This window comes from Pituophis catenifer, unplaced genomic scaffold, assembly GCF_029215685.1.
Source record: "Pituophis catenifer annectens isolate HBS135680 unplaced genomic scaffold, rPitCat1.0.hap2 SCAF_3, whole genome shotgun sequence".
In the NCBI taxonomy this organism is placed as follows: domain Eukaryota; kingdom Metazoa; phylum Chordata; class Lepidosauria; order Squamata; family Colubridae; genus Pituophis; species Pituophis catenifer.
Window position 1 is genome coordinate 191,818,326 of NW_027256883.1, and position 70,295 is coordinate 191,888,620.

Below are 70,295 nucleotides of genomic sequence, written 5' to 3' on the forward strand. Positions count from 1 at the left end.
AGGTAAACATAAAGAGAGGAGAGAGACATTTGTAACAAAACTAAATGAACATTTCTCTTTGAAATCATTAGGTAAGGTAAATAAGTATCTTGGAGTTCAAATCAGTAAAACAAAAAGGGGATTCAAACTTTCTCAAAGAGATAAGATTATAGAACTTTTGAACAAATGTAACTTAAATAATGCTAAGCCCTGTGACACTCCCATGCAAACTGATTTTTTGAGGAACACAGATGAGTCATCCCCTGAATTTAAAGATAATACACTTTACAGATCAGTCATCGGTTCCCTTCTATATATTTCTAATTGGACTAGACCTGATATTGCTTTGCCTCTCAACTTGTTGTCTAGGCACGTCAGCAAACCATTATTATATCATTGGGAAGCTGTCAAAAGAATATTAAGATATTTAAAGAATAGTTTAGACTTCTGTTTATTATTGGAACCTAATAATGTCAAAGAGCCCATCCTCACATGTTATGCCGATGTGGATTGGGCTGGCGATACCACATGTAGAAAAAGCACATCTGGCTATATATTTTTCCTTAACGATTGTCCAGTTTACTGGTACACTGGTAAACAAGATTTAGTAGCCACCTCAACGACTGAGGCAGAATATGTTTGTCTGTCTAAAGCCTCAAATAACCTCATATGGTTTAATGACTTATTGTCAAACACTTGGAAGAAACCTTCATTACCATTTATCATGCATGAAGATAACAAGGCTGCTATTGAAATATCTAGATCTGATGCTATTGGACAAAGGTCCAGACATATAGATATAAAATTCAAACATGTGAGGCAGTTATCTCAGGATGGATTTATTAAAGCAGTTCATTGCGAAACATCAGAGCAAATAGCTGACATATTGACAAAGCCTTTGCCTTCTAAGCAGCATAAATACTTGACTTCTAAATTACAAGTTTTATATTGTTCTGAATCTGAATGTAATTGTTGTAGTATATCGAATCGGCATTTAGAGGGGGATTTGTCACAAGTAAATGCCTTATTCTTCATTATGTAAATAGTACATGACCAGGGTATCAGGGGTTAACTTATTCTTCACTACTTAATATATTCATATTTAACCACTCCCATATCTAGCTCCACCCCATGTATATATAAGGAGCTGTATGCATTCCTTCTGTGCTTCTATCTGTGATTATTCAGTGAATATAGAATGCCTTCTGTAAATAAACAGTGCTTTATTTGAATATCTAATTCTTAATTCATTTATTGAGTCTGATCCTGAAAATATCGTAACATTCCTATTATGCCTTAATGGTTTTGCCCTGTGTTGGCTCTTGGGTGAGGGCTAATCTGCCTTTGTTCAGACTTTGCTGCAGGGAGTAATAGATTACCAAATCTGCATTTCTAAAAGCTGTCCCAGCTCAATATCTGCTTGGGGGCTGGGGTTCTGAGTTTCTGTCTCCCTTAAGATTTTTTATTTCTCTTTTATTTTATCATGTCTTTTAAAATATTTCCTTAAAATATTTCATTCTTCTAGGAGAGGGGTGGGTGCTAACTTTCTACACCATCATTTGCAAGCTTATAGATTTCTCCAAACTTGATTTCTCCAAATAGATTTCTCCAAACTTAAATTCTATTAATAATTGCAAAATATTTTGTTTCTCAGCATCCTTGATCTAGTATTAACATTCTCATATCCCTGTATCAGAGACACATTTTAATAATCTCTGCAGTAGATATATTCAATGCACATATCTCCATGATCTCATTTATTTGCTCTCTGGTTGATGACTAGTGCAAATGTACAGAAATCTTTTTAGAAAATGTTAATCAAAGCATCTTGTGGTGGTTCTTGTTCAGAAAAAAAAAGAGGTCAGTAATTTTGGTGGTCTGGAGTGTTTGTCTAAAGCATGTGAAAAAAAATGTATACTATGGTAGTACTATCAGTGTATTTCCTCCTGTATAACACAATACTGGCTCCTTGTGGCCAAATGGTGTGATTTTATTACAATGCTGACTGAAAATGCATAATCCAAACATCAGACACATAAATTCTGAATTACAACCAGAGGTCATTGTATTGTGAATATAAATGCAAAGCAAGAGTGTATCACAAAACCAACTAGCAATCATTTCCATTGTTTAGATAGGAACAGATTATCAACTAAAAGTTGCATCTCTAATTTGGGTGGTTGTGTCATAACAATAGGATGGATTAGTGTTAAACTAATTGTCAGTTGTTTTAAAGCTAATGGTTGAATAGGTATGCTAAAAGGATAGTATTTTAGGAGATAAAAGACCCAATCACCTAGAAATGTATCTCCCCAGACATGTAAAATAACCAGGGAACTTGAGATTTACAGGTTTATTATATGATCTGATATGTGATGGTTTTAATTCTATAGGTTTTTTTTTTAAAAAAAAATAAGGGCCATAAAAAAGGGAGTTTATATGTTTATAGTGTCTAATTGCTTTTAGCTGTAGAGGAGTATATTTTGTAAGATGAGTGGCAATATAAATCATTTAAATAAATAAATAAATATTCACTATAGAAAATGACAGCAGCCAGGAATTTGAAGAAAGTTCAGGAGGTCCAACCAGGCTAGTACTCAGATAGAAGACCCCCAGAAATCTTACAATTACAATTATATGCTACATCCCCAGAAGGCAGCCATGGCAAATCATTTCCATGCTTTTGCCAAGATAATTTCACAGTACATGTACAGGCAGTCCTCATTTTATGACCACCATTGAGCCCAACATTTCTGTTGCTAAGTGAAACATTTTTGTTAAGTGAGTTTTGCCCCATTTTACAACTTTGTTAAGTGAATCACTGGCAAATTAGTAACAGTTAAGTGAAACTGGTTTCCCCATTGACTTTGCTTCTCAGAAGGCTGCAGAAGGTGATCCCATGACCCCTGGACACAGCTACCATCATAAATATGAGTCAGTTGCCAAGCATCTGAATGACAATTTCTATGTGTTGTTTTGATAATATTTGTTTGGAATACAGCCCATTCCTGAATACTTGCTACAATAGTATGTATCTCTAAAAGTTACTATACTTTGCATTATAGAACATTCATCATAAATCATGTGGTAGAGAAACTTTGGCAGCATTTAACGAACCTAGGCTGAAGTGGAAAATTTAAGCAAAGTTGGATTTGATTGGGGGATCTGAATGGGACTGACTGGGAAACCACCAAGATAGCACAGGATTTTTGGCTAGGCAAGGAAATGTTATATCAAATGGTATAATATGAATGACCAATAGGAGGCACTATACAACCAGTTACAACCCTATTGACATTTTCTGTAAGCTGCTGACTACCAGGCCAAAATAGCTCGAAAGCTAAATGCACCACATAGTTAAGCTTGTGGGTTCAAGTGTTAAACACTGGATTGAACATAGAACATCTAGCATGAAGGATATCTATGTCTAAGTGTCACAATAAGGATGAAAGTATGTACATAGTGCCTCCTTCTGTTCAATAGCTAATATAACATTTAAAGCAAGATAAGGCCCCACCCTTAAGGGGAGACAATCTTAATGCCTCTACATGAGGCTCAAACCAGGGATGAAATCCAGCAGATTCTGACAAGTTCTGGAGAACCGGTATTGGAAATTTTGAGCAGTTCGGAGAACCGGCAAATACCACCTCTGGCTAGCCCCAGAGTGGGGTGGGAATGGAGATTTTGCAATATCCTTCCCCCAGGAGTGGGGAGGGAATAGGGATTTTGCACCCTGGAGTGGGGTGGGAATGGAGATTTTGCAGTATCCTTCCCCTGCCACGGCCACCAAGCCATGGCCACCAAACCAAACCACACCAGCCCACCAAGCCATGCCCACAGAAACAGTAGTAAAAAAAAATTGAATTTCAACACTGGCTCAAAACAATACATATCTCAAAATTCCCCAGCAGGAATGCATACTAAAAAAAAAAAAAGAGAAAGACATATCTGCATAGTTTCTTTAAGGCAAGGAAAACAAAACACATCTTAGAAAGAAAGGGATGTCAAATATATATTATTACCAAATAAATTAAACTGCCAAGAATCAAGCTTGATCACAGGAACCTTTATTTTTTTAGGGTCTGGGAAAGCACACACACCAAACACAACATGCCAGTAGTAGCTGCACCCATAACTAAAAATAGGTGGGCCCACTCTCTTCAAAGTAAAAGCTATATAGTATGATAGATGCAAGTTTCCTGCAGGGAAAAACCAGATACCAAGTTTATAGAGACCAAATTAAAAGTTTTTTTAATGGCTGCATTTGTAATCATGCCCAATATTTAAACATTAAATAAAATAGTTTATTTTCCATACATGCTTTTATAGAAGTAAAAATTTCAATGCTTAAATTCCCCAGTCAGGGGTGCGTGGCAGCCATTATATAAGCTAACAAAGAAGGGTGTTGGATAAGTTCTTCTGTCATTCAAAATGCTGACATTACTGATGCCTTAGTATTTTTTAAAGCATTTTATTGTTTTTATTAGTGATTTATAAACATTGTTTATCACTGATATTTCTTCTATGTAATTTTTTAGAAGCTTCATAATATTTGTGTCAAAAAATAAATACAGTGTTGTAGTTTTAGCAAAAATATTCCATTCCCTTAAGCTGTAGGGGTGTCAAACTGGTGGCCCATGGGCCAGATGCATCACACGCAGGCCACACCCACCCCAGCTCTGCGAATGGGGGGAAAAGGTCACGAAACATCACGTGATGGCAACGTGACGCATCGAATTTGACACCCATACCTTAAAGGCTTGAGATCCAACCTGCAAAAATTCAGACAACCATTGCCATCTAGTGGTTGCCTGGATTTTTTCAACTTTTACAATTCTATAGCTAGCCTAGACAACATAATTATCTTGTTTTATACTGTGGAAATTAATAGAAACGTTCATTTGGACATTACATCATGTTCATGAAAAAAAAGGCTAGACATCATGCCTTCCTTGTGACTCACATAGAACATAACAATGCCATAGACTAATTAATGCATTTTATTCTCAGTCATCACAATTATGCACCTTAGGTATCTGGAGTTATGTCATCTGATGCTTGGGTGGTTATATGTCAATGATTTTAGTTTGACCTTTTCCTAATTTTACATCAGTGATGTTGATTTAATATAATTTTTATACTAGCATGAACCTAGAGAGTAAGAAAGGCAACCCAGCATTCTGTTTGCCACATATGCTCCAGAAACAAATCCTGATTTAAGCCTAGGCAAGGAATAACAAAATTAATTATTGCAAAATTCATGGCTGAACTTCCATACACCCTCAGCACAATTCCTTATATTAAATCTTCCAAAGCGTGCTTTCAACATTGATCTTATACTTGCTTAAAGTCCAATTCTTATACACACATATATAATAATATAACACAGAATCAGGTTTACAGTGTTGATTGGAATCAATGTTCATACGCAAACACTTTCACTGAAAGTACACAGATCATCAATCAATAAAAACTGATCAGATTTTAACATCCGTCTCTCAAATCCAAGCAGCAAATAATTCCCCACAAAGGACTAATTGGCCATGGGAAGATCAACAATCAAAACTTTTACCATTTTCATGATTTGGACACATAGAGGGAGAGATCTAGATAGTGACTATGACCTGTGATAAAGCATTCTCAGGTATGATGCTGCCAATAACTAATGCCACCACCAAGTGAAGTTTGTCATTTTACTTTATACCTGATAAATTTCTCCAATGGACAATGGCAAGTATAAAAAGAAGCCACACCCTATTCCAGTTTTTTCTCAACCTAAGTCATTTGAAGATGTGTAGACTTCAACTCCCAAATTTCCCTAGCTGACATGGGGAATTGAATTCTGGGAGTTGAAGTCCATACCTCTTCAAGTGGCCAAGGTTGAGAAACACTGCTCTATCCTATGCCCAGCACATTAATTTATTTTATATGGAGTCAGATAGTGCTTTTGGTGGAATCTAACATACTCTAGAGGACAACAATACAAAACAAACCTTAATACCAGTTCAGATCTCCTTCATATACATTGCTATCTACTGTAAAAAAAAATCTAGAATAATGCTAAGGGTAACCAGTCACTTAAGCTTATTGAGAGCAGACCAGCATTAAGTTTCACTTTCAATTATTTTTGAATGAGAACAGACCAGCATTCAACTTTATTTTCCATTTTATTTTGGATTACTTCAAATCCATGACATTTATGGGATCAAGAATGCACTGAAGGAATCTAGCAAGTTTGCAATAAGACAATAGGACTTGGTAAAGTCTAGAACTGGCTAAGTTCTCATTTCAAAATCTTACTGTTGACAATTTTTCATAGTAATTGCTTTTTGTTAAAGGATCATTTTAATTCAGAAAATCTGCATCCCTCCCCTTTTTCATCAATAAATTGTTTATCATTTACAGGACTAATAAGCTTGTGTATGGCAGTTGTGGGCAGGCAACATTTTATGTGTTGGAAACTCATTTGAAGTTGAACGTTGAGTCCCAAAATTCTTGGACATATTCATGGCAAAAACCATATATAATTTCATTTTACTCATATTTACATGTTATTAACATTAATTACATTTATAATTCTCTCTAGCCATATATTTAGCAATTACCCCTTTTTTATCACATAAAAAAACTACAGTTTGAGAGCAACTTTTGGTTATGTCTGGGGTGCCATATCCAATTCTTTTATACAGCTTAACTTCAGCTTTTATGTCACTAGAGAAATTGTTTAGAGATCATCGTGCACATATAGAATTGATCAAGAATATAATTAAAATCCCTAAGTGTGTAATTCTGGTAGGAGAGAGTGTACATGTTCAAACAAAATTTTTAAAAATACACAAAATGGGTACTGTACTTTGGCCTCAAGAAACAGACACAAAAGGCACCAAGTCAAGGGTATTGATCTACTGACATGCTCTTTAATACATATCAGGGTTTTCAACAATTTTGAGAAAGCAAACTCTGGCCTAAGAGGTGATAACAGCATTTAAGTTACTACAGATTCCTATCAATGTTCAACAGAATTGGCTGCCCTGTCAGTTCTGAGTATCTTTATTTGACCTTATTATGGCTATTTTGTTTATAGATGGTCAATAAATATCACACAGAAAATAAGGATGATCAACACTTTTCTTTCTATATTCAGTACTTTCCCACCTGTATTTGCACATATATGCAAACATTTTCCATTTTATCTGTTATCTTTCAGAACAACTCAGATTTATAATATTATCAATATTATCTGCTCTCCGGGTTTCTTCTAAACATCACAGATTCAACTAAGTTGTCACTACCTTAGTCAAACAATATAATATGATTTTTAAAAACATTTCTGCTTTGATAACCTGCTGTGCCTGTATCTGGCAGAGAATATATAGTTTGCAATAAGCTTTCTGATTCAAGGGAAGATACATTATTTTAATTACTCATGTGCTTCTGTATTCAGATGTAATATGCTCCTACGTTAAATAGCCAGATATGCCTATATTTAGGCAATGATCATCTTTAGTAAAGCAAAATAATCCCCTTTATTTGAACAACGAAAGATGGGAAAAGATCTTCCAGGGCTCAAACAGTGAAAGACTATCTAGAGCTACTTGATAATTCTTTGAATGAAAAATTAAAAAGTCTTTTATGTCTTTCAAATAGTCAATGAGTATTTACAAAGATTTGTAAAAACAAACAAAAACACATGATGGTCCTATGGTGGAGGCGCATCCACAGTATGTCCTTCCATGCGTACCTGTATTCAATATCAATTTAATTTAGTGCTCAGATTTGAGGACAGACGTTTTCTCACCCAATCTCATCAATAAAGTTGCTTTACTTATAGTTAAGTAATAGTTATATAAGTTTATTTATAGTTAAGTTCAAAGTAATGTTCTGAGCATCTTCCAGTAGAGTGGTTGCATTTTCCATATGGATGTTGGCCCAGGAAGGAAAGCTACCTAGCTGAAAGATGCTCATAGCCCAAGTATTGATGGCCAAGCTCAGAAGACAGATTCCCATCAAATTCATCAGTAGGCCAGTTCTCGCCTGCAAAGAAAGAAAGCAAAGAGAATAAATATTTTTGATTTAGAATGCAGGCTGTGGCTCATTACAGACTTATAAAACTGGAGCAGGCTTTAGAAGTCATCAATCCCAACCCACTGCTCAATTTAAGACATTTAGCTTTCCGTGATCTACAACTAGTGGCTGTTCAACCTTGGTCTGGAAAGAGACTCAATGGCATACCAGATATTTCCTTTTATAGTTGGATTTTTTTGCCATTAGGATGTTTCTTCTAATGTTCAGTTGAAATACATCCAGTGGTAGCTTGCTACTGGTTCGCACTGGATTGGATGAACCGGTAGCGGCGGCGGGAGGCTCCGCCCACCCGCCCGGATGCTTCTGCGCATGCGCAGAAGCACCGTGCGCATGAGTACGCATGCACGAGCGAACCGGTAGCAACGGAATTTGGAACCCACCCCTGAATACATCCTTCTTAATTTAGAACTAATTCAAAATAGTCTGAGCTATTTGTTTCATGAATGGATTATCATATTTACATCTCATCTTCCAGAAAATCATCTGTGCAATGGCTTTAAGGATGGGATTTCAGACAATTTCCAGATCAAGGAAGCCACGAATATTTCACTGCAGGAACTTCATGGTGAGTTAAACTCCAGTAATAATACAGAAATGTATTCAATGAGTTAATGTGGAAAATGTGCATTTTAGGCAATGATGGGAGACAAAAGAAATGAGCTGCTAAAGGATTAAAATTCAAATAATTACTATACTCCTTTTTTCTATTTTAAAAGACAGTGATAAATTAATATCCTCAGGTCCTGCAAACCTGATCATTAATAAAATGGGGCAATTTTGAGTAAGGAAACTGCAGTTACTTGCTCAAAGATCAAACTAGATATTTACTAGGGATAGTAAATATTCCAATACTAGGGATAACTCTCCCAGGACTAGCTGTTTAGACCTCATTTGCTAATATCTCTGCTCTGGCTGGGATACAGCCATACTATAGCAATAGCACTTAAGACTTATATACCACTTCACAATGCTTTACAGCCCACTCTAAGCGGTTTACAGAATCATCATATTACCCCCAACAATCTGGGTCATTTTACCGACCTCGGAAGGATGGAAGGCTGAGTCAACCTTAAGTCTGGTGAGATTCAAACTGCCAAATTGCAGGCAGCCGGCAGTCAGCAGAAGACATCCAGTACTGTATTCTAACCACTGCACCACCACGGCTCATAACTTAGCATTTCCTAAAGGAGGGTTTTCCAGTTAAAGGAAGCCTGATAGTAATATTTCCAAGAAAAGGCATTTCAATAAATTATTCCATCCTTTCCTTTTCAACAAAAAAAGCATGAGGGACGTGGTGAATAAACAGAAGAGGAATAGAATAGAATAGAATAGAATAGAATAGAATAGAATAGAATAGAATAGAATAGAATAGAATAGAATAGAATAGAATAGAATAGAATAGAATAGAATATTTTATTGGCCAAGTGTGTTTGGACACACAAGGAATTTGTCTTGGTGCATATGCTCTCAGTATACATAAAAGAAGAGTTACGTTCATCAAGAATCATAAGGTACAACACTTAATGATAGTCATAGGGTACAAATAAGCAATCAGGAAACAATATCAATAAAACTAACAAATGAAACATAACATTGTCTGGATAAAAATATGAAGTAGCCTGCAGTACTGCATTGTAACCACTGTGCCACCAGAGCTCATATTGCTGGATATGTTCCTAATGCTGTACATATAAAGCAAAGTTGTTATTATTATGGTTGGTCGCACAGTCATCCAGATGTTCAAACTGGGTCTGGCATTTTTGTCTACCTATCGAGTCTTTTCCAAGGACCTGGGATAGGCAGATCTGGATGCTTGATGGTGTTACAGATTTTGTCACAGGATGGAAGCTGTTCTGAGTAAAGCTGTCTTTTCCAATTGACTGATGGTGAATTTGTATTATTACTATTACTATTAGCATACAGTGTTGTTACTTTAACCAGGAGATCATAATGCTATTGCAGAATAATAGTTTGGATGCCAATTTACCAGCTCTGTTGTAGAATACACTCACATGCTTCCCAAGGTGTGGCACAGGAGGGTGAGCTGGCTTTGCACCAGAAAGAAAGATGAACAGCTCTTTTCTTGCAGCATCATTCCCCCTCTTCCCTGGAGCCACCTAGTAAATAGGCACTCCAACCAGGAAGGTTCAGAGCCGACAGGAATCTGAGTGGCTTCACATAGCACCAGCTCATCTCCCCACCGAAGTGGTACCTATTTATCTACTCGCATGTAGAACTATTAGGCGATGATGAGAGTTCACCCTGCCACAGAGTGCTAGGTTTTGAACCATTAGAGCAGAGACCATCTCCAGCATCATTAAGCCACTGAACCCCCACACCTCTATGAAGCAAGGTGTGTAGTAGCTACAAAAGATATGGAGATGACCCAAGTTCTTCCCTAAGAGTTCCAACTGGTGCCTACTATAATATACTTTACTTACAACATTTTTGTGACTATGGATAGCAATGGACAAAAAGGAAATCTTTGCATAGTCATAGAACACAAGAACCATCTTGCAATTTGGGCAGAAGTAAGCAATAGGTTTTGGCCATAGTTTTTTTTTCCTCTCATTATTAATGGCCTCCAATAGTCATGGAAATAATAATGACAGGATGTGCTCCCTAAATTGTGAGTTGCTTCATAGGTCATGAGTTGGTTTTGGGATTCCTTTTTTTTTCACATTCTTCCCAAAATTGTTGCCTCATTTGCAATCGTGCCAATGAATTACTCCACCCTAACCTCAGACCAACTATGGGGAAATTTGTAAGAATTGGTTCACATGCAGATGTTTGCTTAACAATATTCATTCCTTTATATTCTTTAGTCAGTTCAAAAGAAAAATAATATTTTTATCCAAATGTGCATATTTATTTAGAATTCTTTGGTGAACACATGATCTTTGAAAGTCCAAAGACTCCATGTCAATGGGTCTATACTTATGATAGGCTGGTAGCTAAATTGGGAAGCTGGCAATGAGGGGAAAGAGAATTGTTCCATTTTTTTCCCCATGCTCTTTTCCCTATCTATATTCCACTGCTATGAAGTTATGATGTCTCCCATTAGGTAAAATATGCAGCTACCAGGCAGTTACACGCCATGTCATATCATATCATATCATACTGTACGTGCTTCCTTTGTGGTGTAAATCAAAGCTATGCATGTGAAGGACTGATTGGGGAAACGGCAGAAACGTTCATCATTGCTTAATCATTGCTAATTCACTTCTTCTTTAAAAGTGTGTTATTTATTTATTTATTTATTTATTTATTTATTTATTTATTTATTTATTTATTTATTTATTTATTTATTTATTTTATTCAATTTATATCCCGCCCTTCTCCAAGTGGACTCAGGGCGGTGCACAGCCAGACTAAAACACATATCAATACAAAATTTAAAATTATTAAAAGAATTAAATAACTGTGGCCCAAAAATTTAAAACATTGAAACTAAACTAAACTAAACTAAACTAAAACCCCTTTGACAATTTAAAAGCTAAAACTAAAAAGGGGAGGGGGTTTCATGCCAGCCCTGCTTGGTGGAAAAGAAAACAAGTGAATTCTAGTGCTAGGTAAATAGATGTATCAATTTGATGGGAAAATTTCTTTAGAATTTTTTGGTTTTTGGCAGATGAGAGAACAATAAATCTGAAATTCTGAAGAAGTGTGGCAATTGGTTTTAATACAAAACATCTGTTTTACAAAACGAGCTTCGCCAGTCATTATGGAAGTACTTAAAACTCAGAGAATGGTATTTCAGAATTCATTCTTAGAATTCAAAAATGGTTAGAACTGGAAATATTTCCAACACCCTTATAGTGTATGATGAATGTCTTATCTTTCATTGGAAAATCATTGCTCCAGCTGTCTGCAGCCTCCCTAGCTTCCAATGTTTCAGGCAAATTTCAAATGAAAAATCTGCAAAGGAACTTTTCATTGTTTCCCCCCCACCACCACCTCCATCGTGGTATTATCTACCTTGAGAAAGTGGGGTGGGATTTTTTTTCTTTTCAAGAACAACAAAACCATCCACCCAATTTTTCTGCCCACAAATTTGGTGGAAAATTCAAAACACTATCTCTATGCACCTCTAATTTAAACATATCCCCTATTACCTTCAGACTAGCTTCAAATATCTATCTGGCACACCTACCTGTCCCCATTTTCTACTGCTTTTTAAAAATTTCTTACTGTAAACTAATTTTGAGCTTCGTATGATAAACAATCTATAAGTGAAATGGTAACTATGGTGACATGTGGTACTGCAAATTAACTGAGCCTATGGGGCCAAGATATCAAGATATGGGGCCTTGGTGGCGCAGCGGACTAAAAACTGCTCTTAAAGTAGTACTTAGCTGCCAGCTGCCTGCAATTACTGCGAGTTCAATTCTCACCAGGCTCAAGGTTGACTCAGACTCAGTCTTCCATCCTTCCGAGGTAGGTAAAATGAGGACCCAGTTTGTGGGGGCAATAAGCTGACTTTGTATAAAAAGAACACCGCTTGGGGGGGGGGCGAAAGCCCTACTAAGCAGGTATATACAAAAGTATGAAAGCTATTGCTTAAAGCATTGTAAGCCGCCCTGAGTCTTTGGAGAAGGGCAACATATAAATCAAACTAATAAATAAATAAATAAATATCCACCTTCCTGTGTTGTTGGTAATTTTGTTATAGTAATAATTACCTTATAAAGCAACTTACCATGTCTTTGACCATCAAATGGCCAGAAGCAAAAGCAATGGAATTTGGGGGTGTAGAGACTGGAAGCATGAAGGCAAAAGAGCATCCTACAGTTCCTGGTATCATTAAGTAGAGTGGATTCACTTTCAAACGAATGGCCTTTGAAAAACAGAAATTAAAAAAATGAGACTTTAAATGATAATTTATTAGTGAATTATATATCTTTGAGGAAGGACCGAAGATATCTCTCTCCACCTCTATTATGTGCGCTGCACTGGTTACCAGTTTGCTTCCAGGTCCAATTCCAGATATTATCTATAATGCTCTTTGTGGCATGGGTCCAGATTACCTGAGGAACCATCTCACCCCAATGGAATTGACCCACCTCACTTGCACCAGTAATAAGGGCATGCTTTGGACCGCATTGGCCAAGAAATTTTGGCTGGGGGGCGGGCAGAAGACCTTTCTCTGTCACAGTACTAACCCTTTGGAACATCATATTTCCCCAATATGAGATCTGTCCAGCCCTTTTGACCTTCCATAAAGGCCTGAAAATCTGGCTCTGTCAACTGGCCTGAGGCCTGGATGGGGACATGTCATCCTGTAAATGATTTTTGGATTAGAAGATCCAATTTCCATTCTGTCTATTTCTTTGCTAATTTTAATGTATTTATTATCTTACTTAAGGTATTTATTATCTTACTTAATCTTTTATAATATTGTTTTATTTTAAACCAGATTTTCAGGAGCAAGATAAGCAGCAAATAAACTTAATAAATAAATAATATCTAGCATTTGTACACTCTTTCACTAGATGATCCCATAGGAACCCACTTGACAGAATACTTCAAGGAAAGCATAATGTCAAATAAAACCCTGTTTTTATTTATTTATTTATTTATATTTATATTTTTTATTTTATTTTATTTCATCAAGCATGCATTTTATGACAGATACAAGTATAAACATAATTATAAATACATGAAAAGGATACGAATAAAAGAAAACATTAGGACAGGGACGGTAGGCACGCTGGTGCGCTTATACACGCCCCTTACAGGCGTCTTAGGAATGGGGTGAGGTCTACAGTAGACAGTCTAAAGTTATGGGGATTTGGGGAACAACCAGAGTAGGGTAGTGCATTCCAGGCGTTGACAACTCTGTTACTGAAGTCGTATTTTCTGCAGTCTAGCTTAGATCGGTTTACCATGAGTTTGTATCTATTGCGTGCTCTTGTATTGTTTTGGTTGAAACTGAAGTATTCATTGGCTGGTAGGACATTGTAGCAGATGATTTTATGTACTATGCTTAGGTCAGACCGAAGACGGCAAAATTCTAAGTTGTCTAAGCCCAAAATTTCGAGTCTGGTGGCATAACATTGCATCAAGAAAAGGAATTCCCTTCCTTGAAGTTTCTTCAAATTCAGTGGAGTCCCAATGTGAGATCTACACAAATTCAAAGTTTTGTTCCAAGTCCTATGAAAAAGTTTCTACAGATGTGCTTATCAGAAAAGGGATGGCCACATGCAAGGATATAATGCAACCCAGAAGATAAATTAGTAAGTAAGGGCAGCTATTACTGCCTGGGCCAAGGTCTCCTCATTGATAAGAGAAAAGAGAGTTTATGCTGCAAGCTGTTCAAAAGATACATATGAGTATTTTTACCAGTTCTGCCAAGACAGGCAAGAAGATGATGATTGTAGCTGTGTTACTGGCAAATTCTGTGAACATTGCTATGACTGCTGTGATGAGAATTACAGCCACAGGAGGAGGGAGATTCTCCAGAGGGTCAAGACGACCGCCAATCCAGACAGACAAACCTGATTCCTGTAGCAAGAAAAGAAATTTCCCAAAGTTATGTAAGAGAATCAATAATATTTAAACCCCTGCAAATCTCCTTCCGTTCTTATCATACAATGACAGTATTTGGGGAAGTTCATTTAACTGACAATAGACATGCATCCCTGGAGGACTCATTCAGGGAGATGAATAAAGATGGCCATTTACCCTTCATATTTACTGCCTCACATATTGCTGGTGTGGCAAAATATCTCTTTATTCTATTAGAATAATAAAGACATCCAAGCTTGCTTGGGACCAGATAATTAATTGTAAAAGATGTAGCACATTGTGTTTTTAAACAATACACCTGTTTTGAATTATTACCGTCATCTGTGATTATTTTCAATTGAGGAGTCACTGTGGTACTTTTTCCCCTTCAGAAAAATTCATGTGATGAATTTTTCTATCATCTATTTATTTTGCATTTCAGCTAAATGCGACTCCTAGGAATTATATGAACAAGTCCCTGTCTAGTTGTGTCCCCATTTATTCGTATCCATTTCCTGTATTCGTAATCATGTTTATACTTATATCTGTTATCTTATACATGCTTGACAAATAAATAATAAATAATAAAATAATAAAATAAAATAAAATGATTTCTTCTTAGGGCTGAGAAAAAGTGAGTAGCCAAAGTCACCCAGCTGGTTTCTGGATCTAAGAAAGGACTAGAACTCAAATTTCCCCACTTCTAGCCAAGTTTCTTAACCACTAAACCAAATTGGTTTTTAGTTCAAATATAACACCACACTATAGCAGGACTTTTTGAATTATGGCTAGTCAAGCAAACTATATTAAGCTGCTCAGATCACTTGGTTGAGTTGGGCAGCTATAGAAATTGAACAAACAAGCAAATAAAGTGGTCAGTTTCATACATACAGCTAAATTCATAAATGGTAGGGATGAACAGATCACACTAAGCCAACATTGACCAAATTGATTTGAATTTAATGTAATGTGTGAACCAGGCCACTGTATGTCATGTAGCATAATATAATGTAAAGTCATATATCACAATAGTGCCTATAGAAAATCACACACAGAGACAAATGTTTTATAGGCTGCACTTTAACAGACGTACCTCACATCCTTTTGCCATTGCAAACCCTCCTCCAAGCAACAGAATTATATTCCAAGGAACACTTTCTTGGGCTTTTCTCCAAGTTAGCAAAGGTTCATTCTCAACATTTGATGCTAGATGAAAAGGTTTGTAATGAAGGACAGAAATTAGCAATACAGTCTATGGTTGCCTTCCCAACCTAGAACCTCCAGATATGTTGGGATTATCTAGATGTTTTGGGAGTACAAGTCCCAGCATCCTTAACCAGTCAGCCCAGAGATAATGGTGGTTAGGAGTGATGGAAGTTACAGTCCTAATGTAGCACAATTTTTATTTTTATTTTTTTGCATATTTTTTTGCAAGCTAACTTAAACAATGCATACAAAATCGAGGACCCATTATTCCAATGTAATTGAAATTTCAAGGATCTTCATACCAGTTGTGTTCACATTGTTGTAGTCACAGTCAGTGATCGAGATTTCTGACAATCCATGCTAGCTTCCCACAAGCAAAGACAATGGGGAGGCCAGCAGAAACTGAGAAGTTGCTTCCGCTGCTATTGCTTTTTGCCTATCCATGATCATTCTGTTTCTCTCTTTAGGTAAAGAAATAACTTTGAAAGGATGTCCCAACAGGTCATGCATAGTCTAGTGTAGTTTTAACTGGTATCTTTCCTGCATTTTTGCATAATACCGTTATTACAAATTCTTTCATGCATATGTCTAGAGGATCAAATATATTGAATGTAAGAAATAAATCAAACAGAATCATCAATTTGTATAGGAATTCTGGAAACTGAAGTCTCAATGTAGCAGAGGGCACTAGGTTGGGAAATGCTGCCCTAAATCAGTAGCCCCCAACCATTTGGGCACCAGGGATCAGTTCTCTGGAGAGAGGTTTTTCTGTGGACCATATGGGGTGTGGTTTTGCATGCTGCCTGCATCCCACGGATGGGGCTTCACTTGTTTGTGCAGCCCAGTTTCTGGCATGCCGTGGCCCAGTGCCGGTCCACAGACCCGGGATTGGGGACCCCTACTGTAAATAATAGCTTAATATGATGTGAATGAGCCTAGATAAAGCTGATCTGACAGTTTTTTGCTCTTCTTTGAATCTAAGGCAACCATAATACTTTCAGATATTTTTGCATCTTTTGCCAAGCCTCAAACTGGCTCCTTTCAAATAAACTAGTTAATATTAACTATGATTTCCTAGTTCAGGCAACATGATAAACAGTGTCTAAGCAAATATAAGAGCAAATCCTCTGGAATCCTCATGGCTATGTCAGGTGGGAGGGGAAGGGAGAGCTGAGTTCTTGATGCTAAACTGTGAATTACTATCCTATTATACAGTAAAGGGCATCTCTTATGTCATGAACTATCTTCCATTAAAGAAACCCATTTATCATATTTTATATATGAGATATAGGTATGCGAATCAAAATTTCACAGACCAATGAACCAGGAATTGATTTGATACAAATTCTTGGGAGGACAGAGCTTTTTAGCATAATATAAATGGTAATGTTAACACCAGCATTTCAGACTTACAAAAACACTGAAAAGTAATACATGGATTGGGCCTAAAAAGCCCCAGAAGTAAAAGAAAATAGAAGCATATCATTTAATTCATTTTTTAAACCACCATACTGTTGCATTCCAAATATGATGAGCTATAATTTCCATAATTAGCACCCATTCAATCAGCTTATTCAATCATTGGCTGTTTTGGCTAGAAACAAGGAATACAGGATACCAGATAGTAAACCTGACTATCTGATAGGATACCAGATAGTAAACCTATCACTATGATATATAAGAGCATTTTTTACTGAAACAATTTCAGCTTATGCAAAACATGGATCAGAAAATCTACCATATTGCAATTTCTGGTCAAACATAGCATGAATACATGTGTAATTACATAAATACACTTCTTCCAGTAAATGTGATTCGTCACTTGCTGCAAAGAAAAAATGGAGAAATCCAACTAATTCAATCTGTAATCTTATCCTTTCAGTCAAATACTGTATATTTTAGTATGTAGTGTGCAGAAATGCTGTAACTTCAATGTTTATCTGGTGACCTTTGTCTATGCAAATATCAGAATAGAAATATTGAATATGTATGAGCAACATTTTTACATTTGTCTTTGAAATCACTTTTTTGGCTTTGCTTTTATCACTTGCTTATTGCTTATTTGCTATTTGAGGTTTTGAACTTGATGTTTTCTTTGCTTCAAATAAAAAAGTATTTAAAAAAATCTAATGCCCATTCAGTGGGCATTTAAAAAAATAGTTCGCACTTTGGATCTAGAGGGTTAATTTTCTACTCACAGTTCAAACATAACACTTAGGGCAACAAATAATCCAAACCTTATCAGTAAAGGTTTATAAATGGATTTTTGCAAGGCAAGGCATCCTGTTACCTAAGAGAATTCTTATTACTAGAGTAAGCACATTTATGTATTTGTGTATTTGTTTGTCCAATTTATATCCATCTCGCAAAACAATTGAAATAGCTGTTTTGTGTCATTACTACAATTCTCCCTTATCCTGAGGACAAAGTTAGCCAAGTCACGTGATTTTCTGCAACACTGCCTTTATATTACTTATCCAAATGTCTGTAAATTAATCAATGTCTACATACTTCACTAGAACAGGTGCTATTGGAAAGAAAGGCAAACAATTATATTTGGGGAACTAAAGGAAGGATCTTCAAAAGCCATTACTTCCATTGTCCTCCACAGTCTGTGCTGAAAAAAGCAGAGAACTTGGTGCTTTGTGGTGAACAGGGAAATTGGCACCTGACAGAACACATTATCAACGAATCCACTGTCATTGACAGTCACCCCTTCTGAATCCACTGTCATTGACAGTCACCCCTTCTGAATCCACTGTCATTGACAGTCACCCATTCTGGATCTTCATTGTTCTTCCCTCCTCAAGATTCTTTAGAGCAAACTTTGGAGGATAATTAGAACTGCAGAAAAAACAATTGCTACCAACCTGCCTTCCATTGAGGACCTGTATACTGCACAAGTCAAAAAGAGGGCTGTGAAAATATTTACAGACCCCTCGCATCATGGACATAAACTGTTTCAACTCCTACCCTCAAAACGACGCTATAGAGCACTGCACACCAGAACAATTAGACACAAGAACAGTTTTTTCCCAAATGCCATCACTCTGCTAAACAAATAATTCCCTCAACACTGTCAAACTAGTTACTAAGTCTGCGCTACTACTAATCTTCTCATCGTTCCTATCACCCATTTCCTCCCACTTATGACTGTATGACTGTAACCTTGTTGCTGGTATCCTTAAGATTTATATTGACTGTTTCCCTATGACTATCATTAAGTGTTGTACCTTATGATTCTTGACTAATATATCTTTTCTTTTAAGTACACCAAGAGTGTATGCACCAAGACAAATTCCTTGTGTGTCCAATCACACTTGGCCCATAAAGAATTCTATTCTACTCTAGTGAGTGTGCATAACATCTGCCTACCAATAAAGGAGAATATTTGTAGCAGTGGTGGGATTCAAAAAAATTTACTACCAGATCTGTGGGTGTGGCTTGGTGGGCGAGGCAGGGGAAGGATACTGTAAAATCTCCAATCCCACCCCACTCCAGGGGAAGGTTACTGCAAAATCCCCATTTCCCAGCTGGGTCTCGGGAGGCAGAGACTAGATGGGGGCGGGGCCAGTCAGAAGTGGTATTTACCGATTCTCCGAACTACTCAAAATTTCCACTACCTGTTCTCCAGAACTGTCAGAACCTGCTGAATACCACCTCTGATTTGTAGTTCAAGGTTGAAATGAGGGATCCTTGGTGTTCTCTGAGCTTGCTTGTTTTCTTGCAGATGTTTCATTACCCTCACTAGGTAACAACAACAGTGCTAGTAGGGAGTGCTGTTTGTTGTCAGTTGATATTCTGGTGTCTTGCCTGTCTGTGTGGGAAGGGGCGGTTTTAGGGATTAGGGATCTGGACCCTAACCCTAGGCTGTTGGGCTGTTTACCAATGGCTCTTTGGCAGTTTCCTGATTGGGGTATTGCTATAATGCCAAAGAGCAAGCTCAGAGAGCACCATGGATCCTTCATAACATCTGCCTATATCTCTTTAAGCCAAATGAGATCCCCCCTCTCCCCCCCCGCCCCCGGATCACATTATAGAAGGCAACCATGTGATCCTGGGGGAAGATATAGTTGTTTTCAAAGTGCTGAAAGGTGCTATGTGAAAGCCTCTGTGTACTCCAAGGCAGGGGTCTCCAACCTTGGCAACTTTAAGACTTGTGGACTTCAACTCCCAGAATCCCTCAGCCAGCTTTGGGAGTTGAAGTCCACAAGTCTTAAAGTTGTCAAGGTTGGAGACCCCTGCTCCAAGGCACCCTTTTCCTTTCCAGTCCAAAGTGAGGCACAGTCCTAATATCAATAAGTGTTTTCCCTCGTCCCTCTTTGCCTAACTGAATGTTTTTTTATATATATATACTTTATTGATTTTTTTTTAAGACAAATAAAATATAATAGCAATTTTGTTTGACATCGGATTCGCAGTGTTTGTACATATATACATGAAAAAATATCTGGTATCATTTATACTATACATTTCTAATTAATTTCCGCACCTTTAACTCCTTCCTTGATTCTATCATTTATCCATTCGTACCATCTTCCCCATATCATATCGTAATCTGAATTTTCATCATCACTTATCTCGTATGTTAATTTACTTATCTCTGCACACTCTAATATTTTGCTAATTATAAGGTCATCTGGTGGTAGGTCTTTCTTTTTCCAGTATTGAGCGTACGCCAGTCTGGCAGCTGTAGTTATGTGTATTAGGAGGTGGACCTTTTCCTTTCCATGCCCTTTCTTTACCATTCCCAGGAGAAATATTTCTGGGTTCAAATCAATTTCTTCTTTGAGTATGTCTTTCAACCATCTCCGAATTTTGCTCCAGTATCTTTTTGCTTCGGGGCATGTCCACCACATATGAAAGAAGGTGCCCTGACCATGACCGCATTTCCAACAATTTGGGTGTACATTGGGGAACATCTGTGCTAATCTTGCAGGTGCTAAGTGCTAAGTAACTGAATGTTTTTAATACTCTATAGGATAAATGAGTTTAAAAAAGAGAAATGTATCAGTCAACCTTTTCTATAGGGCTGTGGAAGCCAGTGTTTCAATACACTCTAGAGAGAATTTAAAAATATGAGATCTGAGAACAAACTTTGGTAAACCAGCAATTTACCTTTTAGATCAAACCACCATTTAAGAGATGGCTTTTTTGCTGGGAAGAAGAACAGTATTGTCACTATTGTGATTCCAGTAACTGCATCTGAGACAAACCTAACAGAAATGGAAAGAAGATTCTACATAAGCAAACCAGATTTTATCAAAGAATAAGTTCATGAACATTTACAGTTTATAATTATTTTTTTAAAACCCTGCAAATTATTGCCCTAAATTAGAAAATTAATTGGAACCTAAAATTACAAATTGGAGAAAGCATGAGAAGTAGCCTTTATTTTTTTAAATCAAGACTAGTTTTTAATCATTGAGTGATTATTGATAACTGACCAATTATAGGGTACAATAATTGAAATAATCATATTCTAAAATGAAGAGAGAAAGCTATTTCACCAGCTACAGACCAAATAATTTCAGAGTCAGATACTGTATATCCAGGAGGAGACCTGATGAAGATACCTTGTTGGACCTGGAAGAGTAGGATGGACTGTAGTGATAGGTGATCCTGAAAGTAATGTAGATGTAGGACATTGAACCCCCCCCTCCCCGGATTTTGATCTGGATTTAAAAATTAAGTGCAACAATGCAGCTGTTTCAACACAGGGAGGAAGTGGAACTTCTGAGTTAGACTAAGCACATCTTTTAAAAGAGCATGATTAAAAAAATAAAAAATAAAAACCGCTTCTGAAAAAGTCAGGTGAACATCTAAATCATGGCCCTGTCCAAGTTCATGATGAAAATTGAAACACCCTCCCTACAAATATTAACTGTGGTCCTTTGTCAGCATTTGCTCTGAGACCTTAAGCAAAAGTCCTTCAAACTTCTAGACAATTAAAAACTCTAGATATTGAATTGGATATATTAGGTATTTAATTTCCATGTAAAGTATGTGTCCTACAATAGAACCATTATCTAAGAGGAAGTAAAAAAGAAAAAAACTTATGACCTTTTCCTCTGATACATGAAATATGAGAGTTTTCACTAACATGATGGTGCCCTATGGGTCTAATGAGATATAATTTCCATCTTTCTGCAACAGAAGAAGGCAGATCTGGGAACTTCAACTAAAGCATGATCAAAATTTGGCATTGCATAATCTCTTAAATGTAGAAAAAAGATTTAAAATGCAATGCATGCTGTTTTTGAAGCAAATTGAGAAATCAGTGGATTATACAATTCAACCCCAATAAAGTTTATAAACAGCATTATCAGAGGAAAAAAGTATGATTTTTCTATGTATTCTTGAAAATTGGAAGCATGTTCTCACTTTTTAAATAATCACACAGCTACATTAACCTGATAGATATTTTACAACAAAATTGTCTTTGTTGTTATTGTTAAACTCAAGTTAGGATGACTTTTTCAAGAAATATATGAACCAGTGGTGGGTTTCTACCGGTTCGCCCCGGTTTGGGGCGAACTGGTAGCGGCAGTGGCGGGAGGTTCCACCCACCCACCCGGACATCATCACGGATACTCTGCGCATGTGCAGAAGGTTCTGCGCACGCGCACGCTCACAATTCTGAACCGTAGTGAAGGTAAGTGAAAGCCACTACTGATATGAACATTTGGTCCAATTTTCCATTCAATATAGGACAGAATTCCTAAATCTCTTATTTACTTAAATGAGTTCGAATAAACTAAAAATAAAAGCTTACCCTGGTTTGAATAAGCTTGCCCAACCTGTGATGAATTTTGGATCTCTGGAGAATAGCAGGATGGCAAATAAACAGAAGAGAACAAATACTGCCTGCTCTGCAAACCTGTATTGGAATAAAATTAAGTTAAGCATTTAACTTAAATAATTGCCTGAAGTTTAAATTCAGTTAGAAGTAGCAGATGGTAGGAAACATGAAGAGGAACAAATGATTTAAGGTGTTTTTATGTGAAAGGCAAAAAAATGCAGGAGAAACCTACAAAATGAATATAACTCCAAATGTTATTCATCTGTTATGTAACACATATCATATAACCTGAGTCAGTTTTGTTTATTGGACTAGACATGGGTCAATCTGAGCTCTTATCTTGCTTTAAGCATGAAGCCAACTGGGTGATTTTGGCCAGTCACTTTCTCTTAGTTATAAGGAGAAGGCAGTGGAAAATCACTTCTGAAAATGTTGCCAAGAAACCTGCAGCAATTTCCCCATTTAATTGCCAAGAGCAAGTACACCTTCTTATTTGAATCTTGGTTGTAGATAAGCATGGATATAACCTATCTCCAGGCATTCAAATAAACGAATAACAAACATGAATTTTCCTCACACACACTTCCATTCTATTTGAGGAACTAATGTCTGAAATGGCTAATGTATATCTGGAAGGTCTTGAATAGACAGCAGCAGCTGATTGTGAAAAACATCAGCAGAGCCAGACTTGGGTAGTATTTAAATGAATGATCGCTGAGAAATACTGTATATAACTGTCTAGACAAGATTAGGAAGTCAAAAACATTCCAGAAAAAGGCATCAGCAATCTACTTCCATACTATTGCCAAGACACATTAATAGATATGTCTAGGAAGCTAAACTGAGTCTTGTCTATATTTATATCTGAAATATGTTTGTCATGATGTCCCATACCTTGGTTATATTCACCTTAAATTATTGTCATGTGTTTAGGGGCATGAGACTGCCTCTGAAGGTAGTTCAGAGATTACAGTAGATACAGAATAGGGTACAAATATGAAGATATTCTTGTATTGATTACATTGGCTGCTTATTGCTTCCCTTCACAATTCAAAGCAATGTTTTTGAGCTTTAAAAACGTCAGTGTATGAGCTTGCCCATATTTTAAGAATGGGTTGGAAGACTTATTCTCTGCCTAGACAGCGAGAACTGATACATTGGCAGGTACAGATAAATTTGGTGCATTAAATCATCTTGGTGCATTTTTATGTGTACATTTTTAACCTATATTTTCAAATGCTTTGTGATTTATACATCAGTGGCTGGTGATAGTACCCTGAAAGGTGAACTTTGTTTTTCAATAAATAGATTTTGTATACATGGAGACTATGTTTCAAAATTCAAACAGGAGTATAGCATATAATGATCAGAGTCAGAAGTAGACATTGTTTTGGTCCATATGTGCATTGTTTTCCAGGAATGTGAAAACAATTTATATTTAATTTGGTTACGTTAAATACAACACTGTGTACTAAAAGTCTAATTTAATAATCAGTTAAAATCTCAGCCTTTGGATGCTGAGAAGGGAGCAGAATGGAAAGCTACTTCATAATGAGTATTTAAAAGGAGATTCATTACTAAACAACCATAGCATCAAAAAGCACTCTAAAGGCAACCAAAGCATCAAAACCAAATAAATAAATAAAAGCAGAAAACCATCAATAGATTTAAGGAAAGAAACAAGAAACAGAAGCGATTTCAAAGAAATCTGGAACTGCTAATCAAATTGGCAGCGGCTGGTTTAATGGAGTTTTTATATTCTTAAAACAGTAAAAAGCCTTTGATTTTTACAGTGACACTTTGCAGGTTCCTGATGTATAATCACTTGAATGGTGGAGCAGGAGACTAATTTCTTGCATAACCACCTCTTAATGATGAAATCTTATCAGCATCTTTTCAGGCAACCTGTCCTACCTTATTTTGCAGTATCTATGCAATATCTATACGCAGATTTTTAAAAGTCAAGTTTAAAAAGGTAAAAGTATAACACAAAAACAAAACAAAAAATCTGAGGAAAGTTAACAAATTAAAAAGGTTGTCTGGCTTTTTCTGAAAATGCCCCTTTGATTGTTCCATCTGAGAATACATAAATATAGGTACAATACGCAACAACAGAGCCTGCACGAGCTAACTACCTTATTAAGAAAAAAAGTGAAAGCAATGGGCTCCATAAATAATTTATAGAACAGCCCTCTAATTATGTGGGCTGAAGTTTTTCAGCTTTTGTGATCATTATATAAAAGATAATTCATGAAGGACATCCTTTATTGCTCTGTGGGATCATTCTTGAGTGCCTGAGCTACAAATTTTCAAAACTCAGAAGACTAGCTAATTAAAGAATTAGCTCACTCTTTACTTAAATAATTTAGCAGAGATAATTAAACACAACAACAGCGACAATATTTCAAATGGATTCTGTCATTTGAAATCTGGTCTCGAAGCATGGCTCCAACTAAACGTTCTTGATCAATGAAAAGAAGACATTAAAATAGAAACAAAACAGCTATAGGAGAATATGTATTTCATGAACATTCTTATCATTACAGTGATTTTTCTTGTAAAAGAGTTAAGTACAGCTGTTGACATACGTTGAAATCTGAAATTTATGAAAAATCCCCATTATTAGATGACAGTAGAATTAAATTAATTCTAGAGTCCTTAGTTCTAACCTAGATGTACAATCATAAACAAAGACCTTTAAACACATATTGCACATAAAAAATAGACAAGGCTTCCAATGCATCATCTCAACCACCATTATAACTCTTTTGACCAAAACCTGCAGATACTTCTGATGTTAAATGGGACTGAATAGAAATGTTACCATTATAATATGCATCTATTTGATATCTCATGTCCTTTCCTAATAATTTCATCTTCTTCTTTGTGATGTTTGTTATTCTCATTGTGACTTACTTTATCGGTCCCAGTTTCTCATAGTCTTCCGTTATAACTGACCGAGCTCTGCCTTCTGCATCAGCTCTTATCTCCGATTTTTTCTTTTTGCAGTCTCTGAAAATCGGAAAAGTGGGTGGGGGGAGTTGCTCAGTTTAAGTTGTGTAGCCATTTCTCCAGATCATCCACAATATTTATTGTAAGATCCTGGCTTGCAGAAAAGAATTCATACTGCTGTTGATTAATATAATTCTATTTTCTGATTTCTGTGATTTTAAAATTTTGGCTAATTATTTGTTAACATTTTGTTAAATTTGTTTTAACTTTAGAGGAAAATAGGTTATATGTCTAAGAGATACTTTTGAATGACAATTTTGTCATGCCATGACAGTACACTATTTACTGACTATATTCAGCATCACTGGGGCATTTTAAAGAATATATTATCATTATTTTAGCAGCCAAATGACTTTTTAAAAGGTTCCATTCAATACCTATGAAGTCCTGTTTCTGAGAAAGAATTATAAAGAAAGTGCCACTATGAAGAAGATGCAAAGTTTAGACTTGTCTGCCTGGACATAAGTACATGTGATCATCCGTTGAGAATGTTTATCTTGGCATTTTTGACAAATGCCAATTATAAAACTAGAAAGAGTTAAAAATAATGTTTATAATATGGGTGGAAATGGTTGAGAATTTCCACAAAATGTGGCAAACAAAATGTTCTTTAAAACAATGTGAGAATGGAGTTTAAGTAGCTATCATGTTCCAGGTACATTGTAAGAAACTCAAGATTTTTGTATTTTTAGTTAGTAAAATAATTGAACATCTTTCTTTTCTCCTATCAGTAAGCAGCAAAAATACTTGTATATGCAAAAAAATAAAAATAAAGAATCAGCCTCCCCAGTTGTAAAAAGAATGTCACTGTCATATAAAAACTATATTCACAAATCTCTAATCTTCTGCACCTATGCATTATCTCTGTGCATTGAAGGACTTCCTATTTCAGAATAGTACATTTCTCACTTTATCACAGTTGCTCCATTTCAAAGAGATTTCTCACAGTTTCCAGCTAGCCTAGCTACAGTGCATTCAGAAAGTATTCAGACCCCCCACTTCACTTTTGTCAATTTTGTTTTCCTGCAGCCTCATTCTAGTTGTTGACATTCTTTTTTTTTCTCATTAATCTACACTCAGAACCCCATAATGACAAAGTGAAAACAGAATTGTAGATATGTCTGTAAATTTATTAAAAAGAAAAAAAAACTTCTGGGAAAGAATATGTGAATGTCAAATTACGTTATTTTATAATAGAGATTATTTTACATATAGCATTATTTAAAATACAGATATTCCATTATCATAATCTTCATCACCTCATCTTGGCAGTGAAAGCAGTTAACATAAAAAAAATAAAATGTCAAGAAAACCAAATTAAAAACTAGCTCAGACATCTTATCCTGTGCTATGAGCAGATTACTATTATAATTATTATCTTTAAAGTTTAGAAAATACTCTTTTGAAATGTCCCTGAATTCCTTAGAAATGCCTTCAATTTGAAAGCAAATGAAGAAGGCATCAGTGGAGATGAGAAGAGGATGTTGTAAGTACCCAGATTACAAAAGGTTTACAATAAAACAGTTACCAATTAACAAATTGCGTAATGAAATCACTGAAGTTTAATCCTTGTCGAATGTAACATGCCCTGGTCCAAATTTTCAGGGAGATATACTTTAACTCTAATTCTGCAAAACCACTGAAGCTTGAAAGAAGGAAAAACCCACAAGCTTTTTTACTTTCATAAAATGTGAATATCTACTGTTATCACAGTACATTTAAAGAAAACCAATAAGTACAAGAACAGAACATTTCTTCTAGTTACTGAATATTCAACCATTTTTTTTAAAAATACTTGTCTTTGAACCCTATACTCATTACAGCAAATTAATGAAACTCCCTGCAGCTCTCAACAAAACTATGTCAACATCAGTTTCAGAATTTTTAATCATGATGGAAGAATAAGTGTAGAAAGTACTGAGAACTCTTCCAGGATTAGTAAAAAGGCTGGAAGAGAAATATCTTTACAACTTCCACTTCCCAGTTGAAATATCTTGTTCTCTATCTTTTGCTGGTAATGGACATTTCCAGTTTTAAAAGTCAGCATATTTAGGAACAAAGGACACAAACCCCATTGTATAAACAAAAATGATTTTAAAAAATGAAGAACATTACAGAAAATTATATGAATGAAAACAGGTTAAATATACATTCAATTTAAAGATGTCCCTTGTTCCAACTTTTGGATGAACACCCAGTTAAAGTAATTATTTCAACTGCAAATGAAAACAAATTCAAATTATGCATATAACTCTGATGTAACCATACCTTAAGCTAATGCATCCATAAAGGAAGCATATCCAGAGCCATCCAAGAAAAAGGAAAAGTACCATTAAGGGAAAGGCAAACACAAACCAAGAGCCAAAGTTCACAACATCACATCCTGGAAAATAACTTAGAGAAAGAAAAAGACCAATTAATACAAAGTGGAGAAAATATCTTTGAATACATTTGAAATATGAAATATGTAACCAACACAATATGTTTTACAACCTTCCAAAACCAATTTATAAAATGCAGTTAATAAAAGATTAGCCACGATTATCTGATTTTTTTCTACATTCTCTAGGAAAATGCTACTCAACAGTCCCTAACTCTGCAATTCCTGACACACACACTGACTGACTTCATAGAATTAATTTATGCTGTATTTATTAAACATTTTTCAATAGGTCACAATAAGTTGGTTCACCCATTGGGGGACACAAAACATAGTGGCTGGATTCACATAATATAATAAGCCAATATCAAAAAGTCATATTGTGCATTGTGTGAACTTGACCAGTATCTGAAGATTTCCTATTATCGTTGCCAGTGTTGTTTTCTACAAATACCAGATGCCCAACTCTGACAAAAACTGTACCTCTTTAACTGTCCTGAAAGAATGAGATTTGGGGCTGTCCCAGTCAATGTTGCTGTTCCACCAATACTAGCAGCGTAAGGGATAGAAATCAGAAATGCTTTCCATACATTTGTCTTGTACTGTTCTTCCTTCATTGCATCCACGGAAATGTCAACTGTGACTTCCTTCTCTTCAGTCATGTCTTTCCTTCAAAACATTCCAAATAAAAATATAGCATTTGAAATAAGTTTTTGCTTATAGGTCTACTGTTACCTTCAGAGAGGAATATTTGGGGCACTTTGTATATTATAAATAATGGGATTAATTCTTCTGCAAAAGGGTAAGGCCTCTATGGGTATAGGTTGGATTAAGTTTGAAGCAGCAATAGATTGCACCAGTGGCACCCAATGTTTTAGTTAATTTTAATCTTTTTTGTTTAGGATTGTGACCATCTTTTAAGTAGATGAAAAGTAAAAACAGTACCAACTCTACATTTAATACAGAGATGGGAATGCGATCATGGGACACACTCAATATTTTTGGAAGGATGACATTATAATGTAAAGTGGTTGAAGCTATTTTATATGAACAAGAAGACTTAGACTAGAGTCCCCCCCCCCATTTTGACCATCCCTGCTTTTAAGGTATATAGAACATGAAAAATCAGAAGACACAACTTTTCTTTCTCCCGCATGACAAATCCTTTGTTTTTTATCTTTTATGCAAGTATGAAAAATACCTAAATTCTGGATGTTTGTTTCCTTTAAAGACAAAAGGAGAAAAGTTAACTAGATGGGCCATAAACTTAGTGTCAGAACATGCACTTAACTTGCAGAGGGCTCAAGGTTCAATCTTTAACATTTACTGTAAAAAGAAATAAAAGACCCCTTGCCTAAGAGTAAGGAATGTTTGCCAGAAGGAACAGAAGACGCTGCCTCATACACAATAGGCGTAGTCATAGTTGAATCATAGGCGAACTATAGACTGGGTCCATTTGTCCAACACAATCAATGCTGATTTGCAGAACCTTCTCAAGTTTTTAGGAAGGGATCTTTCCCAATTCAGTCTTGAGATGCCCAATATCCTTATTACATGTAGCCTTGTTGAACAATGCCTTTGTTGGATTTTGTGTAAAACCACTATTTAACAGATTTAACAATACATGTGTGAACCTGCTTTCCTTTCCATTTTCTTATACTGGCATAGCAAAAAAGTAAGTTTTGCTTCCATTTCCAATTAATTACAGCATTGTTCTTATTGTTTGTATCAACTGTAGTTGATTTGAACTAAAATTTAATCAAGGTAACACAATTTTTTTAGTTCTGGAGGCCACAGTAGTAGCCACAGTTACCAACATTGCATTGCACCTTCCCAACAAAATGCTTTCTCCCCAATGCAGAAGCCTTTCATTCCAATCAGACAAACAAATGACGGAAGGACTGTGGTGTGACGCTATCCCACCATTATAATTATACTTGGTATCCTGATATAGGCAGTTCCCTTCTGACAAATAATTGACCGGAAAAAACATAGTACCATTACAGCAGTCTCCCTTTCTACTGATTGAATTCCATATGGAGAAAAGAGAAATCTCTTTAGCAGTTATCCAACTGGTGGGAGAAGGAAAAAAGGCTGAGCACCAAAGAATGGAGGCCTTTGAACTATGGTGCTGGAGAAGACTCCTGTGAGTCCCTTGGACTGCAAGGCAATCAAACCAGTCACTCCTAGAGGAGATCAACCCTGACTGCTCTTTAGAAGGCCAGATCCTGAAGATGAAACTCAAATACTTTGGCCACCTAATGAGAAGGAAGGACTCATTGGAGAAGAGCCTAATGCTGGGAAAGATTGAGGGCAAAAGAAGAAGGGGATGACAAGAGAACGAGGTGTCTGGATGGAGTCACTGAAGCAGTAGGCATGAGCTTAAATGGACTCCAGAGGATGGTAGAGGACAGGAAGGCCTGGAGGAACGTTGTCCATGGGGTCACGATGGGTTGGACACAACTTTGCAACTAACAAGAATATGAGGACTTGGAGACACTAAACTGCATCTATTTTTTAGAAAACTAAAAGATTCCCCAGGACTACAACCATATTTTAATCTAGGCTAAACCACTACTAAAACTAACCATAATTAATCTTGGTCAGGAGGTCATCCTGATAAACAGCAGTTCCTTGAAAATGGAAGCAGGTGGTTTTCTCCTTGCAACCCTATCAAAGGAAAATGGAAGAAAGCATACCCAAACCCCAAATTCTCTTTCCAGATTTCTCAAAAAGGATCATCCAGATGTATGGAACAATAACCCAGGATTCTGGTGCTGTTGAGAACTGTGGGAACTGCGATCTGCAAGCAGTATCTAGAAATGCTACTAATGAGGACGGGTGTGCTATAGATGAGTAAATTTATTTCACAGAATTATAAAAACATATATAGAAAGATCTTCCCCGTATAGTACCTTGGAATCCTACCCTCACTATAAATTCATCCTCAGATCCAAATCCTCGGTGTCTTCTTACCATCTTTTTGCATCAAAATCTGTGCTTGTTTCTCAACTATGAAGGTTCCTGTCCCTTGTTTACAAAATGTCTTTCCCTACTAAGAAAATTAGAATTTCCCATCTCACCAGTTCCCCAAATCTTACAAAACATAGCAAGATGTGGAAGATTATTTTCCATAAAAACAGAGATGTATGCCTTGGATATTACTGCCAAGGAAGCAATTTGATACTTCATACAGATAGTGTCTTCCTTTTCAATAGCAACTTACTCATTAGCATTTGTCAGAAGCTGCATCTCAGTTGGCACCATGTGAAGTTTATTCTGATGTACCGAACCTAAAAAAATAAATATTTCAAAAGAGTTTTTAAACAGAACAGAAAAATGATTCTTGAAATATATTTATATTATTATTATATTTATTAAATGTGTATACAGTGTATGTGACTTGCATTGATTCCTACCATTATCAAAAAGTGGTCTTCTTTGATATCTGCTTTTCAAAAAATGGTTAAAAGGCATATTCACTTCTGGACATTCATAAAATTCATCTTAGTCCACATTGAAATAAATATTGATATTCACTGCAATTATTGCATTTTTTAAAAAAGAGGGAACCTGAAATATATTGACCTGGTCCTAACAGAATGTGCTGTTCTGATCTCAGTAGAATTGTTGCAGGCATACACGCACACATACAAATTTTACTACTAAACTATATTGCTCACACTAGAAGCAAAATACAGGTATTCTAAACTAGTAGTTTCATACTTTAGTGTTCCATTTGTAGAAGTAGAGTTGCTAGTCTCACTATGCTGCATGGAATATTACTTTTTGATTTTTTTTGAGGCTCTAAGGCAGTGTTTCTCCAGTCCACCCATCTTCAAGCTTCCAAGGTTGAGAAACACTGCTCTAAAGTGAATTTAAAAGTTTGCTGAGTACCACATGGCAATTATGGCATCATAAAACGGTTCACAAATTATACTGGTTCAGATTATGATTTGGTTGCTTTTTGGTTTACGGTATTATACCACCAAGCTCAGAGAGCATCAAAGATACCACAAATATTACATTAATGTTTGTTTTGGCTTTTTTTTAAAGGAACAATAAATCTACTTGCAGTTGCATATCTACTATATCTATTTCCAAGCTCCCTGGAAACTTTTACCTCTGATGGCACCATATTCATTTTATTCATCTTATTAGGATTTTTCAAGATTCATAATTAACAAAAGTCATCTTTAACTTTGTTGCCTTTTTTTAACAAAAATGTACTTATTGTGAAATGCTTGTTTTCGTATTTATTAGAATCTTATTAATACATTTTTTTTGCAGAGGGACAGAATTAGGATCACTAGGGATTAAAATACCCTGTTGAGTCTTGATTGTAACAGAACCTGTGCTCTTTTGACCCTAAATCTTCTTGTATAAACTTTTCCACTTGGAACTGTCATCTTCTTTTACTTCTTTCTTCATATTGGGACAGACAGGATATTACAGAAAAGCACAAGGTGGACAAAGTCTATGAACCTGCTCACTCTGCTGTTGAAAGTATGTGTCTTACAGCTCAGTGAACCTATGACTTTTGCACTGTCATGTTTTATACTTCACTATTTCACCAATCCTGGCATTCTTTCTTATTTAAGCAATAAAATGGTGTCTCAGCTCATGACTAGAACAAGAGGGAAGGAATTAAAACAATAATATACCGCGGATGCCTTTTCCGTTCCACAGTACAAAGTGTATGTCTCAGACTGGGCAAATGTTGATACAATCTAGTTTTTGAGTTTGTTCAAACTATTAGGAAAAGGATTATGTTCTCTGGAACAGCAGGTCTGTAACTAAGAACTTATTGTCCTTGGCTATTTTAGATCTACTGAGGGTGGTGATGCCAGGAAGGATTGTCTTAGATTATGAGTGAACACGAGGTGGTTGGATCTGGCCACAGTTATCCATCCCTTGGTAGCACAGAACTCTGTTTGAGACTACCCTTGAAGAATAACAAAAACTTTAGTTAGCAAGCAGTGAAATGTCAATGGAGAGGTGGGTCCTACCTCTTCCTTCCATTGCTCCATGTAAGCATTGTGTCACTGCGCTTCCTGTATCTGAGCCCGTAAATCCACTGGTTCCTGAACCGCGTAGAAAGACTCTACAGGCAACACTGTCCAAAGCGGAAGTGGGTGTTCGATGTGGGAATACTCCGGTTTCCGCGAAAGCGCATCTGCCCTTTGGTTGCAACTACTGGGGATGTACATAACATGGAAATTGAACCAGGCAAAGAAGAGGGACCACGAATCTGCCGTTGGTTCAGTTTCCAGGCGGTCTGTAGAATCTCCAAGTTTTTGTCCGTCCGGACTTCAATTTGATGCCGGGCCCCCTCCAGAAGATGTCTCCAGGCCTCAAGCGCCATCTTAATGGCCAGTAACTCCTTCTCCCAGATGGTATAATTGGCTCAGAAGGGTTGAGCTTCTGCAAATAATACGTGCAAGGGAAGAGGGTACCGCCGGACGTGCGAGCCTGGAGTAACACCACTCCAACAGCAACATCCAATGTATCTGCTTCCACCACAAATGGATGGTGGGGGTCAGGATGCTTCAAGATGGACTCCTTCATGAATGCCTGTTTCAAGGCCTGGAATGCCTGCTGCTCGGAGGTACTTCAATGAAACAGGACTTTTTTCTGCAGAAGCTGGGTGAGGGGCATGGTCAAGGAAGCAAAGCCAAAGATAAAGGTCCAATAGTAGTTGGTGAACCCGAGGAAGCGCTGGACATCCTTCACTCACCGAGGAGGTTGCCAACTACGTAAAGACTCCACCTTGCTCGGCTCCATGGCAATGCCTTCAGGAGAGATGCGATGTCCCAGGAACTCGATGGTGGACTAGAAAAACTGGCGTTTCTCAGTTTAGCATACAGGTGATGCTCCCGAAGATGTTGCAGCACCAGGCGGAGGTGCTGTTAGTGGCTTTCTCAGGAAGGAGAGTAGATCAGAATGTCATCCAAATAAATCACGACAAAATTGTCCAAGAGGTCCCTGAAAATGTCATTGATGAAATGTTGGAAGACGCGGGAACATTGGTCAGCCGAAACGGCATCACCATATACTCAAAATGTCTGTACCGGGTGTCGAACACCATCTTCCATTCATCCCCAGGACGAATTCAAACAAGATTATAAGACCCGCGCAGGTCCAATTTGGTGAACACGGTGCTGTGGCTCCATCCTCCGAGCCTATCTTATCGGAGGGAGAAGGTTCTGAACATGAAGGAGAGGAGTCGGCCAGGCCTCCCTCTCCAGGCCCCTCCTCTCTGGCACTGCCTCAGGTGCCGGCTGAGGAAGAGGAGATTAGCCAGGAGCCAAGTGTCTCTGATGATAGCGATGGAGGCGATCTGTCATTCCTGGATCCATGCCAACGAAGGCGTGATAAACGGTTGCAGCAGTTGAGGAGGCGTGCCAGGGATTAGGCTGAGTCACTGGACCACACCCCAGAGACTATATAAGAGAGTGTGGTGGCCATTTAAGACTCTGTGACGGACAAAAACTAACTCTGACTAGTCACTTTGAACAACGCTTAAATCTGCCGAAGGTTTCTTGTTTTGAACTGGACTATTTGCAAACTCTGCCGAAGGTTTCTTGTTTTGAACTGGACTATTTGCAAACTGTGTGTATTTCTGTTTATCTGGTGAAGGGATATTAAGTAAAAAGCACTTGGCAGTCGGTGCTCGTCTTGCTGCCAAGTTTTTGATTACAAACTGTGCGTGCCAAGTGCTTCCTTTAACCCTCGGCTGGCTGTGTGTGTGTGTGTGTGTGTGTGTGGAGATGGGGACAGAACACACGGTAGCCTCCTGGAGCCGTTCCAATAGTTCAGTAATAAGGGGCAGAGGATACCGGTTGCACACTGTGATGGTGTTTAACTTGCAGTAGTCGCAACAAAGTCGCAAGTCTCTGGTCTTCTTTTTCACAAACAGGATCGGGGCAGACAGTGGTGATGATGAGGGCCAGATAACACCCCGAGCTAAGTTTTTGTCCACAAAGTCCTGTAACGCAGCCAACTCAGGGTCCGGCATTGAATACAAACATCCCACTGGGAGTGGCGCGTCTGGAATCAAATCAATGGGGCAGTCATATGGCCAGTGCGGGGGCTGAAAACATCTGCAAAGTCCGCTAAGTCGGGGGCAAGGACACCCCAGTTGGATCCAGCAACTGGCCTGTGCAGACTTGGCGGTGGTGGTCCACGCATGCAGGCTCAGAAAAGAGATGAAGTTCTGGGACCAGTAGATCTGCGGGTTGTGTGTCCAGAGCCAAGGCAAGCCCAAGACCACAGGAAAATGCAGGCCAGAGGTAATATAAAATTGAATGACCTCCTCAATAGGCGCAAGGGTTGTGTGATGGCCTTAAAAGGCCCAGACAGAAGCACCCGGCCATCAATGGTCTCCACAAACATGGGAAGATCCACTGGACACTGAGGGACTGCATACTTGGCTGCAAATGCCACGTCCATAAAGTTAGTTGTAGATCCGGAGTCAACCAAGACTTGAGCTGGAACCCCCTACAGACTATTGGACAAAAATACTCTTGCCGCCAGGATCAAGTGCCGGGTGGGTCCGGGCTCCATGTCCGCTGGGCGTGACTTGGTATTGGTGCAGAGTCTCCCCTAGATCAGGCTTGGGGCATTTCCTGACAGGGTTTTCTGTGGCTTTGGGGCCGGCCCAGAAGCCGACTCCCCTTGTCATTTCTTGGGGCAAGAGGCGGCCATGTACCCGGGTTCCCTGCAATACAAGCACAACCACCCTGATTGCCGTCTGTTTTTCTTGGCCACCGACAGACGGGGTCTGGCTATGCCTAGTTCCATTGGCTCCTCCCTTGGAACTGGGGTCTCACGCACAACTGGTACCACCCAGGTCTCCTGGCAGGCACGGCGACTGGTCTGTATCTGCAACTGGGCATCGATCCTAAGGCACAGGTGGGTGCCTTGAGGGTCGGAGGAATATCACCCGGGACCAGCTCGTCCTGCAACTCCTCCGATAACCCATCCTGGAATGCGTCCACAAGGGCCGAATCCTGGCTAAGCAGCCAAAACTCACTGACATATTCCTGCTGTGGGTTCCGGCCCTGCTTCAGGGTCTTCAGAAGTCTGGTGGCAGTCTGCGCTTTGATGGGGTCCTCATACATAAGTCTGAGATGCTCACAAAACCCCCTGAAATTGTCCAACAGAGGACTAGCCTGGACCAGCAGGGGCATGGCCCAGCGAACCGCAGAGCCAGAGAGCAGGCTGATCATAAACCCCACTTTATCCCAGTCAGTGGGGAAGTTCTCAGTTCTTAGGCTGATGAAAAGCTGGCATTGTCCCACAAAAGCAGGAAACATGGCCTGATTGCCATCAAACGTGTCTGGCACAGCAATGGGACATTTTCTATGGGGAGGGGGAGCTTGGAGCTGAGCCATCTGTGCAGGTAACAAAACTAATTGCTGCTGAAGCTTCGTGTTCTTGGCACGAAGCTGCTCCATCATGATAAAGGTTTGTTGGTAATTAGCCTTGTTGGTAGGAAAGCAAACTGTTGTGATCTAGGCCCAAGTAGTTATTACCAGACACAATCAGTCCTAAACAAACATATTTTCTTAGAACAGCTGAGAATTACTTCATTCTCATCTTAGTCCAAATTAAGTCCAAAAAAAATTCTTCATAAACAGTCCTTTGTCCTTATCACCAACCTTTTCTACTTTGGCATCCTGCCAAAGGCTTTTCTTGGCAAAAGTTCAGCAGCAAGAGACACTGACAAGAACAAATGTAGCAACATTGCTTTCCTACAAAGATCCCAAGTGCTGTTGCTGCTCTTTTAAGCCTTCTGGGAAGGGCCAATAATCTCCTGACCTTACTCCCGAGTCATCCTTTTTGCTTTAGCTGCTCTTGCCTTCTGGCAGTTCTTCACATGCATGCACTAGGAACAGGCTCCTCCTGTTCCTCTGCCTCTCTGCTATCCGCCTCTAGAGGCTCCGGAGTCCACGCATTGCTCCCAGATGGCCCTGGCCCCATCTCTGCCTCCGACTCAGAGCCCTCATCCGGGCTTTCCCCTGACTCCAGGACTGGCCCATTGTCTTCCCCAGCCTCCTCACTGTCCGACTCTGCTGCCAGCTCTGCAGGCTGCTGGCGGACCACAACACAAAGTTGACTCAGCCTTCCATCCTTCTGAGGTCGGTAAAATGAGGACCCAGATTGTTGGGGGCAATATGCTGACTCTGTAAACTGCTTAGAAAGGGCTGTAAAACACTGTGAAGCGGTATATGAGTCTAATTGCTATTGCTATAAACTTTTATTCATTAAACATGAAACTCAGTCAACTGAACATTTAAAAATGTATCACAAATATCATTGACTGATGCTGATGGTTGATATGGGTTGCTGCAGTATTCTAGGTATCTGTTGTGGCTCCGTTGCCTGAGCCTGGGCTATCGACAGATGCAGACTCTGAGAATGAGGAAGAGGAGTTGGCAAGGCCTCCCTCTCCAGGACCCTCCCCTCTGGCAATGCCTCCAGAGGACACCGAAGGCCAAACGATAGGCTCAGAGCCAAGCACGTCCCCGCAGCCACAGGTGGACAGCGATGAAGAAGATAAGAGCTGGCTGGACCCTCGGCAGAGGCGCAGGGAGAAGCGTGCGCAGCAGAGGGGAAGGCGTGCCAGAGATTAGCTGAGTCACTGGACCACACCCCACAGGGTATAAATGTGGGTGTGGTGGCCAGTTCAGTTTGTGACGAGCAAAAACTGGAAATAATCCATGATCTCTGCGTTACTGGACTTTGCCTGCTTTATCGGACTGCATTTGGATTAATCCTTGTATTGTTGAAACTCTGCCTGTTTTATCGGAATGCTTGCAGTCTAATCTTTGTTTTGTGTGAGTAAAGTCTGAATTGGCAGCTAGCCACTGGGTTGCTGCCAGCTTTATCTTCAAAGAGTTTTGTCGTGTGGCTTATTAACTCCGGGCCGTCTGTGGGGGTGCGTGTGTGGTACGGGGACAGAACAGTATCAACCAAGTATCTTCTTAAAATATATGATCTGAGTAGCGCAGTTTTTTGCAGCTCCGCTGGTGTTATAGCAGGAAGCTGCAATTTCTTGATGTATTTTGTAAAATTCTTGGACATGATACCAAGTGCCTGGATGACAATGGGTAGCACTGTTACATGTTTCATCCATAATCACATAGTTTCGATGGCCAGGTCGCAATATTTCATGATTTTTTCCAGTTCTTTTTCTTCGACTCTGGAGCCTCCTGGTACAGCAATAAATTGTATGCTTCGACAACTGTCTGGTGTGTTGTGTTCCAAATGATGATCCTTCTTATTTGAAAGTCCCACAAGATCATCACCTTCTTATTTTCGACAACTTTTTCCACTTTATGTTCCCATGACTTTTTGGATACAGGTAAGTTATATTTTTTACATAATGACGAGTGGATTAATTTACCAATTCGGTCTAACTTTGTAATCAGTTTGTTGCACGCTGATTACACGATTTTGCTGCTCTCACATATTAAATGTGAAACAGTTTCAACTTTGTCGTTGCAAAGTCGGCAGTTTGGATTATCAGTGGGTTTTTGCATCTTCATTTTCATGTTGTTGTTAATCCAATAATTCTTTAAAAATAACTTGAATTGTAAGTCATAAAATGTTTATACTGATATTTCTGAAATCTGGCAGCCTCTGCCCACTCCATCTCTCATGTCTGTAAATGTTATCATACTATTTCAAAAAAATATAAAAGATACTGTCCATCCAAGCAATCTGAATAGCACTGACCTGCTTTCTTGTGCTCAGGTGAGGTTTAAATCAGATCATTTCTTCAATTCATTCTCTTGTACTCAGAACAAATATTTTCCCATACTAAGTTACTGTTGTTAGAATATAGGAAAACGCAGCTTTGAATATTATGTAAATCTGCAGCTCTATTGTCCTTCTTATTCCTTGTTGCAGCACCATGGGAACTAATATGCATATACATATAAAGCTAAAGGTTTCCCTGCCAGTCGTGTCTGATTCTCGGGCACGGTGCTCATCTCCGTTTCTTGGCCGAGGGAGCCAGAGTTGTCTGAAGACAATTTCTATGGTCATGTGGCCAAAGACGTTACTTTCCCATTGAAATGGTACTATTAATCTACCCGCAATTGCATGCTTTTGAACTGCTAGGTGGGGAGGAGATGGAGCAGGTAACAGGAGTTCATCTTGTTGCATAGCTCTTGGGTCAAACCCAGGCTGTCAGCTCTCCAGCTGACAAGTTCAGCCTCTTTAATCCCTGAGCCATTGCGCCAGTGGTGGGTTCCTCCCGGTTGCGCCCGGTTCCACCGAGCCGGTAGCGGTGATGATATGACGTCACCGAACCTGTTCTGCCCCCACGCCCCTCCCGCCCCCCCTGCCCCCCCACCCCCTGCATTATTCTTACCTTTTATTTAGCCCCACCCCCAATCTATTGTTGCCTCCTGAGTCCCAGCTGATGGCTAGAGGGAAAAAAACTGTTTAAACTCTTGCCGCGGGGTTTCAAAGGGCCGCTCTACAGCTGATCAGTGTTAAAAGAAAACAAATAAGTAGACCGGTGCCTGCAAAAATAAATGGGTAGACCAGTGCCTGAAAAAATACATGAGTATATCAGTGCCTGCAAAAATAAATGGGTAGACCAGTGCCTGCAAAAATAAATGGGTAGATCAGTACAGCTCTGCAAGCAGTTAAAAGCCTGCTAGACCAGTACCTCTGCTAAATCCTAAATAATTGTCACATGACCATCAAGCCACGCTCACAAAATAAGCGGTAGTAAAAAATTTTAGAACCCACCCCTGCATTGCACCCCCTTGCACATATACATATACACATACAGCTTGTTGATCAAAAGGTGGGCAGTTCAGTGGTTCAAGTCCCTAGTGCCGCATAACAGGGTGAGCTCCCATTACTTGTCCCAGCTTCTGCCAACCTAGCAGTTCGAAAGCACATAAAAAATGCAAGTTGAAAATAGGGGCCACTTTTGGTGGGAAGGTAACAGCGTTCCGTGCGCCTTTGGCATTTAGTCATGCTGGCCACATGACCACAGAGACGTCTTCAGACAGTGCTGGCTCTTCGGCTTTGAAACAGAGATGAGCACCACCCCCTAGAATCGGGAACAACTAGCACGTATGTGCAAGGGGAACCTTTATTATTATTATTATTTATTTATTAGATTTACCTTTACCTTTACCTTATACATATACACACACACATATCATACACACACATACATATACATATCATATACACATACACATACACGCCAAAAATGAACGTATACTTTTAGGAACACTGGGTTGCATCAATCAGACTTACCTTTATTTTCTTCTTTTACCCTATTGCAATCATTAGATGTTTCCTTATCTCCAAAAAGGCTTTTTAAAACAGCCAATGCAATTGGTAGCATCATAGCAGTAGAGGCTGTGTTACTCAGCCACATAGACAAGAAGGAAGTTGTTAGCATCATGCCTAAAATGAGCCTGAAAAAAGAAAAGAGAAGAGAAGAGAAGAGAAGAGAAGAGAAGAGAAGAGAAGAGAGAAGAGAAGAGAAGAGAAGAGAAGAGAAGAGAAGAGAAGAGAAGAGAAGAGAAGAGAAGAGAAGAGAAGAGAAGAGAAGAGAAGAGAAGAGAAGAAATTCAGGATCTTATAGAATCATTTTTTTTTTCATTTCAGTTGAGAAAATTCCATGGTGACATCATTTTAGATTAATCAGTATGGTGCAATATCACCTACCAGCCAGGGGTGAAATGCTCCTGGTTTGGACCGGATTTCCCGATCCGGTAGCGATGGAGGCGGGTGGTTCAGAGAACCAGTAGCAAAAATCCCTCCCCCCCCATTGCCCAGCTGAGCCGCGCAATCATCAGAGGCTTTTTTTATTATTATTTTTAAAAGCATTTTTTCTACAACCTCTTCGGCTGAAGAGGTTATAGAAAAAATGCTTTTAAAAGTACAAACAAAGCCTCTGCCGATCAGGAAAGTCAGCTGGGATCGTCAGAGGCTTTAAAAGCATTTTTTTAACAACCTCTTCAGCCAAAGAGGTTGTAGAAAAATGGTTTTAAAAGTAAAAAAAAAAAAATTGGCCACGGCCACTGGGTCATATTACCCATCACCACCAAGCCACGCCCACAGAACCAGTAGTAACAAAATTTACATTTCACCACTGCTACCAGCATATACCAATTTGGTGCCTTACTGTCAGTCTTACCAGATAGCCAGACCCAGAAACAGATGCCAAATATGCCACTTTTAACTACTATATGCCAACTATAACTACTTTTGTTATGAATAGCTAGAGTAACAGAGTCTTGCAAGTCTGAATGTGCTACTCTTCCTATCTTTTTTATGTTCGTGTGAATTCACATAAAGGGTTGTCTCAGACATTTTCAGATCTCCTCTGCCACATTTGGGCTTCCACAATGTTTATCTACTTGCTGCCTTCATTCGCTCCATCAAGATCATCTTCTTTATTCTCTACACTTTCATATATACTGGACTATAACTGATAACTGATAACTGATACCATCTCTGTTCTGACTGTGGATAAGCAAAACTGAGCCAGAGCACAACACAAATTATAAGGGATTAACAGGAAAAGGATTTAAAACCAGACCAAAGATTAAAAACCCATCAAATCTCAACATTAACCAATCCTGTGTTGTTGGACTGTGCTGAAATGAGTAGATTGACATTTGAAATAAGAGAACAGGAAGATAAACAATATTATTTGATATGGGAGATATTTTATCAATGGTTTGACAAAAAAGTATGGAGATGAGATAGCATATATGAAATGTTTAAATATTTATCTTCAGTTTAAGTAAAGAATAATTGTTATATGAGGAGATCTGGAGAATTGTAAGCACGAAATGATTTCAACCGATTGAGATGCTGTCTATAATTGTTTGTAAGGATGATATTTTTAAGTTGTTGTTGTTGTGTTTTTTTTTATTTTTTAATCTAAAATAAAACTTTTTTTCAAAAAAAAAAAAAAAACATTAACCAATCCTGGGTGATCTCAAAAAACCTGAGCTGGGACAGACCCAGCTTTGTATTAGGATAAAAGATACCAAAAACCACAAGATCCTGAAAAATTCTTGAAAAATTGGGGGGGGGGGAAATCCTAAAAGAAGGCAATGATAAAGCACTTTTGTATTGGCAGCAATACAAATGTGTTCATGTACTAACCAGGAGCTAAGATTGATTCAAAAATGCCTTTATTTTACTTTCTGACTCTTGATAATTGCCTTGAACAGTCTCTGCAGGTTTTTTGGCAAGAGTTTTTTGCAGTGGTTTGCCATTGTCTCGTTCCCACGGCTGATAGAGTGACTGGTCCAAGGTCAACCATCTGGCTTTGTGCCAGGTAGGACTAGAACTCACAATCTCCTGGTTTCTAGTCTGATGTTTAACCACCAGAACAGAAGGCTCGCTGACTTTATTTACAGGGATTAAAATTCAGCACAAAATGAAACCTACAAGAATAGAAACACCTCGTCCTGTTGTCAAGGTGACAGCCACATCTATAGAATATGTTAAACAGGTTTTATGTTTTGTAATTATTTTCAGTGAGAATTATTTTTCTAAGCAAATCTGTCGTATGAAATCTTGCAGCGGTATGAATAATTGTGGCTACCTTGTGTTGCTCTGTGTCAAACTAATAAGAGATTATAACCAAATTTACACCACAAAGGACTTCATAGGTGATACGCAGCATCTTCAGTTGCATCTGGAAGCCTATTGGGAGCCTATGCAGCTTGTGCAGAAGTAATGTAAAGTAGCTTAGTGAACCCCTAACTAGTCACACCACCATATTCTGGACCTGTTACAGCTTTTGAGAAGTCTTCAAGTACAACTCCATATAGATTGTGTTGCAATAATCTGAACGGAAAGTGACCAAGTCATGATAAGTAAGGCCTCCTAATTCAGGAACAGCTGTAATGGATTTGTGCCTCCTTTCTATCAAGTTGGAGCTGAGATTCTAGGAGGTCTCCCAAACTGTACACTCTTTGTGACACTTTTTGTGAGAATGCTATCCCAGCCACAACAAATGCTGGAAAATCCCCTGGTTTAGTGAGCCCTAAGACTTCTAGCCATTCAATCTCGCTAGGGCTAAATCAAAGCCTCTTCTTCCCTCTCCAGTCCCCCACACTCTTTGGACTTGTGGACTTGACGTCATCACTTGCTTGGCCTGGTGTAGATGTAGTATGATGTAATTGAGCATCATCAGCATACCGATGATTATTAAACCCATTCCAACTGATGCCATCATCCCAAATAGGTGTGGGATGGGAAGAGAGCAGAATCCTGAGAAAACCTGCAAAGCGGGGGCGTAACACTACATGGAACCCCCACCAACACTGACAGGAACCTGCCCCAGAGGAAAGAGAAGCACTGAAACCACTGTGCCCTCCAGTGGTGGGTTGCTCCCGGTTCACAAGAACCCGTAGTAAAAATTTGTAGTAGTTCGGAGAACCGGTAATAACATTGGCTGGCCACGCCCCTGAACCGGTCCCCGACCCTGTCGCCGCTCACTTACCCCGCCCACCTCATCAGAGGCTTTTTTTTTTTAACTTTTAAAAGCATTTTTTTCTACAATCTCTTCAGCCGAAAAAATGCTTTTAAAAGTTAAAAAAAAAAGCCTCTGATGATCGTGCGGCTCAGCTGGGAACATCAGAGGCTTCTAAAAGCATTTTTTCCTGCAACTTCTTCGGCCGAAGAGGTTGTAGGAAAAAAAATGCCTTTAAAAGCCTCTGGCGATCCCAGCTGAGTTGCCTGATCGTCAGAGGCTTCTAAAAGCATTTTTTTCTGCAACCTCTTAAGGTTGTAGAAAAAATGCTTTTAAAAGTTTTCTTTAAAAAAAGTTGGCCACGCCCACCCAGTCACATTACCCCCCACCAAGCCATGCCCACAAAATAAGCTACGCTCACAGAACCAGTAGTAAAAAATTTTAGAACCCACCCTGGTGCCCTCCATGCTAATCCTTCCAAAGTAATCTAGAAAGATAACTTGATCAATGTTACCAAAGACTATCAAGAGATCTGTAAGGGCCAGCACCACTATCACTCCAGTTTTGGCACTTCACGCACGCACGCTCCCATTGCAAACCAGTAGTAAAGGTAAGTAGAACCCACCCCTGTACCATACCATACCATACCATACCATACCATACCATACCATACCATACCATACCATACCATACCATACACCATACCAGCTTATTTGCAAATGCTATAGAAGTCTTTTTAAACAAATTTTCAGGAGCCATGGTGGCACAGTGGTAGTATTACAGTATATAATGCAGTATTGCAGGCTAACTCTGCCCACAGCCTGCAATACTGCATTCTCAAGGCTGACTCAGCCTTCCATCCTTCCGAGGTCGGTAAAATGAGGACCCAAGTTGTTGGGGGCAACATGCTGACTTTGTAAACCACTCAGAGTGCTGTAAAGCACTATGAAGCAGTATATAATAAGACTAAGTGCTATTGCTATTGTTATTCATCATCCAAATTCACAAAGTACAAAAGACCTTGACTAAATCCAAACTTGACATGTTTACAAAAAGTGGTATAATGGTGTTAGGCTAGAACTAAGAAAACCTGGGTTAAAGGCTAGGCAAAGTTATTGCATGATTGTGTGCAATCTATACCACAGCACTGTTGTTGTGGGGAGGAATGCAGCAGAAACAGAGAGATCCTTAAGCCATCATTTGTTCCTGGAGAGAAGATAGGGAATAAATATAACAAATAATATGTATCTGGGATCCACACATTTCTGCTATATGATAGATCACTATGACAAGGGCAATGTTAGCCCACCCCTTCTTTTCTTATTTTGGACACAACTAAACTCTAATTTTAGTTGTTTCTGTAGTTACTTACCTGGCTGGTTGGACTCCCACTAACATAAGTATTCTCAATGCAATTCTACGGTGCAGATTCCACTCTTCAATGGCAGCCGCCATGGTCAAGCCACTCAAAAAGAGGAAGTTGGTGTCTAAAAAGTATTGGGGACAAACTTTGCTGGCTGGGAGAATTCCAAGGAACGGAAACAGAATTATAGGGAGAAGAGCCGTCACTGATAAAGGCAGCGCTTCAGTGCACCAATATATAGCCATCACCAAAATGACATAGAGACATTTTCCTTCCTGCAATGGAAAAAAAAAAAACGGGGGGGGGAGCATTATAAAGGATTTATAAATTACTTGGAAAATTGCAAAAACATTTGTAATTCTTACTTTATTCTCATTGTTTACAACAGCAATGCTACAAATTAGGTTTCTGTTAGCCTTGCAAGCTAGTGCAGACCAACACATCTGGGAGTACTAACTCTAACTTTTTTTTTTGCAAAATTTTTATTTATTTATTTATTCATTCATTTATCAAATGTATAGAGCTGCTCATTTCATCGAAGTGACTCTGAGTGGCACAGAACAAATAGGTAAAACTACATATAAAAACCTCAGGTATAAAAAAATATTAAAATCCCATTAGCAGTATATATTATTATTGGTTATTTTAACAGAATTATGCAAGTTTGATGGTATACCCCTCTCCTTAAAAACTATGGAGGGTGCTTTCTGTCATGTTTTCATCAACTCTCCTCTTTCAGACTCAATGTTCATTTGTTCGACCATTGTCTAGGGCTGTAGCTCTTCCTTCTTCTCATCAACATTATTCAGCATTGAGAGTAGCTGCCTTTAAGGAAGCATATCTGTGGTGATGTCTGAGCCAGGCATCTCAGGTTCCCTTGGGGGAAAAGTGGGGGGGCTGAAAGTTTGCACTCAGATGAACCCTAGATAGAAACAAAGATTAAAGATTTCTGTATCTCTTTAACACCATGGGTGTGTTAAATCAGTGGGTGCTGATTATTTATCCTAATAAACCCTACAGCCTGCTTTCCTTGCCCCTACCCATTGTGTCAGCCTAAGCAAATGCTGACATTCTCTATGGGTATATGCCAGTTCTGCAGCTCAGCAGAACTAGGTACAATTTTCTTGTGAAGTCTAAAGCCACTGCATACCTTCATACTTATTATAATAGTGATCTATTATATTAAAGTTTGACTATAAACATGAAGTATCTGAATTATGTAAAAGGTACTTCAGAAGTGTGGTTTATTATAAGTGCATGATAAGTTATTTATGGTCTACATGAGCACTCAATAGATTCCCTTTTTTGTATGGATTTAAGGCTGCAAGAAGAATTTTAGGTTAAAGGTATACATCAGATGGATTAATTTCATTAATGGAGGGATCAGATAAGAAAACAAAACTAAACAGTCATTCAGGTGAAAAAAAACCAAAGGAAGAAAACAGCCAAGGAAAGAAAAACATTCTCATTAGCTCATCATTCAATATTTCAGAAAGGCTGGGCATATACTGGAATGGAAACTACACAAGATGAACTAAGAAATCTATTTAATCACCCACTTAAGTGCAGCATGCAGAAACTGAGTTGGAAACAAGAGTTGGAAACAAGACTTACTAGGCAAAAAATGTATTTCAGTCATTGACCAATAAAAGTGCTAGTAAATAAGTATTATTCCAAGTGACATCACCTACATTTCTGCAAGTGATTAATCTTTATTCAAATACAGAAGTCACAACCACAACTTTAGGCAATGTAATTCTAAAGTTTTGAGAACTGTCTGGAAAGAAGTATCATACGTAATTTGAAAAAATGGGAATTTCCGGTCCTGACAAATGGGCTATTTGTGTTGTCCACGTTCTTCAGGTTTCCAAACAGATTTCCAAACATATCTATCAAAGCTACCAAATTTCCCATCTCTCAATTTTAACATAAACTGGGAACCAAAGTCTCTGCACAAAGCAGCCATGTGGTGAATTTGGTCAAAGGGCATCAGTTCCCATGGAAAGAGAAAAAAGATGTAAATAGCATCTTTCTTGATTCTACCAGCTTTGACATCTGACTTACTGTGCTCCATGGCAATGACCAATTAGTTTTGACCCAGCCTCTGAATTAGTTCAAATGTTCTTTTTAAAAAAATAATTATTTGACTTGTTTAACGTTCAGAATGACTTTTTTTGTTACAAATGCGAACTTTCTAACGAGCCTTGTGACTGAGTTAATTTTCCAACCGTGTAATAATTGCCAGCTGAGTTGTGTTTTCCTCAGTTATGCAAGACATGTTTTACATAATCTGTTACCACAGAGGAAAAAGAAGAATATTTGGCAGTTCGAGTCTCACCGGCTCAAGGTTAACTCAGCCTTCCATCCTTCCGAGGTGGGTAAAATGAGGACCCAGATGGTTGGGGGCAATATGCTGATTCTGTAAACCACTTAGAGAGGGCTGTAAAGCACTGTGAAGCGATGTATCAAGCTAAGTGCTATTGCTATTGTTCTCCATTATTTATTCTGGATTTGTATTCCCATCAGTACAGACAGAATGCCAATATTAAGAGATTGTGGGAATAATTGCTCAAAATATGTCTTAATGTCTACCTTTGCTGTAACTTTAACAACAGTGAAAAGTTTTCAATTACAAAAGTGACTGAGTTCCGTCTCAATAACTCAGAGCTAAATAAGATCTCACTATAGAAGAGGACAATGTTCTACAGAATGCTCTAAAAGAGACCATGATATTTCTGTGCCTTCCTCCTTCTGTGCTCTCTCTCTTCTTCTATCTTCCTGCCCCCCTTTCACTTTTTTTTTTTTGCCTTTTCCTCTTCTATATGGCATCTTTTTTTCCAGAATTACAGTATATAGGTGGCAGAAAAGCTATGACAAAAACTTTTTCAATATCAGCAAACTGGAGAGTCTTGTGCAAGCTCAAGTGCAGGCCTGAACACCAATAATCAAGTGGCCTGTTTGGTGAATTCTTTTACCTCTTCTCAGGGGATATTTAGTAGCAGTGTACAGTGCTCCTTGACTTACAACCACAATTGAGCCCATAGTTTCTGTTGCTAAGTGAAACATTTAAATGAATTTTGCCCCATTTTACAACTTTTCTTGCCACAGTTGTTAAGCGAATCACTGCAGTTGCTAAGTTAGTAACACAGCTGTTACGTGTACCTTGCTTACCCATTGACTTTGCTTGTAAGAAGGTCGCAAAAGGGGATCACATGACCCCAGGACACTGCAACCGTCATAAATATGAGTCAATTGCCAATCGTCTGAATTTTCATCATGTGACCATGGGGATGCTGCAACGGTCATAAATGTGAAAAGTGGTCATAAATCACTTTTTTTTCAATGCCATTGTAACTTTGAATGGTCACTAAATGAACTGTTGTTAAGTACCTGTAGTCAATTTCAAATCTATCTCTACCCCAAAAAAGTATACTAAGTATATATATATATATATATATATATATATATATATATATATATATATATATATATATATATATATATATACATATATAAATTATATGAATAATACATATGAACACATATAATAAGTCTGGATCTGGATGGGGAGGAACAGGCTCAAGCTCAACCCTTCCAAGACTGAGTGGCTGTGGCTCCCGGCATCCCGATATAGTCAGTTGACTCCATCACTGACTATTGGGGGCGAGTCTTTGGCTCCCACAGAGAGGGCTCGCAATCTGGGAGTCCTTCTGGATATGCAGCTGTCCTTGGAGGAACATCTGACAGCTGTAACCAGGGGGACCTTTTGTCAGGTTCACCTGATTCTCCAGTTGCGGCCCTTTCTTGGTCGGGATTCCCTGTGCACAGTCACTCATGCCCTCGTCACCTCTCGCCTTGACTACTGCAACGCTCTCTACATGGGGCTCCCCTTGAAGAGTATCCGGAGGCTCCAACTGGTCCAGAATGCAGCAGCGCAGGTAGTGACGGGAGCAGCATGGCGCTCCCATGTAACACCGCTCCTGCGCGGGCTGCACTGGCTCAGTGGTCTTCCGGGTGCGCTTCAAGGTGCTGGTTATCACCTTTAAAGCGCTCCATGGCATCGGGCCTAGCTATCTTCGAGACCGCCTGCTGCTACCGACGACCTCCCATCGTCCCGTGTGCTCCCACAGAGAGGGCCTCCTCAGGGTGCCATCAGCCAATCAATGTAGGCTGGTGACCCCCAGGGGGAGGGCCTTCTCTGTAGGGGCACCTACCCTCTGGAATCAGTTGCCCCCAGAGATAAGGAGAATCCAAGACCTTAGTGCCTTCCGCCGTGCCCTTAAAACCCACTTTTTCCAGCAAGCCGGGCTGGCTTAAGAAGAAATTTTAAATGTTTTAATTGGTTTGTATTTTTAATTTTGGGCCAAATTTATATATATTTTAATTGTTTTTTAATATTTGTATTTTATGTTTTTTAATTCTGGCTGTACACTGCCCTGAGTCCTCAGGGAGAAGGGCGGTATATAAATTTAAAATAAATAAATAAATAAGTGTGGGAAAGTTTCTGGAGTTCACTTGTCTCTGACTTTCTTTTGGAAAAGATGAGAGACGAGGTCCAACATTAAGGAATGTGGTCCAGGAATAATATTCAAATATTTCTGTACATATAGCTGTTTATTACAAAATGCATGTGTTGAATTTATTGAAGTAGGAGCTGCTGCTTCTGAAGAGGTTGCTGCTCCTTTTCAGAAGCACTATATAGAATTAGTAGAGCCTAAATGCATATCAAATTCCTTGAAATGATAGACACATAGATCTAATGTTCTTGCTATTAACACTTAGAATACGTAGCAAAAGGTTTACTCTGAATTACCTTGTCTTGACTCTTTGTTTAATGGCATTGAAGCCTACATTATAAATATCTTTTGATGCCCCCTTTTGACCTTGTTCCTCATTGATTGCTCAAGTGTGATTTTATGGAGACACTGCCAAAATCTGAGTGTGATGCAGGAGTGGGCTGCTGGGGGTTCTCAGGGGTTCGGGAGAACCGCTAGCTAAGATTCTGTGCAGTTTGGAGAACACCCAAATCCTACTCCTGGCTGGCCCTGCTCACCCCTGCCCACCCCTCCCAGGAGTGCCCACACAATCCGCTTTGGATGCAGGTAAGTACAGGGCGTAGGGCGCACACAGAAACTTGGGGAGGATGAAAAACGGGCCTATCGGAAGTTCGAGAAGGCTGGAAACTCCAGAGGGCCTCTGGAGCCTGGGGAGGCCGTTTTCACCCTCCCGGAGGCTCGAGGAAAGCGTCCGGAATCCGGGGAAGGCAAAAACGCCTCCCCCCGCCATGGTGCAGGAGGCTGACTAGGCCATGCCCACCATGGCCACACCCACCCAGCAACTGGGCAGAGAACCCCTTGCTAAAGTTTTTGAAGCCCACCCCTGGTGTGATGCCCTTTTATTGTGGCATAAAGGCTTGTATTTTGTCTTCATTTCCAATTCATTGAAGGGAAGGCATAACTCCACCTTGGATTGGGATGAGATGAGTACCTGAGAAACACAGCTTCCCAGCCCAATAGGCTACACTCCATAATGATTTCACCCTTTCAGTGATCTCTCTTTTTTTACATTTTTATTAGAGGTTATTATTTCATTTTTATAAATGAAAATAAAGATCACAAAGAAGGGAAAGGAGATACAAGGTAAAAAGGAAAAGGAAAAGAAAAAAAAGCAGCAACTTCCAACTATTTACAGTGCAATAGAAGATGTCTGGACTTCAACTCCCAGAATATGGTGACTGGGAATGCTTGGTGACAAGGTGGCAAATAAATTGAAAGTAACAAAACCCAGTTTTGAAGTACTCATTACATGCTGTATGGAGATGGGAGATAAGTAATGTGATTAGCCATTTTATATTGGATCTTGTAAATTATTTGTAGGATACATACAATAAAATTCTTGTATCGAGAATAGCAAAAACATAGCTTGCTTTATTGTAAAGTATGAATGTGGTAGAGTAGGATAAAAGTAAATACAATTAAAATAGCAAAAAATAAACTGTTTAATAATGGTGCAAATGAATTATTTTCTTATTAGGTATTAGCCAGTGCAATTTCAAATCTTAGAATTTCCAAAATCTTCCTTTTTTTTTTTGAGATTGTTTCAGAGCAAAGAAACAGATGAACATGCTGGCTGAGCAATTCTTGGATTTGAAGTCCCACATCTTAAAGGTACCAAGCTTGAAAAACACTGCCTACAATTAAATAACCTGACTAACAAAATTGGGGTATATTCCCTTCCATCTACAAATAAACCTTAGGCTATGCTACTGCAGATTGTCATCCTTTGTAACTTTACACGGCAGTGGGCAAGATGATAATACCGGTATTAGAATTCTCTTCTCCATCTCTGTCTCTATTTTAAGCCCTTTTTATGGATTCCGTTGCAATATTTGTGTGTTTGTCTTCTCAAAATAGCTGGAAACCTGCAACTGATGTTCAGCAAAAGTGATCAGTGAAACTTCTAAAATACACTGTGGGTGCGGGTATGTATATGTGCATGTCTGTGCCTTTGTCTGTGTTTGTGTTTGTGTCTGTATCTGTGCATGCAATTCTAGGGTATAGGTTGCTTATCTCGGTGTTATACTCACAGCAAAGCAAACAGGGGATTGCCAATAAAGCTATTTGGCAAGAGTCAGGACAAAGAGAAAAAAAGTGTTTTTCTGCATAATTAATACTGAGAAGTCACTATAATAATAGAAGACATGCTGATGGCTACTAGGGACAAAGGACGTCAAAACAGAATCAAAAGATTAATGTAGAATTATTGGCTACTGCTGATGTGCTGCCGCCACTTTCAGGAAATGAAATTCAGGAACTGCCTCTGAATTATCTGTTACTGGAAGGAACAACAGGAGGAAGCTGGTACTTCAAGCTTTGCTTCCATATCACTCAAAATAAATGAACAACACTATATGTAAGTGGGTGCTAGACTAGGCAAGACTTTGATCTGATCCAGCAAAGCTATTTTGTTTGTTTGTTTTTCAATCAAGGTATAATCTAAATGCCAGCAGTAATATAATGGAAAGTTTCATCTGGTATAAGTATACTTAATACACTCATGAATATGTGGGCTCCCGACAGGTTCCTTCATATCTGCCAAATTCAACACTCCACCTGACATTTTATACTGAAATAAATAGAAATATTTTTGTTTTATGAAACTTACATGCCACTGCAACTCTGAGCAACCAAATTTAAGGTTAAATATATACATAAAAATCAGAAAGTAACTTTGCAGTCCTGTGTCGGAGCAGGTATATGAACTCAATTCAAACAAAAGTATCATATTCCAAGAGGAAAGAATTCACAATACATCTGTTTCCAAAAACCTACTGGAAAAACCAAACTTTGTAAAATTGCAGAGAAGGCCAGATTGTTTGTAAGTGTGCCCTGCTGTCCAGAAACAAAAAAGGACAAAGATAAATAGAGCTCATTCAACTGAAGTCAGAAGTTTTCCTTTTAGGATTAATGGATAAATAGTTAGAAAAAAGCAATAGAATAATATTTTAGTATATGATTTTTGCAGCACGATAATTATATTCAGAGAGATTCAAAGATTCGACACAATCCACTATGGAAGACTGGTGAAACTGACAGATTTTTCTGAAATAGGTAAATTGATTTTTTCTTGATTAGAGAAAGGTTGAGAAAGATTAGAGAAAGATTAGAGAAATGGTGACTGGAAGCCTCTTGTGGTCTTTTTTGCCTAAAATTTTTAAAAAAATGAACTTCTGATTTATGGTTTTGAGGATTAGATAGGATAGATTATAGAAAGAACTTCGCATATGATGTAACTTTAGAGAGAGAATGCACAGCAAAACTGCTGTGAATAATGTCAGATACTACTACTTTTTATCTTTTTTCTTATTTTTTCTATTTTTTTGAACTTTTTCCTTTTCTCATATTTTTTTATTTTTCTTTGATTCTTTCTTCCATATTTTATGTTAGTTTGTATTGGTTTTTATCTTCTTCTGTAAATATTTTTTAAAACAATTGTGAAAGAAAGAAAGAAAGAAAGAAAGAAAGAAAGAAAGAAAGAAAGAAAGAAAGAAAGAAAGAAAGAAAGAAAGAAAGAAAGAAAGAAAATCATAAACAGGACCCAGCACCCAAAATCCCCAGTGTCAGTCAATCAGATCAAAAAACTTGAAAATCTCTGCAGTTTGTGGGGAGAAGGGAAGGAGAGAGAGATTGCATTCACAATTCATTCATTGCAGAACGGTTTCATCTTCCTTAGCAGGTGAAAATTCTAGAGTTCGACTCCTACCAGGCTTCGTTTCAGTTCAGAAAAGTATGCCTAACATACCTGTTTTCCTTCCTGCTGCATAGATCCAACAACCATATGAATTTATTATTTTTATTATTTTATTTTATTATTCATATTTCTATGCCGCCCACTCTCCAAGGACTCTGGGCGGCTTACACCAAAGACAGTATACTAAATAGCTTATTGCCCCCAACAATCTGGGTCCTCATTTTACCCACCTCGGAAGGATGGAAGGCTGAGTCAACCTTGAGCCTTGAACCAATAAGATTTGATCCGCTGATCTGCTGAACTAGCAGTCAGCTGAAGTAGCTGCAGTACTGCACCCTAACCACTGCGCCACCTTGGCCCACTGTGCCTTCACCTGTCCTAACACCTTTAGCATTTCAAGTCACCATTTTAAAATATACAGTCTGGCCTTCTCCTTTTTCAACAGCAGCCTTCTCTGTGTGCCCATACAAAGTTATTCTGATTCTCAAAATCAGAAATTGGTCTCACAGTAAGCTCAACGAAGAATATCTGGCTGCTAAAAAAAAATTAGGCATTTGCCATTTTTCCCAAACTAAAGAAATCTGTTTATTTAAAGAATACAGAAAATATTGCCTTGAGATAGCATAAATATTTGCATGGAACCTCTCTATGCAGACATGGACAAGATTTCAGGCCTGCAGGATGTTTCATCCCATCAGAGCCAGGCGCTAAATAGGGACAAAGGAGAGGGAGCCTAGAGCTCAATAGAAATTGTATTTCAACAAAATGATGCCAATTTCTTGCATTCTTCTATGAATTGTATATTGGAAAAAGACCTTTTGAGGAAAAGCTGTAATTAAACTGTCTGGTATATCACATTCAAAAGTACAGACATTAAGATTATTCATAATAAAGATTTTCATCGTCATCCAGCCACTGCTGAGGTGATATATTAAATATGGATGGTGCGATTGGTTTATAGAATAGATAGCCTTATTGCTGGGACAGATAACATATCAACTGTGTCATCCAACCAGTTGCGGAGCATGCTTACAATTGGATTATAAGCTTCATGGGACAGGGATTTTTGCTAATATTGTTTGGTACATTGAAGATATTACCATATTGTCGCCTGAATTGCGAGATAAGGGGCATATGAATGTGATAAATAACATTGTGCATAATGTAGCTTGGAAGAACTCTACCAGTTCCTACAGTTTATTTTAGCAAAATGTATGTGTGGCAACAATCTGAGTAGGAAACTGAGGCAGTTTGATGATTAAAGTATTATCAGGCTAGAAACTAGATGATTGTGAGCCAGCTGGAGGATTTTGGACTAATCTTCTCGATCCAACTCACCTCATAGGGATGTTGTTGTTGAGAAAATAGAAGTAAGAAGTAGTATTGGGTATGTTTATCACCTTGAGTTATTTATTAAAAAAACAATAGGGGCCAGATTTTTAAAAAATTAAAATGTTGCTGTTTTTCCTAGCATGTCTCAATTGAGTGCTTGGTTTGCACTACAATTGCTTCAGTTCACATAGCAAAGCTTTCAGTATCTGATGTGACAAGGAGTTCTACTCTTCCACAGGTTGTTGTAGAACCTGAATGTTGATTTGGGTTGAGAGAGCATGACTGACCCAAGATTAGGCTTCTATGCCTCTGCAAGGGCTAGATTTTGGGTTTCTCTTGTTTTGGTGCAGCATCTTTAACCACTATACGAGGGCTGTCAAACTCGCGGCCCACAAGCTAGATGCATCACGCGCAAGCCACGCTCACACCCGGTTTAGCAAAGGGGGAGGAGTGTCACAATATGTCACGTGATGCCACCATGACAACATGAGTTTGACACCCCTGCACTATATAGTATTAGCATTCTTGAGTAGGAAATAAACCCAAATTTCTAATGTATGTATCAGAAAAGGACCCATTATTTTTATAACACCAAAAAGTTGATAATCCATAACAGAAGAAGTTGAACAAAATGCAGCACTCGAAGTTTAAATATCCCTCCTCAAATTTCTTTACAATCAGATTCTCCTTCAAACATGCAGGGTTTAAAAGCACTGGACAAATCGAAAGAAAGAACGCAGTAGGGCAGGTAGAGGCTAACTTTTTCCTTCTCTAGTTGCAAATGCTGAAACTTGACTTGTTGCAGTAGAAACCCCATTCACTTATGCCAATGGTCTTATTCTTCTAAACACAAGTATCAGCTTCAGAGTAGGGGTTGTTTTCAGGATTATTGCAGGAAAGAATTATACCTGTCTCGTCGTCTGCTATGATCTCATTTATTATCAGTCCTTTAAACTGTCCTGATAATATCAGTATTATTTTAAACACAAGAAGCAATGGGTGGAAACTAATCAAGGAGAGAAGCAACTTAGAAGGAAGGAGAAATTTCCTGATAGTTAGAACAATTAATCAGTGGAACAACTTGTCTCCAGAAGTTGTAAATGCTCCCACACTGGAAGTTTTTAAAGAAGAGATTAGATAACCACTTGTCTGAAGTGGTGTAGGATTTCCTGCCTAAACAGGGGGTTGGACTAGAAGACCTCCAAGGTCCCTTCCACTCTGTTATTCTACATGCACGTTGAAACTCATTTCAGATTATATCTACTTCAGTCCTAAGAATAACATAAGAATACAATATAATTGCTTCACTTTAGGGCTAAAATATAAGAAACAAAAGTTTCCCTAGAATGTATAGGCAAAAAGTGCTTCATTATTGGCTCCAAAACTGAACTTCCAAATAAATGGCCAGATAGATATCCCAACCATCTTAAAACACTATCTTCAATGGTAGAAATAAAGAGCCTTAGTATGCTACTATTCATTCTGGTTTGTATGAACATGTATTTGAATGCAGTTATTGAAAGTTTAATTAGTAAACAAAGCTTCTAAAGAGATCCAGTTTGGTGTAATGATTACAGACACCAGGCTAGAAACCAGGATATTGGGATATCTAGCCCTGCTTTTAGCAAAGCTGACTTAGTTACTTAAGGTCAGTCACTTTCTTTTAGCCCTAGGAAGGCAGTGATGGCAAACCACTTCTGAAAATATCCCAAGAAAGCCGCAGGGACTTCTTCAGGCAATTGCAAGGAGTGCAGACTGACTTGAAGGCACTAAAAAAAGAAAAATATTCATTCCCTGTGAGTTTTATAGCTCTGCCAAGCAAGCAGATCAATGGATGAGGAAATTTAACAGGGAGTCCAATGATATTAAGATATTACATTAGCCTTGATAGTACAGTGGTTTAGTGCACCCTGTTATTAACACAGCTGCCTGCAATTTCTGCTGGTTCGAATCTCTCCAAGGCTCAAGGTTGACTCAGCCTTCCATCCTTTCTAAGGTAGGTGAAATGAGGACCCAGTTTGTGGGGGCAATAAGCTGACTTTGTATAAAATATACAAAAGAATGAAGGCTATTGCTTAACACATTGTAAGCCGCCCTGAGTCTCCGGAGAAGGGCGGCATATAAATCAAATTAAAAAAAAAAATACAGGTAGTCCTCACTTAGTAGCTCTCTCAGACAGTGACTGCTTGCAATTACAACAATTGCTGGAAAAATAATTTTGCGACCGATGTTCACATTTACCATCTTCACAGCATCTCTCTCTTTCTCAGTTGTGTATTCACATTATGGTCAGTTAATATACTATGTCCTGTATAAAATCAGAAGCACATTTGCAGTCACATGATTTTTCACTTAGCAACCACTTTGCTTAATGACTGAGCTGTTAGACCTAATCACAGACACCAAGTGAGGACTACCTGTAGATACAATTTGATTTTCATGGTGTAAAAGGAAAAATACTACCAGCTTTCTATCTGATTGATGGGCATGCAGTTTAGAAGAAAGACAATGTAGCTGAAGAACATTAAATTGTGTAAAGCAGTGCCACACCGTTGTCCTGAACATGTTCAGGAATGGTCAAAATACAATATACAGTGAGAGACAGTGCTTGAAAGCACTAGTGCTGGATTTTATTGCACATGATTGCAGATCTTTTAACCTGAAAGACATTTAAAGACTGAAGCGGAAGATGAGACAGGGACATTTTCTCAGAGAATTGGAACTGGGTGTCCTTGCTGTTGGTCTCCCTTGTGCCAGCAAAGCTCTGAATATCTCAATTAGAACTTGGCAAGAGGAAAAAGAAAAGGATGATAATCTAGCATTTATAAGAAAATTCTATACCATTTTTCTACGTTTGATTCTATTTTTAAAAAATCCTATTCCACATCTAATATTATTGTACACAACTTTGTATCATCTATAGATGTACTGAAATAGCCAAAAATAATGTACAGTTACACTGCAGACGATGCATGGAATGACAAATTTAGGAAGTGGGCCAAGTAATTGCTTAGCAAACTCTTGATCAAATCGTTTTTCTTAAAAATAAATTGCACTGCATTACAATCTTACACTACTTGTTTATATATTAAAATGTACAGGACTTACTTATTCTATTCTGAGCATGCTCTCTGGAACATCTTTGTGATCAAAACATAAAAGTAACAACGAAATATCTTGGAAATAATAACCAAGAAAGAAGAGACAAAAATTGGAATAAAGCGATGTTATTTTATTAATCAGGTTCGCTTGAAGCACAGGAAACAAAAATGTTTGTTTTTGTCACAAGCACTGATGATATTACCAAGTACAGGTAATGAAACGTTTGCAAGAAAACAACCAAGCTCAGAGAGCACCAAGGACGCCTTATTTCAACTCTGAGCTACAAATATTCTTCTTTATTGGTACAAAAACGTTTGTCTGGACATGGCATCTGAAAAAACAATAATGACCAAGCTCTGGATATTTCTCCAGGAAAAATATTCATATCCTTGTGATATGAATGAGAAGCAGTTCTTCAACCAAACTAACTACATTAGTTTTGTAATGAAAAATCAATCTGGAAAACTGTGATTTTCCATTATTTTACAGAATGGAATGAAGGTTTCTCCAATAACGTGAGATAGTCTTCTTCAATTAAAAATATTCAGATTTAGGATGCTGCGTTAAGAGACAATCTTGTACCAGGGAATCATATCAGATCAGGCCAGGGAATAGTGGCTACAATGTTTAGCTGGAGAGAATTAATTTTGGAGAGAACAGTACATGGCTCGCAGTATTCTTGACTGGGTAGTAGAGAAGAGTTATTCTCCTACAGCTGCAAGTCTTCTAACATAGCAGAGGGGAAACTGGAACTTTAAAGACACAGAAATATTATTTTTCTACAGAGAGATTAATGATTTAGATTTGAAGAAAAAAATACTCCTTTGAGGCAAATATCTCTTAGTGATAAAAATGCTGAGGGAAAAGGGAAGAAACCTGGAAAAGAAGAAAGGAAAATGTATATGATACAGAACAACTATCAGTGAAAGTCAGCTTGTATTTTGAAAGATTGATTCTTAGCTGGAAACGTCAATTGTCTCCAAGTTGCTGCCCTTCAAACACACTGGATTAGAACTGTTTTTAGTCATTATGATCTTCTGTCATCAAAAATCAGGATTAGGAGACCAAGATGAAGCACTAACAACTTTAAGCTCCTCTGAATTGTTAAGGCAGCATAAATATATTTGAAATTAAAAAAAATTTTTTTTTGCAGGAATCAGAAAACCAGCAATTATTACCATAGAAATATGATAGTAATATTTCAGAATCCTGAGAGAGCACAGATTAAATGGTGTGGATTAAGTGGTTGGGACGTTAAGCAGGACGGTTGATAAAGAGGAAAAGGGAGGGAGAAAAAAATCAAAGTTACCAGAAGAGATGGGGAAGAGGAATAAGGACCAATGTCGAAAAGTTGCTTCTCAGAATCTCTGGGCTGTTCCAGAGAACAAGTTCTTTATGAAAAGGGAGGCCCTTAATTAAAGTTAATATTGCTTTACTTTTGCTTAATAAAAGTTGAACAAACAATTAAGGCAGAGATTTTACTTCAGCAAAGTAGAGGACATACTACTCTTCCTCCTCCTATTGCTTTAACTACGACCTGCCAATGGTGGTGACAGTCTGAAAGTTATATGAACCGAGCTTCCCACACACTAAGAGGAGGAGGGGGGGGAATCACCTGCTCAGATGTTGCTTATCTCAGTTAAAGATAAAGTTGGAAAGACGGGGGGGGGCAGCTTAGTCGGTGGAGCAGCTCAGTGGTTACTCCACATGGGGACGGACACGGAGTCCGGGATCGGGGCACAGAAAGCAGGAAGGAAAAGAAGCTTCTTTATAAGGGGGTACCCTAGAAAGGGTGGCGGGCAAGGCGTTACCTTGGGGGGCAGGTTGAAGAGGATGGGCAGCAGCACCAGCGGAGCGCACAGAAGCACCAAATAGCGGCGGATACACCACACTTTCTTCACTACGGCTCCCAGCGCTGCCATACCCTGACAAACACCCCACGGGACCGGCTTAAGTGAGACCGGACGCAGCGCCGGGACCGAGGTTTTATCTCAGGGGAGGAAGGAGGAGGAGGAGGAGGCAGGGTTTTTACCGGGGGAGGGGGGAGTAGCGGGCCGGACCGGAGCAGGGGGCTCTTCCAACCGATTCCTACTCCGTACCAGCCTTGTCGGACCCAAGAAGACGAGCCCCCAACCTCGTTGGCTCCGCCTGGGCACCCGCCCCCTCACGCCGCCTCTACTCGCCCGAGACGAGGGAAATCGAGAGGGCGGTTCGGCGCCGGAACAGCCCCTGCCGAGGCGGCGCACGGCTCTTTTTAAAAACTGTGCTGGTTGGTTCGTAAGGAGGCGGCGAGAAAAGTGGCAGCGCGGTGCTGAAATGCAGCGGGGTGAGAGGGGGGCGAGGCCAGAAAGGAACGCTGCATCAGCCCTGCTCCACCCAACCCACTCCCATTTCCTGGCAGGCCTCGTCTTCTGACATCGGTCTTTCCCAACGGATGGCTGTCATTTTCGAGCAGGGATAAATATAGATCGTCCTCGACTTAAGACAGTTCGTTTAGTGACCGTTCAAAGTTGCAGCGGCACTGGAAAAAAAAATGATCGATGACCGTTTTTCACACGACCTCTGTGACATCCCCTTGATCATGTGATCAAAATTCAGAAGCTTGGCAACTGGTTCATACTTATGACCGTTGCTCTCTCGCGTGATCCCGTTTTACAATCTTACAGACAAGGTGAATGGGGAAGCCAGATTCATTTAACAACCGTGTTACTAACTTATCAACTGCAGTGATTCACGTAACAACTGGCAAGCAAGGTTGTAAAATGGGGCAAAACTCACTTAACAAATGTCTCACTTAACAACAGAAATTTGGGGCTCAGTTGTGGTTGTAAGTCAACGACTATCTGTACTCGAGTCCATCTTCGCGCTTCTTCTGTGTTTTTCTAGTTCTGCTGATTCCATTTTCGTGGAATTCACTTCTGGGTAGTTTATAAAATGTATAGGCTGCCCATCTTAAATGAAGATAACTCTTGCTGGCTTACAATTATAAAAAATAAAAAGGTTAAAAGAAACAGTAATATTATCTAAAAGGATGAAAAAAACATGTTTCAGAGTTTCTGTCATTGTTTTTTCCCTACCTTTTAAAATATGCTATATATCCGTGATGGCGAACCTATGACACATGTGCCAGAGGCGGCACGCAGTGCCATCTCTGTGGGCACGCGAGCTGTCACCCCAGTTCAGCCCCGCTGTGGACTAGTGCGTGCCTCCCACCTGCTAACTGGTCTTCAGGTCTCTGCAACGCATGCACGGGGGAGGGGCCTATGTGGGAGCCATGCGCGCATGCACAGGGGGCAGGGCTTATGCTAGGGGCCGCGTGTGCATGCGGGGGGGGAGGGTGCATGCGGGGGGCACGTGGATGCACGGGGTGGGGTGCATGTAGGGGGCGCACACGCATTGCACTTTGGGGGTTTGGGCACGGGCGTATGTATTCACGGGCATCTGCGCGCGCACTTTGGGCACTCAGTTCGGAAAAGGTTAGCCATCACTGCTATATATCATCTAGAGTCATTGCAATGATTGAGGCAGCTCATAAATTGAACAAATAAGTAAATGCTTACAGCACATCCAGAACCCATGTTAGATAGATAGATAGATAGATAGATAGATAGATAGATAGATAGATAGATAGATAGATAGATAGATAGAAAGAAGAAAATGTCTGACTGAGACTTGAATGGGAAAGGTTGAATTTGTAATCATATAACAAAATTTAAATTGCAGCATTATAATTTAAATCAAACATCACTATCATCAATGCAAATGGAAAGGAAGATACAACATCCTACATGTGATGGAGTAGTTAGAATACACATTCTCTTCTGTCCCAAAAATAGCAATAGCAATAGCACTTAGACATATATACTGCTTCATAGTGCTTTATAGCCCTCTCTAAGAGGTTTACAGAATTAGCATATTGCCCCCAACAATCTGGGTCCTCATTTGACTGATGTCCAAAGGAAGGAAGGCTGAGTCAACCTTGAACCAGTCAGGATCAAACTCCTGACAGTGAGCAGTGAGTTACCCTATAATACAGCATTCTAACCACTGTGCCACAGACACATTCTTAAGGGATAGAATGAGAGATTTATTGAGATGCTTTGTACTGTATTGGTATTAACTAAAAGCTTTCATTTTGCACCACACAACTGGCAAGAAGCAAATCAAGGTGAGTTTAAGATGAACCACCAATACTCAAAAGCCACTGAGAACAATATGAGACTATTGAATGAAATGAAGGGTTAAAGGGCAGTGGAACACATATATGTCAAAGGTTATATATAAACAGTTGATAAGGCATCCTGTAAACAAACAGTTCCATTGCAAAAGACTGGATTTGTATATTTAAGTTACTTTGTTAAATGAATATTTGGGTTACAGTACTTCTATTTATTAACCCATTTAGAATATCCTCCTATGCTCTCTGGCCATTCACTTATTCTGGTGGTGGCAGCCAGGCAGAGGTTCACCTTCTTCATTCAGAATAAGGAAGCACTGATTCTACACAGAGACAATTTGGCAACAATTGGCGGTGCTGCTCTTGTGTAACAAAGATCCTTCTATTTGAAAAGATCTTAGCCAGAACCTGTGCAAACGTCAAAGCTGTATTACTAGGGCTAAGACAGCAGGTATGTTTTCCATGTCAAAGGCTAACTTACATACTTTTAAAAAAGCATTTCAAGAGTTTTCTCAGGGAAAAAAATGAAGGGAAAAGGTGTAAATTTATTCCATCTCCTAAACCAGGATGTAATCATAGCCTATGTGGGGGAAATTCTAGAACTCATAGGGGCATTTGAAACTATATGGGCATGCCTTGAAAAACCTTATTCTATAGGGTCATCCAATGCTTCTTCAGATAATTATCATATATTAATCCTTTTTTCCATGCACGACATGAGCCATCTGAATTCAGAACAATGGAGGTATTTATGCTTAATAGGACCTGGATCCTGACCCAGAAATGACTAGGTTGCTAGACCCATACAACATTTTTAAATAACCCAGTTGGGCATTATGAATGTGTCTAAATGTCCAGTTGCAAGGATTTATTTACATGTGTTCACTTATTTTATGCTGGTAAAGTGAGGTCAGGGATGAAATCCAGCAGGTTCTAACAGGTTCTGGAGAATCAATAATGGAAATTTTGAGTAGTTCAGAGAACCGGCAAATACCACCTTTGGCTGGCCCTAGAGTGGGGTGGGAATGGGGATTTTGCAATATCCTTCCCCTAGGAGTGGAGAGGGAATGGAGATTTTGCAGTATCCTTCCCCTGCCACGCCCACCAAGCTATGCCTACCAAGCCAAACCACACCCACCATGCCACACCCCCAGAACAGGTAGTAAAAAAAATTGAATTTCACCACTGGGTGAGGTGTGCAGCAAACAGTTGTAATTTAAGAGATTTGTTTTGTTCCCAAAGCTTGGCTAATAAAATAATAATTTACACATAAGCAAACCTTGCCATAACTGGAGCATTACAAAAAAAAATCAGGCATCACAGCTTTTCAGTTTCATAAACAGAGAGAAAATTGACAACAGGGAGGCAATGCAAAACCAGTCATTTCAACAAGGGAGCTAGTAAGAGAATCTCAGCTACAGGCAAAAGGAAAAAATACCACTTTCATGCCATGTTTTATCATGAAATAGAAGAAGAGATCAAAGCATAGAAAGATAAGAGGGTGAGGGACAATTATCAGCTGGATTTGCCTTCTGTATCACTGATGTTTTTACAGTCAGAAAAAAAACCCCTCCATAGTAAGAAAACAAAACAACTTTTCCCTTTTTCCATTTTTAGGGTATACATAATACATTTTAGCACTTGTTCTAGACATTAATAAACAAACCTTGTAACTATGACAGACAAAACTAAGATTAGACAGAAATCAAGCTTTGTTCTTCCTACATAACTATTCAGCAAGAGAGGTAGGAGTACTAGAGGGAAGGGATAGAATTATATAATAGCTGTAAAACAATTCTATGACAGTGAGTTGAAGCTACAACTTACACTGGAGGTGTGCACAATAAAGGCTCGATTGAATAATTATTGGATTAATTTGGAAAGAAGGAAATCCTCAATTCGCAATACAATCACAAATGAAACTTCTTGTGGATGGCATCTCAGAATGCCCTGTTGACTTTGGAAAATTGTAATGCCAGATAAGCTATGCTCACCTTTTTGGAATAGGATCTTTTCAAACTGCTGATGTATAGGATTACCTGCAGAAAACTACCAGTATACTATTAGTCCTACTATACTACTGCATCCATTGTTGATCCCTATTCAGCTTATATTGCATTTATTCCCAGTCATGTCAGTATTATGCTATCCTGATTTTTCATATACAGAACATGATAAGCAAAGTAGTTGGTTGACTCTTCTAGCTTTGCAGTCTACACTTTTCTCCATATCACCAGTCAGCAGGAAATACCCCTGCCAATCCCCAGAAAAGGAGAGGGACCATTTGTAGGATTCTATCATCTGTAATAGCAGTTTTGATTGTACATATTGATCAGTCAAAATGTTGAGTCTGAACACCCAATAGAATATGTTTATTAATTTATTTAAAAATTATATGGCCACAATATAGCACTTTAAAACCAATATATTAGGTGCATCGTAGAACACAACAATAATTAAATAATTCATCTAATGATGAAACAAACAATGTTCTAATATTTTCTTCTTAGTTTCCAATGGATCACCTGGGCCTGTGCATCCCACTGATCTATAGATTCTTTCTGTGGTATGGAAGACTTTTTGAAGGCTTTAGATTGGCTAGAATATTACTGTGGCAAGGTTATAAAATAATATACAACATCGAAATCATACGATACTTACTCTCTGTGATGCTCACTGTCTTCCCATTGATTTTCATATTTACTTCAAGATGTTGGTGCTGACATATAAGTCATTTAACAACTAGGATACCTCTGGTGGTATATACAAAAGGAGCTTTGTGGTGTTGACATTGCCCAGATGTTACACAAATGAAGAACTTTTCAATTGCATTGCCTTTAGTTCTTTGGGTTTTGTATTTGATGTTTTATCATTAAAAGTCATTATTTTAATTTAATTTTTATTTATTAAATTTATATGCTATCAAGTTGATGTCAACTCTTAGTGATCACATATAGATGTATCTTCTAAAGAATCAGAGCTGTAAATTAATTTGTGATTTTAATAGGAGAGTAGAGTATAAGGGTTATTTGATCTTCTTAAGAAATGCATCCTCTAATTGTACAGACCATTGTAGCCGAATCAATTGTAGTTTATTTCATTAGGAACCCCATATATGTCCAAGTGACTGTCTCTGTATATACAGATTATATACAGGAAAATATGTTGTGGGGTATTTTCTTTGTCATTGAAGATACCTTGTTAAGCTACATGTTAAACGTGAAATACAAATCAGGGTTTATAATATATAATTTTACTGTAATAGTTCTGTTCTACTGTTTTCCTCCCTGAAGATATATATTAAATTCTGTAGCTGGAGAAGGAACAATGATCAGAGCTTAGTTGAAAAGGAGAGTGACATCTGTTAGCTGTAGACAATATTTTACTTTTCATCAAGTCTTGATGCTCAATCAAATTAAGCTACTTTAGTTTGCTTTTACAGTATACTGTATTCATTTCCATTTCAAAATACTGTTCAATTTTCCTTCAATATAGAAAAGATTTTTAAAATACACTCAGGTTTTCAGGTTGCTGACTGCAGTCATCGTAACTGTATCTTTAATAGCAACTTGTTTTGTAGTTATTAACTAGTAATTTTACACGTGTGAAAATAATCACTTGCTGAGTTTAGTTGTCCAATCTTTTATAAAAGGCACAAATACAAATGAGGGCAATTTTCATTTTTTTTAAAATTTGATTTATATGCCGCCCTTCTCCGGAGACTCAGGGCGGCTTACAGTGCGTTAAGCAATAGCCTTCATACTTTTGTATATTTATACAAAGTCAACTTATTGCCCCCACAAACTGGGTCCTCAATTTACCTACCTTAGAAAGGATGGAAGGCTGAGTCAACCTTGAGCCTGGCAAGATTCGAACTTACTTTAATTGCAGACAGCTGGTGTTAAATTACAGTGCCTTTGTCTGCAGAGCTATCCAGGCTCTGTTGATTTGTTGTTTGTTGTTGTCAGATTTGTTGACTAAACAAGTATATGCTTCACAGCAGGTGCGCCTGTATGTTATGGTCAAAGGTAAATGAAATAATCAAATCATATAAATCAAATAATAAAAAAAAAGGTCAAGAGACCTGTGGCAATGCAGTTAAAGCTCCACTCAGTTTTAATGTGCAGACACCCCTGGTTTGCAAAGTAAATTAACTGCTTATAGTAAATAGCTTCCTTAAATAAAAAGGTTCCTTTTAGGCAAGGAAGCTGGGCTGAGGCACAATCATCCTACGCAGGTCATAAGGATCCCTGCATTAATCTGAGAGTAATGGAAAATAAGCAGACTTCGGCAAGGAAGTCAGCATACAGCAATAGTGTCTGGGAACATCATCCCCTCCTACCAACTGTTTTTTAAAACAAAATCCCCAAAAATCATTTTGTTAAAAATCCCAAGCATTCATCTTAAATGGAGATCACAGTTTTTACCCATTTACAATTTTGCATTTGCAAAAATAAATTCAATTATCATTCCAGCCTGAATGGTTAAGCCAATCATTGGCTCTTAGCTGTGGCATTTTTTTTTTTTACTGCTGAGAAAATCCGCAGGTATTTACCAATATTCATGCTCCCTCATTTCTCAAAATAGTATTTCTTTTTTCTATCTGGGAAGTCATACATCCTGATTCCAGTAGACAGGCTATTATAATTTCCAATTTGGTTGCCAGCTGCAAATTACCCCCAGGTGTATTATTATTTCTCCCAGGAAATAATCAAGAGTTCCTAATTTGGAAAAAAAAATCCCATTAACTTGTTTAATTGGGAATCTGTCATTTTGAAGTATGCCGTTCAGAAACTGCAAAAGAAGGTGAATACCATGGTATTTGTATTATTTTGGTTACCAGGGGTAAAAGAAATGTTCTCTGGTTGTATTCAAGGTTAGCACCATCAGAGGCTGTATGGGCATTATCCCACTAACATCTTCAGTTCCATTTCGTCCATCCCGAGGAAATGCTTAGCCCAAGGAAATAAAGGATAAACAGGAGATGGAAGACTCATGTCTGGTGAATTCCCATTTTCCTGGGCCATTCTAGAGCTTCAGTTCTGCCTCAGAAGTGGGAATGGACAATTATTTCCCCAGTTAGCAGTTTGCCTGACACTACTGACCAGGGCAAGTGAGTTAGTGTAGTCCTGGGGTAGCTTAACATTGAAGCTAACCCCCTATGCGTTAGTTGTTGAGGTTAATTAACTGGGTTAGAGTGTTTGCAGGGGGCAGTATCTTTGCTCCCAGAGCACGTTAGCAATGCTGTGCAAACAGGCCAGAAGTGCTTTGCCTTTCAAGGGTCCCATCACTTGCAAAATCCAGGGGCCGATCTGTCCATGTTCACATTACTTGCAGTCATAAGGAGCAGTCATGGCCTTGATTGTAATAGCTACACCATAACATTAATAATTAGAAATGACTGTCTTCAAAGCTCTCTGTAGGCAAAATTTAATCTCCTTGCCACAGTATGTGGTATTTTCACAGATGACCATTTCAGACCGAAAGCCAAAATGTGCTGCTGTGCATCCTGCAGTGAAAGAGTGTCAGAATGCAGGTCAGGTCACCTTTAAGCTGCTGCCTCACTGCTTTTCTATTCACGTGGCTTTATCTAGAGTGCATTTTTGCCCCCCCCCCCCTTTCAGCCCACATGTTGTTTGGTCAAGGATTTTATCAATTCAGCTGTCTAAACGGACAGGACTCAGCATGCTTATACACACACACACACACACACACACAATCACAATTTCTACAACATATTTTAATGCTGTGTTCTACTCCGCAAATAAGCCTCATAATTCTCAATTTCCATCAATGATGTGACTCTCAGAAGGCTTCTCCTGGAGTACAAAACATTGGTGCCAACTACGAAGTCTATGTAAGAGACCCCAACATTTAATGGTTCCTTATCTTGGAACCAGTTCACATGGATCACACTAGGAGAAAAATGTGTGGTTCAGCAGTTTTCTGGGAATTCAGAATATTCTGGAGTGAGCCCTGTTGGATGAAAACAGGCAACTGTCTTCAAGAGTGAAGACATACGCAAGGCATGTTATGATATAAAGGCCATTTGAGGAAACGTAGCAGAAGGCCTGTGGGGTTTGTCTCTTCTGCCTGACTTTCATCATTCTGGGACTTGCATGTCACAATGGTAGCAATTTCATGAATGGATCAATCTTCTTATGGTGGCCTAACATGCATTCAAAATTCCAAATGTGTCCACTAGCCAAAATATTTTGTGTGATATTCCCCTCCTCTCTCCCCTCCCACTCCCACTCCCCCCCCTCTCCCCTCCCCCTCCCCCCTCTCTCTCTCACACACACACTCTCCAGTGGCTCCTCTAAGTCAGTATTTTTCAAACTTGGCAACTTCCTTCAAGTGTTTTAAGTTTTTGTATAAGGAAGAATTACTGGATCCAGCTGAAGAAAATCAGCGTAGTATAATCAGGTTTCCATCTCTTTATTACATGATCCTCACATTACAAACCGAAACTATTTGGAAATAGTTTATACAAAATTAGGCATTCTATTGTAAATGCTATCTATGATTACTAGAGGTTAATTAATCCTGAAAACAAGATGGGGGGGGTTGTTTCCTGATGCTAAGGAACATAATTAGGAAAGGGAACACAGGCTGAAGGGGAGCCAGGATATTTTGGCAACTTGTAAAAATATAAAGCACCTGATTCAGCAGCAGTGAAATTTTTTTTAAAAGATTAGTTTGCTGAAATTATAAATGCTTGTGGAAAACAGAAGTAAATCTGTGACCTCCAGCTGGAAGTCCATAAAGGGGTAAAAAACAAAACAAAATCAAGATGGTGGCTGTGATTGGGTTACCGCCAACCATGCATATAACACAGGGTAGAGCTTGTGTCGCAGAAGTTAGAGCCACCATTTTGACATCTCTCTCTCTCTCTCTCTCCCTTCCCTTCCCTCCCTCCCTCCCTTCTCTTTCTCACACACATGGTTTTCAACTCCCAGAATTCCCCAGCCAGCATGCTTGAAAAATTCTTCTAAGTTCCAGTGTTGATAAAGAAAATGAACTACTGTATTGTGGTGTTTGTTCTCCAAAGCAGCTGAAATAGAAGTAGCTCTTCAGCCTCCATGCCCTAGAACAGTGTCTCAACCTCAGCAAGCTTCTCAGGAGAACCTCAGCGTTCTCCTGAGAAACTCTGAGAATTCAGGTCTACACCTCTTAAACTTGCGGAAATTGAGAGAATTAAGGGGGCAAAGGGACTCCAAAAGACCAATTTCCCACACTTTTATTCCCCCTCTTCCTGTTCCTATAATTGGAGAGTGTCGGATATTTCAGCCCCATGAAAGATTTTAGTTATTTTCCCTTCCTTTTTCTTTCCCACTCCGTCAGTTTCTCTTGTGGACAGAACTTCTTACAATAGGGACCACTAATGCAAACAGATTTTTTTAAGCTACAACTGGTACAAGGAGTCATGGAAAGATACATATGCTCAGCATTACAAGACAAGATAGAAAGACCTGCCCATGGATTAGAGAACAAACAAAAATATATCATCAAGACAGTAAATGAAATGGAATGGAAATGGGTTGTTCACATAGCAAGAAGAACTGATGGCAGGTAGACCAAGGCAGTCATTGAATGGATTCCACTTGATAAAAAGGCATCCATGAAAGAGATCTAAAACAAGATGTATTGACGACATTAGCCGGTAATGCAGGGCCCAACTGGCAAAAGAAAACTCAATATTGGTTGGAAACATGTAGAAGAGGCCTTCATTCTGCAGTAGATAGACAATGGCTAAAAAGATGATGATGATGATGATGATGATGATGATGATGATGATGATGATGATGATGATTTCTATACAATACAATGCAATTCTTTATTGGCCAAGTGTGATTGGGCAATGTACATTGAGAGCAGCATATGCTCTCAATGTACATAAAAAGAAAAGATACATTCGTTAAGAATCATAAGGTACAATGATAGTCATAGGGTACAAATAAGCAATCAAATCATATTAGGAAACAATATAAATCGTAAGGATACAACAACAAGTTACAGTCATACAGACATAAGTGGGAAGAGATGGGTGATAGGACTGATGAGAAGAAGATACGATATAATATATAATAAGAACACATAATATAATATGATATAATGATAAGATATATGGTTCAGAGCAGTGGTGAAATCCAAATTTTTTTACTACTGGTTCTGTGGGTGTGCTTGATGGGCATGGTGTGGCTTGCTGGATGTGGCTTGGTGAGCGTGGCAGGGGAAGGATACTGCAAAATCTCCATTCCCACCCCACTCCAGGGGAAGGATAGTGCAAAATCCCCATTCCCACCCCACTCTGGAGCCAGCCAGAGGTGGTATTTGCCAGTTCTCCGAACTACTCAAAATTTCCGCTGCCGGTTCTCCGAACTGCTCAGAATTTCTACTACCGGTTCTCCAGAATCTGTCAGAACCTGCTGGATTTCACCCCTGGTTCAGAGTGTGCAGATAAGCACTGTAGACCAGTGTCAGCAGCTTTCAGATGGATGGACCTCACAACTCCCAGAATTCATGGTTGGCTGGAAAATTCTGGCAAAAGTTTGAAAAATACAGGTTTAGACATGCTCATGACCAAAAAAAAAAAAAAAAAAAAATGCTGGAAGAGACCCA

The 70,295-nt window shown here is 38.7% G+C and overlaps 1 protein-coding gene across 2 annotated transcripts; it reads right to left on the reverse strand.

Moving 5' to 3' along the window:
- Positions 1–6,915: 6,915 nt before the first annotated feature.
- Positions 6,916–59,396, reverse strand: SLC13A3 (solute carrier family 13 member 3). 2 transcript variants are annotated; one of them, XM_070940026.1, is made up of 13 exons: positions 59,308–59,396; positions 44,822–45,087; positions 40,263–40,426; positions 31,198–31,264; positions 28,455–28,640; positions 27,860–27,985; positions 25,496–25,591; positions 22,553–22,657; positions 20,896–20,993; positions 15,665–15,777; positions 14,407–14,568; positions 12,764–12,901; positions 6,916–8,013 (listed from the first exon to the last, which is right to left on the reverse strand). In XM_070940026.1, exons 2-13 carry the CDS (start codon positions 45,055–45,057, stop codon positions 7,822–7,824), a joined length of 1,683 nt encoding a protein of 560 aa, XP_070796127.1. In that variant the 5' UTR covers positions 45,058–45,087; positions 59,308–59,396; the 3' UTR covers positions 6,916–7,821. The 2 variants fall into 2 exon arrangements, with proteins under 2 accessions (XP_070796127.1, XP_070796128.1); XM_070940027.1 differs by lacking the exons at positions 22,553–22,657; positions 59,308–59,396 and having other exon boundaries at positions 44,822–45,067.
- Between the last annotated feature and the right edge of the window lie 10,899 nt (positions 59,397–70,295).

Excerpts from the sequence above, each read along its gene's own strand:
- SLC13A3 (XM_070940026.1), bottom strand. The coding sequence starts at position 45,057 with ATGGCTATATATTGGTGCACTGAAGCGCTGCCTTTATCAGTGACGGCT. Across the intron at positions 31,265-40,262 it reads GGTAAAAGAAGAAAATAAAG|GTTCGGTACATCAGAATAAA; the intron begins GTAAGTCTGATT and ends TTATTTTTTTAG. Across the intron at positions 15,778-20,895 it reads ATGGTGGTTTGATCTAAAAG|CATCAAATGTTGAGAATGAA; the intron begins GTAAATTGCTGG and ends CTTTTCATCTAG.